The sequence below is a fragment of the Varroa destructor genome, unplaced genomic scaffold, assembly GCF_002443255.2.
Source record: "Varroa destructor unplaced genomic scaffold, Vdes_3.0 BEIS01000914.1, whole genome shotgun sequence".
Taxonomy (NCBI): Eukaryota; Metazoa; Arthropoda; class Arachnida; order Mesostigmata; family Varroidae; genus Varroa; species Varroa destructor.
The window spans coordinates 1-71303 of NW_019212367.1; the positions used below are offsets into that span (position 1 = coordinate 1).

The following is a 71303-nucleotide window of genomic DNA, read 5'->3' on the forward strand; positions in this document are numbered from 1 at the left end:
ATATAAGACAGAATGACAGCAAGTTATGAATTTATGAAATCTTATTAAATGAAAAGCAAGAAAGAACGTTGAGGGCTAAATGAATAAACAAGAAGACAGACAGATCATACAAGCTAAAACATGAACCAGCCAGCAAGACTGATGGATGTGGAGTGAGGGCTTAGTGGAACATATTATGACAATAAATCATAATTACAGATGAAGTAATGATGACAAAACAACAATTGTACCAGCAAGATTAATAACAAATAATGACAAAGTTTTCGGCTAGCAAAATACACAGTGATCTCTCCGACAGAATAGATGTGAAACCCGCGTAATAATGGCGTCTGTCTTGCACCATAGCCAAGATTGTCGTCGCAGTTAGTCCCACAAACGAGTATCACATGCGTCAAGAGAAGCGACACGCGGACGTATGTCTATAAACATACCATGACAGTTGTCAACTTGTCCACAAATGAACTGCTCTGCCTCATGGTTTTTAAGTAACCCTGCTAAAAGTTTACGACGAATACTTTTCCGAAACGCCCAAACCGCTACCCTTCAACTCTATTTAACCTGTGGGTAGCAATGAATTTAAGCGAATCTCAGACAGATTAGACGTATTTATATATTCGGATCCAGCTTTAACATTAAAGAAGCAGGCCAACAAACCGCATTGACGGCCAAAGAAACTCAGACCGTTTAAAAGTGTGTCTCTAACACTGTTTCAAAAACCCAGTTTGTTTGCGATCCTACTGAAGAGACGTTTTGAACCACGCGGCGTCATGTCATGTGTTTTCACGGAAGAAGGTAACATTTAGACGAATGTGTACCAACAGAGGTCAGACGAACACTTATTGCGTCCGTGAAAACACACATTAACAAATACAGTAACAGTAAACAGGTCATATATACCATAGCTATGCTAGCTGGCTCTTTTTCTTGATTGGTAATAGTAAACTGATGAATTCTGATTTTTTCGATCAGACGACTGTGGCGACGACCGCATCGTGGCTTTAATGGAACAAGCAATAGTCATTGAGTATGCGAGGCGTGTTGGTGGACTACCACTTACCAGAGAATATAAACAAGTGAACGGATTGATAGTTTACGAGCGAGAGAAATACAGAGAGAAAGCGAGAAAAAGAAATGTGGATGCTGATATATATATATATATATCTATATATATATATATATAACTGGTAGAGGAGCGAGGGGAATTTGTTTTTTGAGCAACAACAAATGATGACGTTGACGATTGAATTGTATTGCGGTATGGAAAAATGATGGTGAGCTCTAAATAAAGAATGAAATAAAACTTTACATTTGTTCAATGTTATTATTTGTCGGTCGATATTATGATTGCATGTTATACCGAGATCAGTGCAAAATTATGCTTTGTTCGACTAGTGACTCGAGTCAACAGCTACTTGTTTAAATAAGATAATTACTGTTATGTTTAATTGTTTTTTTTATAAATTCATCGAGTTTTTGTGAACTTTACGTAGTTTGCCACTTTACGGGTGTTTATCCAGAAGAAGGTAACCATTATTGCATAGACCAGAAAAGGGTAAGCTTGGCTGTAAAAGGTGTAAACCGACCATTCGACTAAGGTGAATGAGTTTTAATAAAATATTATAAAAATACTATATATATAAAAAATATTGCAAATCTATTAAAAGGTTAACGTTGAATATTTATCATGAGAACGACGTAGTAGCAAAAAAAGATCACCTGCAAACGTCTCGTTTCCTATATCAGAACTTAGTACACTTACAGAATTCAAGCCCAGAACGTAGACGCTATCAAGAAACTCATGCCAGCGATCTTAGACGAGGAATAGCCATGCACCCGTCAGACACCGAGTTACTATGGCAATGAGACGTGCGTATTTACATGACGGGGGTCTGGGCTAACAGGATAGAGAAATACTATTTTAATAATATTTAAACTCTATTTAGTAATACTTAGGCTCTATTTAGGAATATTTAAACTCTACATTTTCAAGCCTATAAGCTTCAAATGTAATTCGCGACTTAATCGATTGACGCAAAAACAAATGCTTGCTTTCATTAAAGATGAAAGCTATAACAATTTGAATTTATGTCATGCTTTGAAGGCCAAGTTTAGACCGGAACCAGATTTTGTTTGTCCGTGTCATAGTAACATGCTCTTTATCTATGCTGTTCTCGTAAACTTCTGTAAGCTAAAAAGGAAAAGTACGCATTTAAAATGGACTAGACCTTACTTCGTTACAATGAAAATTGGTAAATGCTTTCTTACTAGAGGCTCGGTCTTGGAATCTAAAGAAGTATGACTGCGGTAAGCGCAGAGATTGACATCGTGTTCAAGGCGTCCGGGGTAACTGCAAAGAATACTCGAAGCACCACAGGCGTATTTGTTGCGGCCACCGCGATTATTAAGCTTTGATAGTGGTCAAATGAAAACTGCCGCACGAAAAATATCCTGTTGTCGGTATTTTTTACGGTATATGTGTATATTGTACCAGTGTGTGTGAAGAATAAAGCCTTTCGAGGTGTCAAAAAACGTTTGCCTCAATGTTGTTTGTTTGTTTCGGAATATCCTTTATAGACATGTGTACCAACTGAGCTGCTATTTGTTTTAATCAAGGATTGCAAAACGGTTTGACTGGCTGATACGACACGAAATCTTGCCGTTTATGGAAAAGATACAGGAATTAGGTTTTGGGCTGAATGTTTCAGAATCTCCAAGATCCAAAAATTACAAAAGTTACAATAACGAACAAATAGTTGGTGTAATTTAGCTGAGAAAAATGCTAAGAGTGATATTTCGAACTCTTTTGATAAATTTTCAAGCGTTCTTAATTTTATCTTTGTCTTAAAAATGGAAATCTACAAAGTAAGACGTGAAGCAATGAACAGCAGCTGATCTTCGTTAATATTTTGTATGATAATAAAATACGGTATTAACTTTTTGTTTGTTGTATAGAAAGTCTGCAGTTTGGTTCGACAAAGAATAAATTTTCTGCAGTGAATAAAGAAACCAAACAATTCGCCAAATTTTCCCCATTTTATTTTAAACGCCTTATAACGTGTATATATACAGCCTTTCGAGCTAAGTCGATTGACTACGAAGGCGTACGATGAGATTGTTTGAAGTACTGGAATGCATAATGGTAACGCCTACTTGTATAATAGAATAGCAAAATATTTCGACACCTAATTAGGTCCATGCAGTGAAATATGCATAATCAACATGTCACATACAGTTACATCTAATATATATTGTTTTTTTTTAATAGTTAAGCGTAATATGAAATGTTATCCTGCTTCGACACACTAAGATCGCCAGCCCGGTACAAAACCCCTTTCATCGCATGAGCTGTGTTAAGTGACGACGTTCTACGCAACGATTTGATTTATTAAAGCCAGCGTTTCACCGTTCCCTTAACTTATGAAAAAACAACGTTTAGTTGTCCCAACGCCCGGGCTACGGAACAAAATTTACCCAACGATATTAGCTATTTTGAAATTTAGCGCTTATCTATATGTGACCACTCTACTTATGTTATGTGAATATAATAATATATCTCTTTTCATTACAATATAAGATGAATAATAATGCTTAAATTGAATAGACAGGGTTTATATGTAGGTCAGTAAGAACAAGAAAACTCATGTAAAAAAACAAGGAAATGTGGTCGCGTTTTGTTAGTAGATTTGCACGTACATAACGCGTTGCTGGTGCTCGGGGGATAGTAGAGCGTGCGCACGTGTACGGAAGAGTCGTCATGCTGGAAGGGTCGATTCGCGAAACGAACCGTTTATCTCTTTCGCTTCCGCAAAGCCGTTAACGTGGAAGGGGCAGCCCTCAACTGGCTGTGTTGAACTGCGTAGAAAGCTAGAGCAAGCGTGGGGGCAAAGCTGTTGTAGACTGCGAGTATTTTCTCTCGATCGAAGTAGGGTCACAAACGTCAGCAACGGTCCCGTTTTCCAAGCTCCGCCTAGAATTCTTAAGTACAGGCTCTATGACTTAAAAAGGTAATGATCTGCAGCGTTACCGCCAAAGACAAAATAAATGGTTTAAATGGTATTTTGCAATCGCACAAAAAGACATCCAAAACAATATATTTGGTGAGAAACAATTTTTGCTGTTTAGTATATTCATTAGCGCAACAATTATAAACAATGCCAAACTAATTAACATATAACCAAAATAAGCGAAAATTCAGATTCATATAGCCTATTCAGGTTCAATCAGAGTGTCACTGGTGACATCTTTGTTAGGGGTGCAAAGCGTCGAATTTATGCAGAAGATGCCAACTTTACAACTGCTGCTCGTATGTCTCTAACGTTTTTATTAAAAGCATCTCATTACATCGAAATAGTTGTTTTTTTAATACTCAAACCTGTCACGTGGCAGCTTTGAAGAACAGTGGTACATTCTACCTCTCTTCCAGTGATTCGAATCTATCCTTGTATGAGGTAGCGAAGAGTTGACTTTTGACTTGTTTCGTACACACGTATACATAAATACAAATTTTCGAGTTTTATTGCCGCCGCTAAGTAGTGCCCGTAATACTACATAAATAATTGCCCGGGTTGTTTCGGAGTGAAGCACATCAAAGGAATTAAGAACTAGTAATAATAATAATGATTCTGTGACGAGATCAGCTTTCAACCATCATTTAGCTGGTCATAGTAATGAGTGGCCGTTAAAATGTCGAGAATATGGTAATTTGTTTAAATATTCCACGAGCTCCAGAACACACATGATGAATCATATCAACTCAAACAGTAGATTAACGTGTACCATGTGCCTCGACTAGTTCATCAGCGTGAAGTCGTTTAGCGTGCATGTTTATAGGTGTAACAAGAAATCAAAATTCGACATTACTATTACATATGCAACTGAATTTTTCGACTGAGATAGTCTTTCGATGCAAAATTGAAATATTTATGGTGTACATGAAAATTCGGCGTTTTTAAATACAGTTTAGATGGGTAACACGTCGTTCAGCACAGAGCACATTTCCACAGTAATTTAAGGTCTTGGCATACCAAGCAAAGGCGTACAACTGCATCGAGGAACGCTGCTCAAACGGCTTTCCTTCCCGTGCGACACTGATGTATCATCTCAAAACCGGCCATTTTCGAAATAGCTACCCGCGTGTCTTCTTGCTTTCTTGGTTGTAGTATGATTACACTAGCAAACAAAAAGTACGGGTTGCATATTCACACAGTGTGTGTGAGTGAGAAAGTGTAGGTTGTTTTATTAACAGTAGCTAATTTTCATTAAAACCAATTTAAACCGATGATCAGAAGGATTGATCGAAATAGCGTTTCATGTCGGAGACCAACAAAGACCCGTAAATCTGCTAAGGCTTGGTGTTGTTTTCGGTAGCCCAATATAATAATATTTATTATATAATAATGAAATAATGAAACTTTGGAGCACGTAAGGTGGCCTAAATTCGAAATCAGGCCAAGACCCATTTCATTTCGTCTTGAAAAGCGCCAAGCGTCCGAGGCAGTGCTCAAGGCCAGTACAACTTCTCGGAAGACAGTTATTAATACACGTAAGGAAAACGTTAGTTTTAAGTTTCTTTTCTAGTGAGTACACTAAGAATGTGCATAGAAGCTAAGAGCGCCCCATATTCAGATTAATATGATACTCGATAGAAGCTATTTACGAATTCACTAATTTCAAATCTTATTATTGTCTTCTCTAATAACTACATTCTGGATGTTCATATATAATTCATGATTAAAATTAAGATGAACTTGCTCAACAAAGCAGTCTAAGAACGTTCCCAACTTATTAGTTGAAGTTTCGTTTTGCTAAACACTACTGGCAGATTGAAAGCAAAATATTTCTCAGCGCGAACCGCAGGGTGAAGTCCTCCTCCAAAGTATCCTGCTGGAGGTGCGATCCTGTTGTAGCTTCATTCATCCGTATTTTGTTGTGTTTTTTGGGAGATTACATAACTCGTAATGCATTTCTGTATATGACGTATATGCATTTGGTATCCGCATAAAAAAAAACTAATAAAGATAATAATAATAATCATCTATACAGCAAACGTTTCATACCTGCAGTATAGTGCAGTCAAACCGCAATTGCTTGAGAAACATGCAGACAGAAACATGCACGCCGATTTGCTACCATTCCGAATACAGTCGTGACTTTGAGATCTATCTATTGAAGGGGACAAACCAATTCTTAACTATTGAGACTATCAGTGAAAAGATGCGACGTAAAAGAGAATTGCAGTGAAGCCATGAAGGTTCAGTGGTCGGCGTACGAGGTAGGGCTTTGAGCACTACACTTCATAAATTGTATATTTTGATTGAGACTCGTATGTCTGGTAAGTTCGTACTGTCATCGATGAAAAGCACGTAATCTCGCTAATGAAGTAATAGGAATATTTAAAATATAATTTCGACACACTTGTCAAGGTGAAATGAGAAATTGTATAGCTCAAGCACACTAAGAAATTTATATGCTTACTGTTTTTAGCTATATTATTATTTTTTAAATAGTACGATTTTGAGAGAGAACAGTTAGCTTTCTAAATCATCTTGTCAAATCTGGAGGTGCACAAATAACCAAATATAGAAAAACGAATAGATAGTAATAACTAGACTCCTAAAATTTGCTTGAACTATAACTTGAGTACGCTCATATTTAAGAGGGTACGTCGCCAGGTGCGTCTACGCGTGATTTATAAACTAGACCTCACGTGTCTCCTTGTGCAGCAAAAGTTCGGGGGGCTTCTTTCTAGTCATGAAAAAACGTGAATGCCCCTTTATAATTTTAATTTATGCATAATGTGGCCATCTCTATTTTTTTTGTAATTATTGATTACAAAGCAGTTTATGTTGGGCATTTGGTAATATTATATACAAGTAGAAATAAATGAAAGTATAATTTGCGTAGATTTCATTTTATAGCAGGTTTTCAAAGGCATTCTTCTGTGCAATCCGGCTTGGGTTTCGATTTACCTTTTCACATCGTAGACCATGTTTACAATGTGAGTGGTTTCGGTTTCGAGCGCATGACCATGCGACTGTTCTACTGCAGTGTTTTTTTACCAGCTGACAGTTAATTTTGTATGTTCTACTACTAAATACTTAGAATAATATGTTAAAAGTTATCTCTTTGATAAAAACAGCGACAATAAATGTGTGCCTAAAGAGTTAGTGTTTAAGTGAAGAAATTGGCAGCATGTCTGTGCAAACAAACATGTCGTATCGTTTATTCGTGAAAAACTTCCCCAAAGATGCAACCGAAAAAAAAGTCAGAGATTTTTTCGCGACGAAGGGTACAGTTACTGATGTCTCACTTAAGTTCACGCCAGAAGGAAAGTTTCGAAGATTTGGTTTTATTGGATTCTCTGATCCGGCTGAAGCCAGTAAGGCACAAAAATACTTTGATAAAACGTTTATGGGAGCATCTCGTCTGCATGTCGAACTATCGAAGAATCTAGCTGAGAAGCCCCGCCCTTGGTCAAAGTATTCTGAAGGCAGTACCGCCTATCTGAAGGCGCATCCGCAGGAAGCAGAGAAAAAAAAACGCGAAGACGAAAAAAAACGTAATGAAGAAGCACTTAAAAGACAACGTGAACACAAAGAAAAAAAGGATTTTCTCAAAGATATATTGGGTTCTCTGCCAGAAAATGAAGAATTTAAGGAGTTCCTAGCGGTAAATCAAAACGAGCAACTCCTGTGGACCAACGATGAGGCCGAACAGAACAAAAAGGTCGCGTCGACATCTCACGATGATGAAGCACCCGCCAACGATACAGGACCCGAGACCGACCTTTCGACAAAAAAAAAACTGCCGAAGGAAATATTTCCTCACGTTGTTGTTGTCCGTAATCTGTCATTTAAATGGAAGCGTAAAGACATAAAAGACTTTTTCAAGGACCTGTCAGTGTGTTCCATTCGAAAATGCCTTAAACCGGGCGTAAAGGGTGTGGCGTATGTCGCATTTAAAAACGAACCGGATCTTGTTAAAGCGCTGGAAAAGGATAAATGTTTTATAGAAAGGCGGCGAGTCCATGTTTTAAAACATATTGATCGCGCCCATAGGAATAAGGCAGACAGAGATGACAAGCGTAGTAAGAAAGCGTACCTAGATAAAGAAATTGCTTCAGACGTCATTACAGATACGGGCCGGTTATTCATTCGAAACCTCCCTTATTCAGTAACAGAGGCGGAACTGGAGGAGCTGCTTAAGCCATTCGGTCCTTTAGCCGAATTACACCTTAGCATCGACTCTGTTACCAAGAAGCCTAAAGGTTTCGCTTTTGCGACTTTCATGTTTCCTGAACATGCTGCGCGGGCCTACCAGGCACTGGACTATACGACGTTCCACGGCCGTCTTATGCATGTTATTCCCGGATTGGCGAAACCTCAGGACGATCCACTGCTATCCAAGGCTAAAGGAGCTGGCGATTCGTCCTTTAAGACGGATAAGGCCATGAAGATGAAGGCTCAGGCTGGTAGCGCACATTCATGGAACTCACTTTTTCTAGGCGCGAACGCCGTTGCGGATGTTATGGCAGATAAATACAGTGTAGAGAAAACGAAGATTCTAGGAACTGAGAAGGGTGAAAGCGTAGCTGTACGTATGGCTTTGGGTGAAACGCAGATTGTCAATGAAACCCGAGAATTCCTCGAAAAGCATGGGGTAGACCTATCGGTGTTTAAACAGAACACAACGGAGCGAAGTAAAACAGTTCTACTAGTCAAAAATCTTCCAGCCGATACCAAGGATAAGACTCTCTGGGATTTGTTCAAAGGCAAGGGTCATCAGGCAGTTCGGCGTGTGATACTACCGCCATCAGGCGTAACGGGTTTGGTGGAGTTCAATGAGCCACAGGAAGCGCGCAGTGCATTCAGGCGTTTAGCTTATACGATGTTCCAAGATCAGCCACTTTACCTAGAGTGGGCCCCTGTCAACGTCTTTTCGAGGGAGGCAACAGTTGAGGAGAGTACGAGCCCGGCGAATCAAGATGACTATACCGAACAGAAAAAATCCGAAGCAGACCACAAAGATAAAGATCTGAAAGAGACACAAATGCAGAACTCAAACAAATCAATTGACCAGAAGTCGGAGGACACATATGAAGAGGGAGCAGTACTCTTCATCAAAAATCTGAACTTCGAAACAACCAGTGACGACCTCAGGGAGCACTTCGCGCCTTGCGGCGCGGTGGAAGCAACGATTGCAACAAAGATGGATCTCAGTAAACCCGGAAAAACTCTCTCAATGGGTTACGGTTTCGTCCAATTTGCTAGCGCCAAAGACGCGATGTCAGCTCTTAAAAAGCTACAGCATTCCTCATTACACTCACACACTCTCGAGCTCAAGGTCTCTCGACGAGAGGTGCAAGTTGCAAGGGTAGTCGCTCGAAAAGAGCAGAAATATAACAAAGCTTCAACAAAAATCCTCGTTCGAAACGTACCATTCCAAGCTAATCGCAGAGAAATTTTAGAACTGTTTGCTGTCTTTGGCGCACTGAAGACTGTCCGTCTGCCCAAAAAAATGTTCGGCGGAGATTCAGGCAATCACCGAGGATTCGCTTTTGTCGAATTTGTGACAAAGGGTGATGCAAAACGAGCATTTGACGCACTATGCCAGAGTACGCATTTGTACGGTCGGCGGCTGGTGCTTGAGTGGGCGGCGGAAGAAGACGATGACCCGGAAGCACTTCGAAGAAAAATGGCTGAACAGTTCACAGAAGGCTTGAACAGTAAGCGGCTGAAAAAGTCCGACCTAATGGATACTCTCGAAGGTGTATAACAGAATTATAGACTTACATGGAGAAAATTATTAGATCATTTGTTACGAGTTAGTATTGTCTATGAATGGATGCGATAGATTTGAAGAACACCCTAACGGCGATTAATGGGCAGATGAATAACGTTGTCAAATCGTTATCAATATCACCATTTTAAGAATGTTCAATTTTCAAATTTGACGTCTATTATCCTATATAGGAGCATCTATTTATAATGACCCTTGTAGTTGGTTAACCTAAAGGCTGCCTAATGGGTAAGCTATTAATAACAGCTCTTCATCGAAGTAAGCGCGTATTTCATAATCTGGCAAAGACTGTATAGCGATCGTCACACGACATAGGACATCATTGAGATTTTGTAATGGATTACAAGGATTACTTAACGTTTTTCAACGGACGCTAACTTTGAGCCAACCAGGCTATAACGGCAAATCAACGATTCACTATTGAGTTAAATTAGAAAACCGCTCTTCTAAATTGCGTGCAATCAAATCCGCCCGGTATAGTATTGAGTTGTAGGACTAAAAATTCGGCATAAAAAGCTTAGCTGATTGAAAATATTGAAATCTGTTAATGACCTGGTATTATCAAGATAAAAGAAACAAAGGCACATTAACCAAAGTGTTCTTTTGCGTTTAGAGCAAATCTCGAGTAATCTAAACACGTGCTTTTTCAGGGGCAGCATTGCTGGAATATATGCTGCGGAAGTACAATATAAATCAGATTTACTTTCGCGAATCTGTGGTTTAAATTGTGTATCAGTCGGAGCAACCAATAAACTTTAATTCAGGGAAAGGTAATATTATGCTTAAAGATGGTAAGACCTTACGGTCATCAAATATGGTGTGGAAACTGGATATAAACAGCAGTCACCCAAGAAGACTCCACGTTTAGGTCATATATGAAAAGTAAAACAAAACAGCCTTCAAAGATCCTTTCCAAAAATGTGTAAATAAACGGATATTTTTAAATTACTTCATAATTCGTTCGTAATACATTCATATATCTAATAACAATTACACAATAATGATAATAATCTAGTATCTAAATGACCAAAATGACAAAAAATTTAATGGAGCCATATTAATATACTTAATGATAATATCGTTAAGTATATGTGGACCAGCACGAAACGGCTAGTAATAAATAAAGACGCCGTTGTTATTTCACCTTTATGTGACAATTTGCCATGAGCTAACAACCGTAAAAGCCGTTCTACGCTGTTCTGGCTGTGGACTTACCAACTGTCCGTTCAAGCGAACTGCAGATTATTGCCTATGAGAGTAATCTAGCATATTTTTCTATTAACCCATGTTGCAAAAAAACACCATAGACGTTCCGACGCCTCGTCGTATTATTATATTGAGAAGACTTAATGAATGAAAGAGTTAATGAGGATGATCCAGAAAGACAGAAAAAAAGGATTAAACATCGGTTCCATTTGATTAATTTAGTTAACTCTCCTTTCTTTATCAGCCGCTTTTTTCTATACCATTATCCCAAAATAAAAAACTATATGTTGACGTAAGATAGTTTATATAATTCGATGATGCTATGAAAAAAATATAAGTTGTTACATTACTGAAAGTACGTATCATTTAATTTTTATGTTTAGTTTAAAACGGATGTTTAGTCAAAGCTAGCCTTCAAGCTGTTTAATTTATTAAACCATTAGTTTGCTTACAAGACTTGCTGTACTGATGAAAACAAAATTGCTTTTAATTGCGTTTTGTGAATAAATATGTACCCACTATTATTATTAATATTACTGTTAAGCTTGAAAACTTGACAATTTATATGGTTCAAATGGCCACATCACTCACGATAATGCAGGCACCTAATAACCGCTGGATGCTTCTTCCACCTTATGCCGGGAAAGAAATGTTTACATATGACTTCCTTCACTGTCTAGAAAATAACCAAATTGGTGAATAAATCGAGTAGGCATTTTGTGTGCTGCTCGTACTAGACTTCTAGCTAACCTTTAGTCAATCAATATTCTATCATTCTTCTTCTAAACTGCATGCGATTCTGGCAAACTCTTATTATTGTTATTACTATTATAGAACACAACGTTTGTACAGTTCACGCGACCTAAGACGCGTTGACGGGGCGTAACTGAGCACCGATGTATGATCAAACATCAAGAATAGAGTAGACTTCTCCATCCACTCCACATTGTATCTATATGACATTCGCATTACTATTGCCCTGTTTCGCTTTCCATTAGAGGTTCCGGGCTATTCAACAAATTAACTTCTCATGGCTTTCCAACACGCAGCGATCTCTATCGTCTACCGCTTTTGTAATCTCTTCCTCCACGACATTCACGACGATGGCTGTGCTCTTTACGCTTGCGCGCGTTGAGCGGATGTCGAGGGTCTGTTATGTCGTACATATCTTCTTTTTGGGTAGTCGCATCTTTCGCCAATACGGGACCCTGCTCCTCGAAACGGAGTTCGTGCTGCATCCTGTTATGAATGTAGATACAAGCATACAACAAACAACAACAGTAATAGAAATATCTAAGTTTAGTTTCAACGTGTCCACGTACTGGATCACAAGAAGAAACTCACAGTAGAAGAAAACATCACGCCGTAGGGACATATCCTGTTTGCTTCAACTGATTTATGCCTTTTAATAGCCAAAGTACAAGCAAAAGACGCCATTTGAGTCAAAACTTAGATGGTCACTTACCAGTTGCTGTCATCTTCATCGGCATTTTTATCTTCGTCAGCCTCGCTGCTATTATCAGCATGTTTGCGTTTGTTTGCTCCGGTTGCTGAAGTCGATTGCTGATGAAGTTTAGCTTTAAACAGCTCAAGTTTGGCTAAAGTTGCAGCTTCCCGGTCGCCTTTGTTGGTTTTCTTCAATCGCGCAGTGGTCGATTTACTGTACATCGCCTGCTCAGCGAAGAAGGATACTAGGAGATCGTTGTCGCCAGCAGCTTCTGCATTGAAACAAATTCAGACAGAGGTCTTTGATAGTGCAATGCAGTATATAAAACCACAAAGCAAATTAAAACAGAAACACCGATTGATGCCTGCGTCGAGTTTATTACGTTCTGTTATTAGAAGCAATTAAAAATTTAGCTCCACCGCTTAAGAAAAAGTAAACGAGCACTTATTTTTCGTAGATTTGCTAGTGACAAATATTACTAACAAATTAATAAGCTAATGTCTGCATTTTCTCAAATCGAATATATAAGGACGCCAACCTTGAGTCTCTTTGAATTTAGCCTTGGCGGCTTTTTCTTCCTTCTGGTCGGCGGTGGCGTTCCTGTCGGCCGCTTTTTCTTTTCGCTTTCGGTCATTATCTTTCATTTCTTTTTTCAATTTTTTAAACTCGTTGCGAGTTTTCTCACTAGAATGTAAAAAAAATGTTAATAATGAAACATTGTGCCGTCGACTTTTTCTGTTGTTATATATGATGCATGATGTAAACTGCCTATGTTGCTAATCAGAATCAAAAATGGGCTCTGATAAACGCGCCATAACATGGAATGCATGTAAAAGAGAATAATGGTACTCTCACCTGCCCTAATTATTGAACCTTATTCAATATTTTTGTATAAATAATTAGTCATGGCTAGTCATAATCCATGAGTATGATTATCTAAAACATTGTGTGATAAAACGTGAAACAACAATATCATTTCGTCTAACCGATATGCTATGCCAACACGGTAATCAAACAAAGGTGATTGCATGTAGCACATAATGACAAGAACAAAATTTCAACCAGACCGAATTATAACCTGAAGTAAGTTACTTCATTCTATTTCTCCGCCAAATTAGTAATCATTCTGTGCTATTTGTACATGCCCAAAATACAATAACCTACACAAGCCCATCTGGCTGTATCCTATAAAATCTTTAGCAAAATGTAGCTCCGACATAGGCTAGTCGGCAGTTGAAAAATGAGGTAGTTAGGTCTTCCTTTAGAGTTTAACAGTGAAGCACGGAACCAATACCTGGCTTACTTAGATAGAATTACGCTTATATATTCGGCCGAAAAAAATCCAGTAATCCGAATCACACCGATTGTGTTTTCTCATTAGAAAGAAACCAAATGGCCAATGTACACCATAACCCATAGTCTTACTATTTTTCACATTTTGTAGAGGAATAAACACTCCAATTGATATAATAAACTTCAGAGACTTTGCAAATACATATACTTACATTTCTTTACGAGCTCTTTGTTTACGTTCTTCTTCAAAGTAGTTGTCCACGTTTACATCAGGCTCAGGTGTCTCGCGAGTGTTATGACGTCGGTCACTCTTTTCTTTAATTTTTTCCCGAATCCGTTCCACAGATGCGGACTCCTTGGAGCCTTCTGTTATACGTAAGAAAGGCGGTAGGGAAAGAAAATAGCAATAAATTAAACATTTTCCGTTTAATCTCGGGTCATCTTTAAAACCTTTTTTGTAGTGCATTAGAAACGCGGCGCAGGAGCTGAACAAAAGTCGAGTCGATAAGCTTGTATTTAACTTATCGCCCTCTGATGCAATCATTTGTACTTTTGGCTCAACCGACCTTGTCTCTTGTTGACTTTCGACGAATCTCGCTCTGAGCTGTCGTCCGAGTCGAGTTCACGAATAAATGCTGGCTGGGAGGACAATGTCTTGTCGTCCTTGAGCAGATCGTGGCTGCTTTTGCTTTTGCCACGAAACTGTTTCTGGACAATTTCGGTCAACTCTTCTTCCTCTTCCTCGGCCTCGTCACCAAAGGAGAGTAGCTTGAAATCCCTGTGCCCGTACGTTGAGAATTAAGGGATATTTGTTAGAAAAAATATCTTGAAAGTAATGCTACTCGTTGTATGGCTCGAACAGTATAATAGTTTGTCGTTTAATTAAACGCTATGTTTCCTTGTGCCATATGATTCTCTCGATCGGAAAAATGGACACATACTTTTTGCCTTTGTCCTTGCTTCTCTTGCGGTCCTCGTGAAGCCGATCTGTAGCCTCTTTATCTTTACTTTTTCTCGGCTCAATATCCGGAAAAGGGTTATCGATGACTTCGGCTCGACGAATTTTTTGCGGAAATGTAGGCCTATCGTCTGCATCGACGTCGACGTCTTCAAGCTTCAACATATTGTACAGTGTGTCGCCAGCAACCTGTCAATACGACGCAAAATAGAAACAATAACGGAATAAAGGAAAGTCAACATTGATGTTCTATGTAAAATGTCGATGCTATCTGTCAGAGCAACACCAGCAAATGATACAGCTTTCAAAGAAGGACGTGGAATCATTAATCACTTTTCTTTTTGTTTAAGTGCTTTGAATAAATTAAGTAGGATTTTAGTTTAGTTATTTTTGAGTACATTCATAAATAATGTCAAATATTATATAGTTGAGAGTTCTCAGTCCCTTCAAGATTTCCAATAATGTGCCGATCATTTTCATCACTTTTTTACCCGACTCCACCAATTCAGAACAATTCTGTTACCTTTCCAAAAATAGTATGCTTATTATTCAGGTGCGGTGTCGCAGCCAGTGTAAAGAAAAACTGCGACCCATTGTCATCTTTACCGCCGGAGGCCATAGCGATAAGGCCACGACGGACAAAGCGAAGTCTCGAATGAAACTCGTCCTGCAAAACCAGAATATGAGTTTTCTTAATTTTTAAAAAAGACAGTAAAATTCCTCTAGGAAGAAGTGTAATAGCTCAAAAGACAACGTGCAGAGTGAAAAAGACAATTAAGACTTTTGATTTATGAATTTCTCGTAAGACCCAACTAAATTTATAAAAGCATTCCCCTAATTAGCCGCCTCGATATCAAGCAAAAATTAAATATGTTTCCGGTTTTGCCAGTTATAGGCAACTCACCACTGTAAGACGTAAATTTTAGTGCTATTATGGATAATTTATTGTGTTAACACAAGTAGTTAATAGGAACGTTTACGGTACCCGAAAGGGTTTGCCGTAGATGCTCTGTCCCCCCTCGCCGGTACCCGTGGGATCACCTCCTTGAACGCACATGCCCTTGATAAGACGGTGAAAAATTGTTCCATCATAGAAGCCTTCGAGACACAACTGGACAAAATTACGACACGCTTTCGGGGTCTCCTTTGACCAAAGCTCAATATCGATTGGCCCAACTGTTGTGTGTAAAATCACCTGTGGACGAAGGAATATTGGTTACAGTATAAAACTGAAGCACTATCAAAAAGTTATAGGAATAAGAAAGTAATTATATTTTTTTCAGTGCTTATTGTTATGCAAATTTCAATTTTTCTATACCTCAGAGCACAATTTCTATATAATATATTAGTACTGTTACTGTACATTTAACTTTTTATACTTGAATAACGGTTTATGTTTGTGAAGGTACTGGAGATACACTTTACTATTTAACCTAAAAAAAATTATCACAGAATTATGACAAATAAACATTGTCATGTAACTGTTATTTCACTTTTGCAGGTTAAAACAAATGACGAGAATGCCGGGATGTTCGACAATCGTGGTGCACAAGAAGTTTTGTCTCCTCAGTAAGAATTGCCGAATAATCGATTATACTTCAATGAAAGCTCAGGTGACTGAATTCTTTCAATAAGCTGTCTTTTACTTTTACAGCAATCTGTAGTAATATCAGCACCATAATAAGATGGTCATGCGAGGAGATGCATTTAACTTTAGAATATGGATTAAATATTTCACCGGAACCGGGATTTATGGTACCGGCCCGAAATTCAACCAAATAGTTAGGTAAAAAAAGCTGCCGTTTTCAACTTATGCTTGTGATCGCTGAGATACAAACGCAATACGTTATTCTATGTCTCAGTTCAAAAACGTAACGGAAACGTAGTAAATGATTTTCAGGAAAAAAGCTGACTGAACGAGTTGCGGCCACTCAAGCTTTCAATGTGCTCAGTGTGCGACTATTTTAGGAATAGGAGGGGCGCCGTAACGACACTGATGTTGCTGTTCAAAGATTGCACAGCTGAGAGAAAGCTTAAAATATACCAAGAAAAATGTTCTGTTATAGCAGCATTGGCAATCTCAGGTAAGCACACGATTCGCAAGAAATGGCGCCTAGAGATACCTAAAGCAAATAGATGCTTAAAATAATGCTTTCCCTTTTTAGCATCGATGATGAAGCAATAGAAGCACTCTAGACATCTATATTAGGTCTAAAACGCAAGTTGTTACTACTATAAGAAAAACATACAAGGAAAGCATTTGTGTAATAAGAACATTTAGCTTCTATGGGCATATGGTTGGTTGGTATATATGACTACTTTTAATACACATTTGTCGTCTGTCAGCATCTGGACACTCATAGGAAGCCTTGGTATGTAGCGCGGGTAAACGCGCTTTGCATTTTGTGTCAATTTATATGAAGTCCCTGGCGTGATAAAAAATCAGTGTCGTTCTCTCCTTCCTGTAGCCATTTTACCCCGTATTTTTTTTAAAATAAAGACCATCTCTGCTTCTGGAATCCGCGCGAATATGCACGAACGGCTTTCCACTCACCTTCCCATTTGTAGGCGGCTCCTGAATGTAAATATTACTCATTCTTTAGGTTTAAGTTAGCGTCACATAAAAACCTGACACTTTCAAAATTCAAAGCTCATATTTTTGCGTTTATAATAATACACAATATTACATTGTAATAACACTAAATCGAATTTCTGTCTCTCGAAGAGTGAGGGATCTTTGGTTAAGCCGATAGAACGACGACACTTCGTTCGAAATTCACTTGGCCAACAACCAGCGTAACGGAGCCAGATTGTTTTGTTTACAATCGAAGCGCCGGCTACCTACCTCTTTTGGCCACTCCTTTTCCGGCTGATCTCAATATATTTTTCATACCATCGATGACAGATTTCCTCGATTTGAAAGCCGTTCTGTATTTTAGTCCGAGAGAATTATTCACAGAAAAATGATAACATCCGTAAAATATTCCAGTTACGGAAAGACGTCGAGTATGAATGTGATTGTGCGTTTCTTATCATTTTAAGCAAACGGTGATTTAGTATATTATTAATTCTATATACTTCCGAGTAGCTTTTTGCGAAATGGTCGATGTTTTAATTATTTCGGGACGTTTTCATGCGTTCTGACGCATGTATTACTTCCTGTGTGTTTCCTATGGTTCGATAAGGTCTTCGCATGACGTTGATATCTATGTAATATTAATAATAATTTTGAGTTCAGTATTATTATTATTAACTAAGTAAATAGTTTTTGCCTGGTCCCCCTCCCCCTCCGCTTTATAAGGATCTAGTGCACCGAGACCTTAGCCTCCTGAAAACTATTACTATTATTTAAAAAATAATGTCATAACGTAAGCTTCAACAGTTTGTATTTCCCCGCCTTTATCTCCGCTCTACTTTCCTATTCTCGCTGTCGTTGCTGCATAAGTAGCAAAAAGCTCCGTCTAGCAAGCTACCTCACGATGTCGTCTGCAAACCATCGCAGCCACTATTGGGAATCCTCGACCACTAACCGCTCTAAATCTCAATCATCATTGTGATATTCTCCGCCGCTATTTTATCTCACCGACGAATCAGTGTCTACGATTGTGGTGACGCTGTTACAGTGTCTTGGTCAAAGTGTATGTCAGTTTGTCAGGCCCAGATCGGTAGAAAATCCACCGCTGTAATAACACTATATTGCTGCAAAACTTGTGATTTTTGCTTAGTCAGCCGCCGCCGCCGCACTTTGAACTCGCCGAAATCGTCTATTCAGCATCGAGATGTCTTCCGCTGGCAGCGGTGCTACTTCAGCGGTTGACGAGGTAATACAGCAGTTTGCGACGATTACTGGCGTTGAGTCGGATCGGGCACGGTTCTACCTCGATTCAGCCGGCTGGGATCTCAATGTGAGTGGGCAAGTTATTGCTTTGAGATACACGACGCAGCAGACAGTCTTTCTTAAATCACTGATTCGATTATGACGGACGCGATTTTATGCTATCACTAGAAAAATTGAATTACCACCCAATGGGCTGAAATGACAAATAGAAACAGTGGCATACACCAGGCAAACTAACAAAAAGAACCTCCAAAAAAGTCCAGATAGTCATATTACCCCTGTAGACATATGAATTTACTGCGCGTTCTACCACACAGTAGTATTGCTTTAGTACGTGTTTGCGCGTGTCAAAGCCGGCAACAATGGCTGGCGGCTTCCTGTGTGGCACGGGCATGTTAAATTGGTGGTCGTAGCAGTATGGCATATCGAGGCTTCAAGGGCCTTTCGTTACATGATTCATTCTGTTGAGCCGATACCTGAGCATACAACTGGGATAGAACTTGTGTGTTAGGCCAATTGCAGTGTAAGGTATGTCTATATGAAAACATGCAAATAATAGAATGTGTGCCGAATCAATATAGAAGGGATTAGCCATGTGTGTAAGTGGATTATGTATAACTGGGAAATCATAAATCATGCGAAATTATAATGGCTGGTCCGCTCAACCGTTCTGGGCTTAGTAATAATTCAGAATAGAGCAGTAGGACTTTTTTATTCAGTTCCATTCACATATGTTGTTTCGCGTTGAAATCGGCAATGTTGTATGTGCATAGAACTTAAGCATCTATAGTACCAGCTCGCAATTTGTGTACTGTATTTTTATGATATAATAAAGCTCTGTGATAATTGTTATCCTCGTAGTCACGGACAGCGGGTGAACACTTAACAGTACAATGTTCGGTATCAGTGGCGAAAATGACATGAAACCTACGCTAAACCTTTGTCGTGGCAACAGATCGGATGAAAATGTAATGTTGTAAATGTTGTACCAAATGCATAAGATATTCACCTTAACGCATTTTGTACAAGGGCTACATTATAATTTATTTGAGGTAATATAGAATGCTGAATTTATACGAGAAAAAACCTATTTAATTCTATTGTTAGCCGACAGCTTACGACATTGCGATACTAATTATCAAGAAATGTTCTTTTTGCTAATAGAAGTTAAAATGATCTGCAAACAAATGGCGTTCGTGGCCTGTTGACAGATTCATATTGTACATGTTTATTGGACAGTTGAAAACGTATTGAAGATTAAGCCAAAATTTAAGTGTCTTACAAAAATATCACTAAACTAAATGTGCCAAATTCTGATGGGTGACGTTCTCCCATTTTTTGGTAACATAATTTATATGGTTACTAAACAAAAAATCGTAACAACTTCCATTAAAACTAAATTAACACCATTAGGGATACAGATGGTGCGAGATTTTGGCTATACGGCGTTAAAATATCCTTGTTAAGTTTTCTGTTCTTGCCGGTAGCTAAAAATATATTCGGTGCGGCGTAGTCATAATTGAAGACAATGCCTCCTCTGTTCTGTAATTTCGGTCGATCTTTTTTTGGTGGATTGTTGTAGTCTTGTGATTTGTTAGCAGAAGAACTTTTAGTTAATCGACGGCATCAGCTTATTATAGACAATTCTTTCCCAGTTCTACCAAACACAAGCATCAGTTTTGATTGGCGCCAGAAATGATAAAGCGCTTTGTTTTCCTAACCTAGTTGTTTAACGCCGTGATCAACCGTTAAAGATGGTTCGATTTCGCAGATCTATTTACGATCAAATGCTTTTGGGTCGACTGGCATGGCAATTGCAACGTCAAGGTTCTTTCTGTAACCAGCTTTCTTTAAACGATTCAAAATTATTCGGTGGTAGATGTCATCTTCCTTGGAGATGTTATGGTTTTTTAAGTGTAGGTATAGCTTAATTTACGCAATAATTTGATCAATTTGTTCGGCGTGATTCTTATTACCTGCTACCTTAGAGCAATCTACGAAAAAAATTGCCAATAGTTTTTCGATAACCCAGTATACTGTACAGTAAAATGAAGACTTAAATTTATCACGAGGCTTTTATCCGGATTCTGCAGGTGTAATCATCATTTTGTATTCCTGTGGAGCAATTTTATCGATCTAAGTGCGTGCATTGTTTCCCGTATACGTTCTATCCATTAGTGGTAGTACTCTAATAGTAAAAATAATGATACAGTTGATCATCACATTGCGCGACAAAGTTATGTCGACCTCACATGTCATAGGAATGATGGCACCAGTTAAGCAGATCTCCGGTTACTAAGTGCAGTAATACGAATTCCTAAATTGTATGTACTATTTTTAGAATACTCGATCTTCATATATTTTGCCTTTTTTCAGTTTCACGTCAACCTAGGTATTCTGGAGACATGCTTTTTCCTTTAGTAATACGTTTATTCTAATTTTTCCATCGCATGGCTTAGGTCAGCACATTTTAACTAATTGGAACAATCCTAATAATAAAATAAAATTACGTTTGGGAGTAAAATGCGGATATAAAAATGCACCATGCATTTTTATACCCGCAAAGTCGCCAAGTTTTGTTGGTGCACACAGCTGTCATAAAGCATATGTTAAATATCGCATTTTCAATACGACGTTTAGCTTATTGAATCAAAATCAACGGTTCTGAACCTTTATTAAGGTGGATTTACTCCAATTTCCCATTTCCAATTTCCAAGTTAGCCCAATGTCTTACCGATATTTACGATTACGAAAATAATAGTATTATTAATAATATGAAATCAGCTATGAAATTAGGTATTTCGAAGTAGATGCGCCTTTGGTTTTCCAAAGGGGCAGAGTTGTACTCGAAAGTTCATAAATGCAGATTTACCTGACGACCGGTTTCGACCATTGAAATACGCGCTTTCGAAATCACACCTACGAAGTCTCTGATCTCAGTACGCGTAAAGCAGACGGATGCCAGAACATCACGGTAACAGGTGTCTCTTAGTTAGTGTCTCTGCTTAGATAGGCTAGGTATGGCCCATCAACAGGTCCCATTAAAGCGTTCAGTTTTGTTTAGCGGACTAAACTGCTAAATCATTATCTATTTTATTACGCACGGTTGATACGTCAATGGCTACTCGTTTTGGCGTAAATTTGTGCTCCTCAATCGAATATCTCTTTTTCTAAAAATAAAAACGATATCTTCAAATGGTTTTTGTATGTAATTAAGTGCTTAGGATATGAACACGACGACCAAACACGATTACGTTATGTGATATTTTTTTTTTTCTTTTATCGGTACCTTTGCTAGCACTTAAAAGTTGTGAAAAGTTGAACCTGTACATAAAAGTACAGGTTAGACTAGTGCTTGTATTGTATTTATTATTAAAGACCCGGAAAACATTTTTGGCTAGTTCGTTTTTATTAAATCTTTCCCTATTTGTAAAGCGACGTAATACTTGTTATCAACATTTCATATCGTGATATGCCTGCTGATTTTAAGTATTACATGAGAACGGTGCATTACAGTGGCCATTTGAATTATTGGAATGTAAATTTTAAGCGGTGAAAAATTGCCTGTGTTGATAGCACACGCATCCTCTAAGAAATGCTGTCGTTCTCGTTTGTAATTTAATTAATTTACTCTTTCTCAGGCTATTCTAATGCCTAACAAAAACAACCTTTCGATGTTTGCCTCTTTTTCAAACCTTTTAGCTAGCGCTTTCATCTTTTTACGAGGATCTTCCGGAATCGGTCAATCTTGACGGAGAAAATCCTATCGTTCCGTCTGTAGCCTCTCGGCCCAACGTGGAAGCCATCTCTGCGACAAAGCCTCCCACTGATCTTGCGCAAAACAACATGTCACGGTATACACACATACGGCTACTTAATCTTTTTATTTAAATGCGAAACGCTTGTCTACTTTGGTTACTTATCAATCAATTTATAAGAGATAATGTTTTCACATGGTATGGCATAATATTTTGTACTTTTCAGTAGTACAAAAAGAACAAACCTTTGTACTCTTTGAGAAATGCACAGCGCCGACCATTTTTTTACTCTGTACAGTTAATAATTTGGCCGAAGACCAACTTAAGTCAAACTATTTGCTACCTAAAAAAAAAAGGCAAAGGACCCGACAATCTTTTCGGCTAAACAGCTTAAATACCTGACACAAACACGAAAAACATTTCAAATTATTTGTTTGCACCTCAGATAAAAATATCCTTATCAGAAATGCAATAAGTTAAGCGTTTCAACGAAAACTTACAGATCTAGTTTTTATTGACTATCAAGTATAAATTTTCTTTTTTTTCTTTCAAATTTCCTCACAGCGCCAAAAAGACCGGTGAAAGGTGAGGATTGCTACTCCTATTACGTAGATGTTTACTTTATGATAATATCATGCCATTAGATCGAAAGTTATACTTCCTGTGCAGTATTACACAATGCGAGCTCTTTGGTTCACCAATAAGCTTAGGATTTCAACGCTAGCACACATTAGTTTTTTTTTAATAATAATGGCCTAATTTCTTAATAATAACAAACTCCTATTGGCGATTCTCTACATTTGACATATGGAAAAAGAGAGATTACTATGAACCAAATCATCCGGCTTCATTCGTCTAATTCGTACACTTCACATGCTTTATTTTCCCAGTAACACAAAAAAGCCCGCCACAAGGTAAGAGATGCTGTCTTCCGTACCACTTCTCGTAGAGTAGACCGTTTCGCTTGAATGCTTTATTTGAGTATTTCACTCACATAGTTATCTAGGCTTATAGAAACACATATTCTAACTACACTTCCTATGAGAGCTGAGTTGATGGTCGCACTAATTCTTTTTCATTTGTCTGACTTGGACAGTTTAAAGAAGCGTGGTGCGAAGTAAGAATTACTTTGAGTGCCCTATTCTTGAAAAGGCTTAGATCATATGCTGGTTAAACCTTGAAATAAAAAAAGATTGATTTGGAAAGATGTTAACTTCCGTATAGAATTAACGGAGAGCATGTCGGCAATTCGCATTAGGAGAATTTTTTACCATTCCAAAACGCGCAGGCCCTAGAATTCGTTAGCTGTACTGGCAAGAGTGAGAAGCAGATGTAATGCAACAAAGCAAAGCATGCTGATAATCATAATAGTAACAGTAACAGTTGAGTCTGTTTGTTTGGCAAAGTATTACAAAATATAGGGCCACTCTGCATTGCAATTGATCTGCTATGGGGTAAAACCTTTTAATAATTAAGAGGTGGTCTCATTGTCTATATAACGTATTGCATATTTAACTTAGGCTGTAGAAGCGCTCTCTTTTCATAGGTGAATATTATGCTCTTATTATTTTATCTTACTCGTTCGTCGTTATCTTCTGTGTCTATACACTGGGCTAGATTCGTCTACTTTTATAATTAACGATCTTCTGTATAACGGTTCGTTTGTAATTTGCAGTCATTCAAATATAGTTACCTTTTTCATTAAGCGACAGGCAAATCCGCACATTCCGCGACCTCAACAACGGATCCGGGAGTTCCGACAGTGAAGAGGAGGGCCAGAGATTTTTCGCTGGGGGTTCGGAACACAGTGGCCAACAAGTACTCGGTCCGCCGGGAAGGAAGAAGCTTGATGCCAACGAACTCGTACAGAGCATTTTCGAGCAGGCGCGCGCACATGGAGCCACGGTAAGTGTAAGTTACTTTTATTCCCTGTTACACAATTTGACGCTGAAACTTTGGTTAAAAAGACAAAAGGTCACTGCTGCTTTAGTTTCATAAACGTGCCAGATACCGTACTACACAACATCTTTCTTTCTATGATACATTTTCTAACCAGCTGTAATTCGCTCTATATTATGTCGTCATTTCTGTTGTTAATTCCCCGTGATGACAAAGAAACGAACATAACTTAATTTCATGTAAACACAAGGCAGCTGGCGGCACCCAATATTGACACTGCAATGTCGTTCTGCTCTTGTGAACTACGCCTGCTCTCTAAGCAAGTTTTATTTCGTGAATCTATTGTCAACGGCTAGGTGTTGAAAGATCCCCAATCCTGAGCCACACTTAAACCCTGCATTATGGGTTATTTCACGTGAAACTTATCTTTGCTTATCCTTTGATGCAATGCCCAGGCAGCCGAACACGAGCCCCGTGCCACGCGGTTAGCTTTTTCCGGCGTGGGCTTCCGACTGGGCGCTGACGAGCAGCAACCGCTACAAAAGTCGTCAGGCACAAGTGGAGCTCCCGGCAGCGGTGTTGCAAGTCAGGACTCGAATGTGGCAGGCGGATTTCCAGTTTCAGTTGATATCAGCTTGTGGCATGATGGTTTCACCGTTGACAATGGCCCGCTTCGTCGATACGACACTCCTGAAGGGAAGGAGTTTATTGACTCCATCAAGAGCGGGTTAGTTTAGTTCGCGAATTCTTTATATATTTTTCAAATGCTGTGCTTGTGGACTAAATAATGCGTTATATATAACGCATTATTCAGTCCACAAATAATGCGCTACTCACTTCAACATTTAAATTCTATCTGATAAAAAAAACTAAACTCTGCATAAAGCGGATCTCGGGACGAAAATGGTAACGAGTCGCCTGGCAATATTTAGCTTGACGGAGAAATGCGTTGAAAAACATCAGTATTAATGTAAAATAAATCAACGGTTATTTTCTTTTTAAAGTGGCATCAATATTTCTATAATTAACATTTAAATGGTTAGGGCGTAGCTTTTTAATTTACTGGAAGAATAGGCAGTGCTGTCAACCCAACTTGAGGACGTACGGTATCCTGCAGTTACGTATCAATTAATAAGCACTTTGGTAATTCCACTCTTAAACATTTCAAATACTTCTAGATTAGACTAGTTGCTGTATAGTTTTATATATTTATTTATTGTCCCTATTTTTCTCTTTTTGAGCCGCATATTTTTTTCCACTGCTGTCTGTCAATAGGGTGATTCCGCCTGAGCTATATAGCATGGCAAATAGCGGCGAGGTGAGTGTGGATCTGAATGACCGTCGCTATGAAGAATACGTTCCACCTAAACGCATGACAAAAGCTTTCACCGGCGAGGGTCATCGGTTAGGCAACGTCGAACCCGCCGTGGTCCCGCCGAAACCCGAAGGGGCCTGTGCTGATCTGGCGGCTTGCGAAGCGCAGGCATCGCGCGAAATCAATCTTGACGAATCCAAGCCAACGACGAATATTCAGATTCGTCTAGCTGATGGAAGTCGTTTAATTGCTAAGCTGAACCATTCGAACACAATCGATGACCTCAGGTAAAAGTCTAAAGGACACAGGGCGGATATACTACTCACCCGTTGTTTTGCGTGCATATTGTATACGTTGTGCAATTAGTATGTCTGTATAAACAATAGATTGGTTAGGATTATGACAAATAAAATAGTTTGTATGAACTCGAAAAATCTGAAGTTAAAATTTCTTTCTTAAACGTTCATCAATCAACTGGATTTCGACAATTTAATTTCTTAGCTCAACTGTTCGAAAAAATTATTCTAAATTTGCCTTTCTGATGTGATTTTATGCATCTTTCAGACGCTACCTTGTAACTGCCCGACCACAGTATGCAGCGAGTACGTTTGTTCTAATGACAACTTTTCCCAACAAGGAGCTCACTGAAGGCGCTCAGAGTCTAGCGGATGCTAAACTTCTTGGCGCCGTGGTTGTCCAGAGGCTGAAATAGAAGGTCCTTGAGTAGACTTGTTTCATGCCAGTGGCGTAAAAATCTTTGCAAAGAGTTCCCTAAAAATTTTTGGTGCCTCATAACCGTCCAGTGACGGGCGTTGGTCACTTTCGTAACCTACAATGTTTCTTTGCGACCTACCCTTAACACACAAACGAAACAAAGATAACGTATACCTGTTATGTGTGTGAAATTCCCTACATTTTTTTTGTGTACAGATTGCTGTTATCAAGTTCATTACTCTGTAGGAAACTTGCACACAAATACACATTGAAGTCGTTTTCTGTGGTGCGAAACAGGAAAAAAGGCGAGGGTCATTTTATTAGGCACCATTTTGAGAGTAGATGTAAAAATTATGGAAATTAGATTAATCAAGAGAAAACGACGAATGAGGGCAGCCACAGAAGGTCTCACAGTTCGTTTTACATAGACCTAAACAAGCTTTCCCCCTGGAACAAGGGGAGTCTCATCTGGACTTCCGCCATTGAGTAGATGAGATGCACTTAATGTTAATAACAATAACAAGAACATATATATATATATCATATGAGAATAGAAATACTACGTAAAAAGGAATAAACAGGAAAAAAGAATGACAAAAGACGCAAATTGCAAGACAAGGAAGGCATCGCTGACACGACGAGGCTCATTTTAACCATCAGCTGAACAATTGCATATAACGACAAGAGAGTAATTAACAATCATATTGATAATAATCATAATAAATATGATAAATGCTGATGAAGAACATTGATTAGTAAAAGTATTTTTTATGGATAGTACTAGAAGCTTGACGAACAGAGGTGCGAGACGTATTGTTGTGCGTGTCCGTATTAATAACCTTTTTGGGGCAACCAACTACCGGTGCTACTGTATGGGGACGTGGGAGAAGCGTGATGTTCGCATACTTTCACTGAAACGAACACAATTGGTCAGAATGAGAAAAACATTAATATTAATAGTAAATAAATATTAATCAAAACATATAAAAAATAAATAGATGATACTCCTCAAAAAAGCGTCTACGAGTCTTCCGTCTTTATTTATTCTTTTCGAAGAATATTCGAAGAGAAAAATATTTTCAATATTGAATCTGTTTCATTTTCATTATTTACACTTTATTTACACAAAGATGCAATCTAAATCCACTCTTCAGTAGTTCGATAATAAAGTTATTGTAAATGGCAAGAAGACTATCTTTATAAACAAGCAAAGTTACAAGCTAATTCCTCTTCAATAACTGTAGCTGTACAAGAAATAATAAGAGCTGTATAAGAAATGCTGATTTTTTACCTTAGATATGTTGTAATGATTTTGTGTTGTTTATTATCACAATGTTTTTACATCCACCAATATTTATACTCGAAATTGCGTATCTTATATACAGAGTCTATGTAAAATACTGTGGTCAATAAAAAATGCTAATAGTTCGGAATTTCTTTTCGCTCCTCAAGTCTTGCCGTATGGATTTTTATTATTATATAGTGCTGAACACGATAACCTCTGTGATTCCAAAAACTCGATCGTTGTTTCAGTACGTGGAAAATATTCTCTTTCATTAGTCGACAGACTAGAATGCGAAGTGATAGATAGTAGTAATATTCAACGAGCGAAAATGTAATTACACTTTGCAATTGACTTAAATATTTGCATTGTTCAGATATTGTTGTAATCACAGTTAAGGCTCACTAGTTGACAGTTTTTTCAATCTCCATACTATATTCACAATGTATATTATAACATGTTAAACGTTGCTTAAAAATCGTGTCACCCTATTTTTACTAGGGAATTTTACTAATACAAATCCTTGCGTACGTTGGAACCTTATATAGGTTACCTTATCCATGTGTTCCTGAGCATATAATATCTGAATGATTAACTTTTATGCCGAAGGTTTTAAAACATAGCACGGTCACGTCTGATGAGCAGCTGCATACTACTATTGTGCACCCAAATGCCTTTTACGAGTGTGTTAGCTCAAAAAAGTTCTCGTACTTCGTAAAATTTGTTTATTTAGACTTATTTACAAAAGTCGCTTTTATGTACGAATATCAAGTACATTATAGAATAATTATGTCTATTTTTCCACGACCAACGTCTACTTTTTAATCAAAATACCTTATAAAAAGTCTTACAAATCAGGATAATTTTCCTATCGCTTCAATATTAATGCTTAGCAGTTTCGGTTCCCATAAACCAATCAGTCTTTTTGTACTTGTCAAAATATCTCGGAAGAAACTCTACATTTTATGCATTCTTTATGATAAGCCAATGCCTATCCGCAAGTAGAAGGGAAACTACTTGAGGAAATGTAATTAAATGCCTTATACGTAGATAAATGCCTCTATAGATAAAAGAAGTACATAGATAACATTTACAGATTTATTTCTCTGTGTCGATCGTTCTCATGAATACCATTAGTAGATAGGATTTGCAGATTCATGAGGCTGATGGAAAGAAACAGGGCAGGTTTAAAGCAACCGACGCATGAAATCTTTAGTAAACTACTAAATTTAGTTCAATTTTTATTCGCACAGAAGCGCTTCATATCATGTAAAAATTTTCGATTGCCGGTACGTTCTATCTAGTATTACTTGTATGCTTTTCATTAGCAGTTGATCGTTTGCCCTTATTAAAAAAAGGCATGCCGACAAGAACTACAACCCTGCTTCGGTCCTAGTTGACCCACTCGGGCATAGATAGCTCTGGCAGAGTTATTTTTACCCTTTCTTTGTAAATTCACCCTAAGCAATAAGATGGTACGTAGATGATTTCTGGTGTATTGCCTGTTTGTATAGTTTAGAGCCAAAAAGCGCCTCGTGCAATTTTGTAAGCTGTATATCAACAAATGAAGCTTTATTTTCTTGTTGTAGCTGCTGCAGAAGGTTGTTTTTGCGTAGCCAAAAATGCATATGTTTACATGACGTGTAGACATTTAAGTGAGCACTTTCCTCGCTCAAGTAGCTGATATGGCTGGTGCCAGCATAGGACATCCCGCCACGTAAAAGCCTCTTGAGTAATACAAGGCTACCAGCGTGAACAATTACAATCCGATGTTGTTTATCGTTGCGGCTGAAGCGAGTTTTTCGCAATGTGACAAATGGGTAGTTGAGCGCTGATGCGATCACGTCGTCCGGGAACTCGTCACAAAAGAGTCGCTCATGAACTGCAAGAACCTGAGAGGAAAATAAATCACGGGGGAAAATGTGGGTAAGTGTGGGAATGGATCTTCCATATATGAGGAGACTATAAAGGGAATTATTCTCCGAAGGTTGGAAACGTTCGTAAAGCGGAGTGTCTGGATATGTTCTTCATCTTGAAACAGTACACATTGTGATACTTCATATAAAAAAAAATGTAAGGATTACAGTTGTTATGGTGGTTGTTGTAATGTATACGACGAGAAGCCTTTGTTCTGTGAGCGTTGGGAAAATAAAAAGAGTCTACCGGACATACTGTAATGGCGAGAATACGAATGAGCGAAATTTTTTTTTCATCTCGGCACACTATCATTTATTCGGCAAACTGAAGAATTGGACGACACAAAATACCGCGACGTAGTTGCTTACCTGACCGGGTTGTAGGACGGCGGCAAGGAGTGACGTCATATTAAATTGGTCCCTACGTATCACGAAATATTCGTTAAGCTTAAGTACGGCGACGTATTTCGATGTCAATCCTGACCTTAACAAGCAATCAGCCTTCAAAATGGCTTCCATCAGCGATTCGTCCACAGACACCGGCACGTTCCACTGGATTAGCTGCGAATTCAGCGACGTTTGAATAAACCCCGCTCGCTTCACAAACGTCTTCACATTAGTTGGTAAACCCTCATCATAGACGTAGAAATTGGCAACTCCAAGGCGATTATAGTACGTCATGAATTCGGCCAGCTCTATCTCATCAGCTGAGGAGATATTCAATGGTCGAACACAAACAGCGACATTTTCCGATATGGAAAGAGTACTAGCTGGTGCGGCAAGAACTTCTATTGGAAGTGAGACGCCGCTGACTTCGACCATCAGCGGAGTCGTTGTCACATTCGTATTGGAACAATGAACCGCCATAGCCCAGTGGTCATTTGTTGACGCCAGAACGCTGACCGTTGCTACGACATCAATCACGGTCCTTTGATCTAACCAAAGACGGCACGCGCCCGGCTTTGTAGGCGCTACCATAAGCAGAGTGACCTTGGCATCGTGCGGCGAATAGAATGCCGTGTAGATGAAGCCTGATAAGGCGGTTTGCTTCCAGCTAGGCTCCACGCTATGAGTTAGCGCCAGGTAAGTCCTTTCCAGCTGGGTCCGAAGTGACTCGAGCTGTTGGTGGCACTTCAGTTTTGCATCGGATGTCTGGAACATGTCGGCCACTTCTAGAAATACTTTCATGTGTGAATATCGTCGTTCCATGACGAGAAGCCCGCCGATGGAAAGTACGCAGATGATCACAAGGCCAAGTTGAGCGTACTTTCTCATCATGGATAAATTCAGGTGCCTGTGGCAACAGGCAATGAAGATCTAGAAGGTGACCGTTGCCCAAAACATTGACAGTTACGTTGTCCTTTGGAAAAACTTGCGTAGGTGTGCACGACAGATGATTAGTATGTTCGGTAGACAGAGGCACCTTTAAATTTACATGGAAAATGTGTAAACCATTAAAACGACTATGAGTGTGGGAGAAATCCTAACGGAGAATTTACTCATGAATGAGTATCAAGTTGTTGTTAACGGTATGGTAGCACGTATGTTGTAATAATTTTTCCAATTTTTAAACTACTAGTTTTTTTTATTGATAATTGAATTTGAGCTTCAGTATATATTGAGTAGCAACTACCTATATTCATAATCCAATTTAAGCAATTTCTGACAACATATCTGAGGCATATATATATATCATAACTGTTTAGATGTTCGACTGTTGAATATGTTTGCACGACAGAACGTATTTTCTCGTTTGTCTCTCTTTAGCTTCGCTCCATAATTACATGAGCTGTATATCCTGAAGCATTTATAGCAAAATCAATAACTATTATCTATCTATTATCTTATAACATTTCTTTACGTTCTCCTCACCTATGATAGAGTTTCATTCATATCTGGAAGATGTAGTTGCTGGCCCCGAATCAAATATAACTTTAAAATTACTCCAAAAGAGAAAATCTACTTCATCACTATTAAATTTCAAATCTAGTCGTCTACACTGTTCTTATTAACCCATTTCTGTTTGATAACTCCAACAACACTATAATAACTTACATTTCATTTACATTGGCAATGAGACACGCTCGGGTAGGCACGTTCGAATTCTAGTTTTTTCCGTTTTTATCGCCAAATAAAAAGTTTTTAGAGCAAACTTGTTTTCGTCACATTATCTTAATTATCTTCGCATCCAAAGGTTTTAACACAATATAAATTTCCCACCAGTCTTTGCGGTCCCTACCGGACTGCCACTCGAATTAGTGTAACAACATATGCACCACCCGTCTCACCAACATGCAACAATAGGTAAATACAGCAGGATCATTGTTTTATCTCTCCGCCATCCACGCTAGGCTCGTTCTGTGTTGCTCCAAGCAGTCTCGTCAGATACGCTTTGCCATTTTGTGTGTGTGTCTATCTACTTGGAAATTATTGCCGTCGGCTGTTTCAGTCAGCTGAGCTCCGCGAGCGTATTGACAATTGGAACATGATCACGTGGGCTCTACTGGCATCATTCTGAAAACAAGACGATGCCTTGGCTATCCCAAACATTTTAATCGTAAGCACAATACAGAATGATCGTGAATCAGAGTTGTGAAATTTTACTTTTTTGGCGTTTAATTGAAAAACATGCAAGATATACTATGTACATTTCTAATGGTATTAGTTAGTTAATACTAGTTAGAGGAAAGCATCTTTTGTCACAAGGGATAATGAGGTGTCAATGGCTTATGATTTTTTTAGCCAAGTCGACTTAGTCAACCAAGCTAGCTCATCGGCTACATGTTTATCATTCATAAGAAATGAAAGGACCTTCAATCCACTTCTTGTCGTATTTATCATCAGAAGAAGGCATCGCGGATATTTTTTTGCAATTCTATCCCTCAGTTAAATGTATTATAATTATTTTCAGTATCATTATTACTATTGGTGAGTACTATACAGCTAACCAGTGTGATTAACAATAATAACAATAAATCGTTGTCGAATTCGTTTCGTTATATTGGGCGTAAGGCGTCCATTTGATCAAAACCAAAATACTGCAGTTATTTTCCGGATTCCCTTGAACTGTAACAAGGCTGCTATTGGCTCACCTTAGGGAGATTAGAGCCTGTCTCTCAAACACATCAATTATACTTAACTTTCTTTAATGATACGCATTCTAGCTTTCGTATTGGAAACACATTGCGTATTTTGGCGATTTTATTTGATTCAATTAAAATTACAGCTCAAGTTATTTAGTGGTCTAAGTACCCACAAAAGATCTTATACCGTACGCAACACATGCCTAATTATGCAAATATTGTCGCAGTACCTGTAAATTAAAACACACTAATGTCAAATGTCCAAATATCTACGTTAGTTTCCAGTGAAGGAATTTGCCGCTATTGGCACGTTCATGAGTCAATATCGACCAGCCCGTACCTCCCCAGTCCTTCTTCGACGGATGAGTCCGTAGCGCGCGCCCTATTCAACGGATCTCCATCTAAACCAACGTACACTCTACGAAACCAAACGCGCATTAACACAGCATCTCCCTAGTCGGCATCAGTAGGTCTGGAGGGTGCCACAAATACAGTTGTAACTGCGTCGGTAATGCCTCGTGGGATGTGCATAGTTTAATCTGGTCTGCTTACGAGGCTCTGATCGCAGCCGGCTGCGTTTCACCCAGCAATGAAGTTAACCAGATATTTACGTGAAAAAAAAAATAATTTCATGAACGTCGGTCAACGACTAACTGTTACAGGTCTAATTGGCCTAACGGTAGGCACGATTGCAACCTTTATTTATACGTACATTGATCTCAAGCTGACTCAGAGTGCTACTCGAGGATCGCAGGAGTTGCAGGCATTAACGCAGTCTAAACCGCAAAACTAAGGTAAGCAAAAATAGAAAAAACAAACACAATTGATCTTCAACCGATCGTGAATTGTGGTACTCGTTTCCAACGGTGAACAAGCAAATGATAATAAAAGGGATTTATGGTTTTTACTTGTTACAAGGTAGTTATGGGAGAAAGCAGCATGCGTGTTTTTTGATAGGCGTGTGGAGAAATCTATTTTTGGTGATTCTGGTAATGTCAAGAACGAACGGTGAATTCTTGCATTAGTCGGTGAGCTCACACAAAGCGACTACGTGATTGCAGGAAGCGCTCGGACAGAATCTAGATTATAACGTATGTTTTTATTTTACCTGTAATACTAGTTAAAGCCAAGTTGTCGTTGATGCAATGAGAATAGAAAAGTCTGGTTGTCATGTTAGTAGTGCGGACCGTAGATTCGCATAATTCACTCATCGATGCGTCTGTTTCTACTAAGATTATCTAGTGTTTTTATACCAAGTGGCCAATTTTTCAACAACAAAACAAGTTACATTGTACGAAAAGACATAGACGCCTTGTGATTCTGATGCGGTTTTAGTCGAGACGACGAACGGAATTATTATTAATGACCTGTACTAAAAATTAATTTTGACCGTTGACAGCGGTTATTTGCTTATTATATTTTTTATATAGCAAAAAAAACAAAGGTGAAGGGTTGTTACAGCCGTCGACTACTTCATGAAGATAAAGTTGTCCCTTTTTGCAGACAAAAAAACTGACAATTTCGTTTGGCTCGTTCAGCAATGCATATAATCAAGAATTCTGTAGAAATAGATAAAATTAAGAGCATATTAAGCACTGTTTTTTTACTGTAACGCAGAACCTGTTCTTTTTTAGTTCGATAAGAAAAGGTAACAAAACAACCCGTCGGCGGTGTAGTAAATATAAAACATACATACATATGACAATGACATTTGTCGGCAGCTAAGTAAACATGGATAGGGAGGTGTTACTTTGTATTGCCTGAAGCTAGAAGGAAGCAGCTACAAATATTTATTGTGTACCCATTCATTTCGTCCTTCCGTTGAACTCCGTAATATAGCGAATACTTTTTTTAATTGTTTTTATTTGAACCCCTCGCAATTGTTATTTTAATCTGTGCCTTTCATTTTCAGCTGTTCGTATACAGCGATAGTTGATGCTAGCTTTTCTTGTTGACCACTAGACGGGGAAAACGGTGAGTAATCTACTAACGGGCTAGGTAGCCCGACGAAGGACTGGCCTCTGTTAGCTTCGGAGACAAAGCTAGACTCCAAGGGATTCCGCATTACATAGCTCAATGATGTTACGGCGCCTCACTTAAAGAGACAGCAGAAGTTCTGGAGAGACATGATGGGTCTTGAGGTATTGCAAGCTATGTTCTTCATACTGAATAACGAAGCATGATGTTTCTGAATGACGTTCCTTTCGATGTGGTAGCGGTGGTAGCGATATCGAACTGAACTGTAGTCGAAGGGCGTAACTAATCATAAATATAAGGTAGACTTCGATTCAGTTTTTTCAATACTTAACAAGATCTTAGTGAATCACCCTATCGTTGGGCATATACGCATTTGTCGTTGACTACTAAGATTGAAAAAGACTGATTTGCAATGATTCGACTTGCCTATATGGGGGCAATTACTAGATGCTGGTTCTTTTTTGCATTTGTTTTTAACGGCTCATTTGGAAGTGAATAAAAGTACACTTTACACAAAAGTGAATCTTCTACATCTTATTTGAGCTTGCCAAATTGTCTTCGTTAGTTTTGAGAACGGTAGTTGACCCGATTTTGGCATTGTGTGTTATACATCATTCTAGCTCTGAAATTAAACGTATAAAGGGTGTATGGCATGGTTTTAAGTGCAGCTACCAAAACAAAGGAAGCATCCGTGATAAACTTATTTTGTTAGCAGGCGCCTGCTTACCGGCGCGGGTACACGCACACCCATCTAAAATGCCGATTGCTCATACACAGGTTGCCAATAGATTTTTATGGAGCCGCTGTTGAGTTTGCGAACCTATTAGAGAACGTTCTTTTCAGAACACGCGAAAATTACAAATACTTTAAGGGTAAAAAAGTATAAATAGAACCTCTATTTTAGATCCGGTCCAAAAAATGTGTTTAGCATTCATCAAAAAGTACGTTTAATGTGCTTTTAAAAACTATATACCACGGCCTTAAATTAAATTTAAAAAAGAAAAAAAAATTAAAACATTCACAACTGCTTCATGCGAGTAAACAGCAAAGTCCATCAACGGTGCTTGACATACCTTAATGTTTAGTGCTGGTAAAGACAATCCGCTTATGCAGGGTGCCGGTTTCTAATGTTGTGAGCGTAACGCGCTGGGAGTCCGGCCCCACTTAGAGCCTCAATTCAGTACAGGTCTGCCATCATTAACTAGAGGTAAAGTATGACGTGAATTAAAAGAAGGGGCTTGACTGCTTCGACACTGACAAGTAGTACCTATTTGTCTTAAATATTTTTTGTCTTAACTAGGCGCTACCCGTATTAATGGCTAATGACTATGTTAGATATACCTGAGAAAATTCTAGCTGGCGTTTGTATTATGTTCAGCTTTATGGCAATTAATTACGCACTCTGACTAACTACAGTAGCGATTATTGGCGAAATCTCATGAGAACATTGTACAACTTATTGTGCAAGTTGAAACTTTTAGAAGGTGAAGCTGTACATACATACATGTATACATAAAAATTGTATAGGAAAAAATCGCATTCGTAGTAGTTACAAGTATCACTGTTTGCGCTGACTGCACGCTTTAACTGGGCGTATGTCCGTTGCATTTCTAGGCGAGCTGGTCCACTCTACAGTCGGACCATGGAGTACATACTATATCTATCAAGCGAGACAACTCAAAGCTCAAGTTTTTATCGCCTGCGGAGAAGAAGCCGGGTTCTTCAAATAGAACAAAGACGGAGCAATAAATCATCTTTACTTCGAAGTCGACAACGTCAAAGCTCCTATATAACACATTAAGAAGCGCGGAATCAGGTAAATATAGCATAATAATAAAATATAAACAACGTTTCCATATCGCTACTTAGCTACACGAATACTTCAAATCGACTTCGTTTCATTTAATGATGTAACTAGCTCCTTACTGAATAGCAGCCTATTACGGGGTAAAAGTTTTTGGCTATAGGAAGTCAAGAATTACTCATCTGGGTTTCATGGACCTCCGATACTTCCGTGTTGGAAGTAATGACAGCGATGTCAAAATGAAGAAAATCAGTGGATTATCTGCTCGCTTTTCTTGTCTCTTTGTGGTAATATAGAAGCAACAATATTTAATTGGTTTGCATTAAAACGTTCCCACAAACGCCGTCAAGGCATAATGCCTCAAAGTGATTCTACGTTAACTTCAAATTTATTTTGATAAAAGCAAATTCTCTCTACATTTAAACATTTTAAATGTTCATTCTCAATCGAAGCACGCTTGTGTTACATTATGAACTATGTATTCTCTGGTTTTCTGCTGCGCCTTGTCGCTTGCGAGCTACACGTGTCTAAGTGAAGAACCGGAAATAGGAGCGCACGGGAAACCGGTAGTGTTTCTTCATCCGAAGACTTGCGGCAGCGTTCTCGTGGAGCTTGAAGAAATTTAGATTTATAATCCAAGTTTAAATTATAAGAATGTTGCCTGCTCAATAGAACTACATGCCATGAACGCCTATATCTCCGGTTATTGACGTCTTATCGTATATTAAAACTGTAATGTAAAATAATGTAATAAAAAACCCTTTCCTACAAGAATTGTTAACCGTATTTTTGTATTACAAATGTTAAAGTATAATAGAAAAATAGTTTTATTTTCCTCGATTTCCGTGTGCTATATGTGTGCGCCATGTAGCTGAAGATCAGAATATATAAGAATAATTAATAATCGCTGTCTATTTATAGATGTTTAAAACAGGGCTAGAGGTCTAGGAGAGAATATGAATATGATATATATTTATATATTTATTTTTATAGTATATATTTATATATTATTAATATACAGTATATATATATATATATATATGAAAGAACACGAAAATCAACAGTGTACTGGTTATTATGAATACAGTGCCTGTGAGCTATATTTGTTGTATCTTCCATTAATTGTGTTTCAACAAATTCAGTAGAAGTAGTGTTTCCTCTTTCAATAGATTTCTACGAATATTTAGATTTCACGAGACCCTCGAGCAATATTCCCCTAATTCTACTATTTACTAATATATGTCGATGGCGGATCAGAGCCCCTGATGATTTTAATAATAGGTTTATCAGTTGAAACAACGACGCTCGCTTCTCTATTTGCTTTTTTTGCGTTTGAACAGGAAGTTGAATCTATGATAGATATTTTATCCTAATCATTAATAGGTAACGTATTTGGGCTGTTAGTGTGATATACGACGTGTCTGATTAGAAATTCCTTTGGTTGCTACTTTATAGCCGGAGCCTAATTCCACCCTAAGCAGCCCAAATAAAAACAGTAATGCGGGTCATCCCTGGCGGGAGTTGAACCCGCGACCTTTAGATTAGAAGTCTAACGCGCTATCCACTGCGCTACAGGGACCAGTAATGACCTCAAAGAAAACATTCCTTTTCGGGGATACAAAAATAATTTGTTTTGTCAAATACAAAAATAAATGTTCTGTATGCTTTTCATCTCCTTTCAAAGATAGCTTTATCTCCATAGGAGATGTCGTCTGCGAGCGTCAAGTCTAGCCATCATTATGGGCGATTGAATTTCATCGTGAAAAAGTACAATTCGTAGAAAGGAATTTCGGCGTAAGCGAATGTTAATGACCGCCGTTTTTTGTATCTCTGATTTTTTATATGTCTGACACAGACAAATAATATTATGTCCTATGAAAATAAAACCATTGTCTTAATATTTTTTTATTAATCGGAACAGCTTGAACGACGAGGTATTCATGCCAGGCGGCACTTTTTCAACCATATCTTGCTCTGGATTATGCACGCATTTGCTTAATATTATTAATCCTATTAATCCTATTACGAAGTTTGTTACTAATTGACACTGTTCCACTTACTCTGCGGGCAAATTTTCGGTGATCGTACGATATAGCGATAATTATGCTATTCCATAGCGGGGCATCGGCAGTACATCGAATCCTCACCTGTGAATGCTTGAAAAGTTTATATTCACAGCGTCCTTAACGTTTTTTACCGAGGTTACTGTGAGAAGCGGCTTTACATTCTGGCGTGTTCCGTAAACAGGCCCATACCTTTGTGTAACATCCTAAACAACTTCGTTCCTCCAGCTAATGTAATGTAAGACCAATAGAATTCGTACACTATTCCTGCTTCACGCTAGTAGTACTCCAATTGGTAGATCTTCATATACACCGCAACTACATAAGGCAACATCTTGAGATCTACAGTACTCCGTCAGCGAAGCTGATCAGTTTTAGTTTGAACGCGCCATATCGAAGCGAAAATGTTTGTTTTTCATATGTTTTGTAGCAATTTCAATAGGGAAAACCCTGAGCAGCATTATCCCGGATTAGCCAACGGACTCTGCTCTAACCTCGCCACTTCTAGACCAAACTTTATACTACGCGTTTTGCCGACTTATATAGATGTTCTACTACGGGCGGGTACGGAACAGGACAAGGCTGACGTTTCTAGAGAATATGGAGAGACATTGATGGCTCTAAATATTAGAAGAAAGAGGCGTCGGTCACACTTGAGTAGAAGTATACAACCATAGCGATAAGAGGACGGCTGTTATACGATGATACTAAGGTATATCATGATTTGTTGGTCATCAGAAGCTCGGCGTTAAAAGCAAGTATCATCCGAAACTCGCTCTGCCCATAGGGGCGTTATTACGACGGCTGTCACTCGCCGCACATATCCAGACTGGATTTTATTGAACGGTTACAAGGACACTTATTTGCCCCATTGACCCGTTTATGCTTGGTGATTAAACCAGGTGTCGGACAGGAGATTCATCTTTATATGGGGTATCTAGTAAGCTTCAAACTGGCCTTAACTGTTGATTATCGTTACACTCTGGCACTAGGTAATATAATAAGTATATATGAACACTGGAATGGTAACGCGAAGCTTTTTGTATAAGCTTTAGTATGAATTCGAGCTACATAAGTCTAATTAATTTGTTCTTCTATATTCTGTGTCCACTTTTATTGAAAGTAAGTGCAACACTTTTTAGGCGTGTTTCTAAAAAAAAGTATTAATCTGACTGATCGGGTGGCCTAGAAGGGCGTTTTAGGCCTATTCATACAGATTAATGGAAATGGCTAAAAGTTTTGGTTGGAGCGCGCTCCGTATCCTTTCGTGTCGTTGAGCTAACTGATAACAGCCGTGCCTATCTCGAATGGGAAAAAAAGAGGAATATGGGTTTTGCGAATCTTATCCCTTTTTGTTGGACTAATGTTGGGTAAAGAGAGCGCTATAATTGACTGTTCTGTATTATTACGCCAGGTATTGGACGTGAATATTTAATGAGAACGTCTGCATAAAGACATCTATTTATAAACTGTTGGGGCATAGTCACTCAGTATGGTTCGTTTGCGGTCGTGCTTTAATATGACGAAGGGGCGTTATAAAAGATGTTCGTTAACTATTCGATCGCAGCGTAATTGAAGGCTATTTTCGTAACTATCTCTTTCCCTTCACTTCATCATTGTTTGTTTGGTTCTATACACCATCTATTCTATTCTCTCATGAAATTACAGTATAAACGACGTAGAAAGCAATGATTGCATTGTAATTTCATAGTGCAGTAATCATTAGATATTTTGATACTTGAGATAAATCACACCATACTCTATTCTAATCACAACAAATTCACAGTATTGCCTTTCCGTTGTGAGAGCCAAAACTGCGGATTTGATTTGAACGCATCATTTACGACATAGCTGGACCATTTTCATTTGGAGTGTTCTTATTGTATTTTCAGTCACTGTAGTACGCGCAAAACATTGATCTACCTTAGAGGAAGGACACAGACCTGTACAAAATTCTGCTGCTGTTCCTGCAGATTGCAATAATAGGTCCTATGAGGCCCCACCTTTTCAAGAGTCTGGCATCCCTCTCGACATGCAGGTGAATTCGACCAGTTTTGCCTTATGCCATTTCGGATTTTTGTTAAAAAAAAGGTAACTATTCAGCCACAAACTCCATTGTCTAGAGATGTCGCAAAACCGGTACCTACAGGCGGTCAGGGTTGTGAGGCAAATCAAAATGCCTTCTTTATTTAAACTGGGCGTTGGATTACTGCTGAGAAAACAGTGTGTGCCGGTAATTCGTGCTAGTCCAACCCATCTTTTCGCCGGACCGAACATTATTTTTATAAGAGGACTGAATGAAGCGATAGAGAATCGGCCCAATTTACACGAAATATAACAACAGAGTGATTTGGGCTTTAAATATTATATTTTAACCCGATAATATTTATATGATCTAAATATCTAAATAACGACAATAAACGATGCGATCAATTTCATTTATAAGGAGTTAATGGGCAGTTTGGAAGAATTTATAAATATTTTCAATGTGTTAGCTAGCGGATCGATGAGTAAGCTGAAAAGGAAATTCAAAAATCAATTAACCTCTTGAATAATGTAGCATCATAGCTAGTGTGCGTGGTAAGCTAACCTCTGGTTCGCCTTCTTGCCACTCTTTTCTTCAGCAATGTTCAATTCAGCTGTTGAGTGGAATTCAATTGTTCAAGTTCAGTGGAAGCGTATGGAGTTTAGGTTTAACTATAGGCAAATGTACGTCCTTTTGAATTGTACATTCCGCGTCTTCCAACTAAAGCCATAACCAGTAGGCAACAAGCTTCTGTCTGCTTGCGAACACAGATGATATGAGGTGTCCCAACAAGAATGCAAAATTAATGTATGGTGGTGCTTTGACAATCCAAACACTGTGAGTGAACCTATCATTATTTAATTACTAATTAATATTATTAAGAATTAATTGCCATTAAACACAGCTACGTTTTCTTACTCTTGAGTATTATTTCAAAAATGATTAAAGCTTTACTGTGATGATTCGCGAATTGGGTTTACTACTTTATAATGAAAATGGGTTAGCCATTAGCGAAGCTGGTGTCGTAAGCTGGTTTGTCGTAAGTCACGGGCTCGAGTCTGGATATTTTTTTGGATATTTCATCTGGTTTTCTCGAATATGTTCTACAAAAAAAAAATAACTATGTATTCGTTTAGAAAACCTAGTATATTGAAAGCGAATAAAAATACTCCAATATAGTGACAATACCCGAAAAATGTGGTTGTCTGGCAGAGCGTGCACACCTTATGCACCTTCGATAGTAGCGACATCAAAGGAACTTCAAAGCCGGAAGCTATAAGGCCGAGAGTCGACCAAAGACCAAAACCCTATAATAAGATGCTCAACATGCTACAACTGTAAAGAGTAAAGTCCAAAAATTTTTAAAAAATGCTGTCTACAAAGCTTGAATTATTATTATTGCTATCAAATTATTGACACGCGTTTTTTCGGATGATGCAACTGAGGACATTACGGGTGTTCGCTAAACTGTGGTCTGTAGTCCAAGAGCTCAGACTTGCGCTATCGTGATCAAGGGTGCTACATTTCAGGAAGCATTATAATCAACAATCAACATTAAAAAAATATGTTAATTAGATAAGTGAGGGACGACAGCAAATGAACGGTGAATTTTCCAACAAAATCGTCCTCATTAACGAGTCTTGTATTTGGGTTGGTGGCTTCGTAAACAGGGCAAACTGGTGGAGTTACAATAACGAAAATGCGGGAAATGCACAAACAGTCAATGGTTGGCGGTATCGGAGGAAGGTAAATTAATTTTTTGTGTTTCAAATCGATGGTATGGGTCTGATATATGGTTCCAATAGGACAGCTTCGTTAGCAACGCAACATGTGGAACAGTGACATTATTGCATTAAACATTCCCTAATCATATAGTCTCCTATTTGTGTTCTCATCATATAGTTCTCCTAACCTCTTAGACTGTGCGACTTAACTTCCTCCTGGCCAAGCATTTAAATCAATAAAGCCATTACTGTTCAAGCCTTGAAGGAAGAGATTAGATGGTGATCACTAATATCTTCCCACAATCATGCCAAACCATAATTGAAAATTTTGTCAAAAAACGCAGACGTGTCGGTAAAGCCGATCAACGGATGCGTTGCTGCATACATGATTCTATGAAAAAAACAACTAGAAATTTTCTGCTCATGTTTGGATATCCTACAATCGTTCGTACGTCTCTGCAAAACTTCTAAATGCCGATCAACCCTTAACTGTCCTTGGGACTTCACAGGACAAACAACTATTGGTTTTACTATAAGACAACAACAGGACTTCACCATATATTGTTCTTTTGTCAATGTATCCGTGGCGAGATCTCTACGATTACTCGAAATAACTCGACTCGACATGCGAAAGCGCGTGTATAGCAACAGATTGCTGTCGGTATACGGCTTCAAATTACACAGGGTTATCATTGGTAAAAAAACGAGTGGACCTGATTGTATCCATAATATGCATAGTCAAATAAAAAGGTCGTCTTTTATGACTATCGCTACCACACAGCCATTGCCTATAAAATTAAGTGCAGTGGTAACGATCCGAGCAGATGTCCAAAGCAGTAAAGCTGTGCCAACGTAACTAGCATGCTCCTCACGTCCTTCGCGTTGAATTGTCCGGCCATACTTGACGTAGCGACAGTCGTCACTCATATAGTTGACGTACATGTGTTAACCAAGGACCAGTGATGCGGCCACTATTTACCTAAGCAGTGATCGGGTGTATACCAAAAATAAATTCACATATGATGAAGTAACAAAATTGTTTAGTACAAGATGAATTAGATTAATAAATACGAGGTATTATTATATTTATGCGCCACGAACTCAATATTCCGTACCCATAAGTTGTTGAATTTAATCAGTGTAACTATTACACGCAGATTATTGACTATACAAGCATGAGTTTTTGTAGGAGTACCTATACAAGTTTTCTTTAGTTTCTCTATATGCAGCCTATTCATGGTATGGGGTGTTTTAACTAGAAAAAGCCGGTTAACGCCCGCCTTTATTTCAATAAATATATCCATTATTACATTGTGTTGTAGTCATTTATTCAATATTTAGTTCAGGTAAAATCAGTGGTAGCGTTTCTTGACCGCAACTTTTTGCCGAGCCTAATAACAAGAGATTGTTTCGTAAGTGAAAGGAACATGGCTCCTTTTCTAAAGTCGAGTTTTTTTGGGATCGCAGCACATTCGCCGAGTCGCACCTCCTTCAGTACACAGCTGATTACCACAGTGAGTAGAAGAAGGGCAGTACGTTTGCCAATACAATTTTTTGATCCATCACCGAAAGCCATAATCGTGTCTACGTTCGATGAGTTATCGAGAAACCGTTCTGGGTGAAAGCGGTCCGGATCAGGAAAAAATGTGGGGTCTCGATATATGGTCGGAATGGGAACCTGAACTGCTATACCAGCCGGCACGTGCACACCAGCAATCGTGCAAGACGCATGTTATATTCTATCGATGGCAGAATCCGTGGGGCAAAGTCGTTTCAAGGATGCATGCTTCAACAAACTCGAGTTTGCTAAAATCGTCAAGGCTTCTGTTTTCGTCAAATTTCACCACATTATTAATCTCGACCGAGGCCCTCTCGTGCTCGTCGGGATGCGTCGCTAGGAAGTATAATAAATAATAGAGCGTGTACGCTGTCGCATCCAATGCCGCTATGAGGAAGAGTAAAGACCGTGACACGACGATGTTACCTGAGGAAAAAAAAAAGGATTGTTCTTTTGCTCGCGAAGCCACACATCGAGAATATCATATTCGTTCTTCGAGGGAGCGTCTGCGTTGTTTAATTAAAGCGGACGTGAACTCATTGAAAAAAGGTGCAACCTCTTTTCCTTGGGAATTGCAGAAACGGCACGTACTTGAAAAGCGATGGCACCGTCATCAGCAGAAATATGGGCAAACCAGGATCAAAGATGTTTTTAGCATTTTTTTAAAAATTCGTTGCTCGGATCGGCCATGGCATTTAAATCTGAAGCGAGAGCCACAGCAGCAGTTGAATCGAGTACGTATCCTTGTGCACGTCCAAATGGATAGATCTGGCCGACGGTGCCAACTAAGTCGACAAGCCTATCAGCAAACCGATTAGCTAGCTTCGATTTTTTTAGTTAACCTGCGAAGCTTATTACTGGTAAACGCTATTCCACTAACTTGGCAGGCAAGTTTCCAGTGATCGTACGGTGGAACATTGAAAGCGGGACACCGGTTTGTACGTCGAATCCTCTTCGGGGGATGCTTGAAAAATTTCTAGTCACTGAGAATACTCTTAGGAGTGGCTTGAAACTTCGATACGTTCCGTATACCGGCCCATAACGTTTACTATACTGACACATTACATCGTAAACAACTTCGTTCCTACAACGGATATAATGACAGTACAAGTAAGATAGATACGATTCGTACGGGATCCCTGCTTTACGCCAGTAGTTCTCCAACTGACAAATGTTCATCACAAGCAAGCCCGTCGAGACGATCATTGCGATTACAAAAGGAAACATATTCAAGCCTGTAATGCTCCTTCAGCCAGTTTTAACGTAAACAGATCTGCTGAAACATATCGAATCGAAAATCGCTGTAAAGCTTCCTATGTTATGTAATAACTATAGCAAAAACACCGTTCAGTACTTTTTTGGATCAACCAAGGGAGTCTGTCTTACGGGGGCCACTGCCAAAACAAAACTGACGTCAGCCATTTTCCCACTTCGGGTGGAAGAAGTAGCAATCGATTTGTTCCACTCTCATCTTGCCTGCGGACGCCAAGATTGATGGCCCTAGAGAGTAAAAGCAGGCTTTAATGGCTCCAGTTACAAGATAGTGCAAACGTCGGTCGCTCTCAGCTCAAGGCATACTCCAGACAACTAACAATGAATTCACCACCAGAGCCGAACGCTGTCATGACGGTCACCGCAAACGCGTCAAGTGGACTTTCACATGGACGCCTGTTACACTTACCGGACCTATTCATGCTAATATTAGTACGAATTTTGATTTTACAACTCAAGTCAGCTTTATTCTACCTGTTTTACATTCCCTTTCTTACGGGAAATACGACGCCATTTGGACGTGCTTTTGAAGAAAAGTAATAACCTAAATAACGATTGGTAGTGTAGCGTAGCGAAGGGATGCTCTTTCAGCCGTTTGCTCTCCACTAAACATATTAGAGCTAATGGTATTTTTAACCAACGTTTCCAGATAATTAGATGCACGATTTGAAATCTTCGTGCTTGGTCGACGAACACTGCGCTGCCGGCCAATTGAATGAGATCTAACGAGTTAGAAACGGCGTGCTTGTATTTGTGTCTTTGGAACGGTATCAGCGTCCTTGAGCTGTCCGTTAGTTGACTGTACAAGCGAGGAGATACTTGCGAGCAATGATGTAGCCTCCACTAAGCGATTGGAACATGAATGATCGGTTCGCAACGGCAATAGCGTGATACACGTAGTACTGTTTTGACTAGATTGCTTTCGATCGGAGAATAAAGGTGGTAATCAAAACGTTCCTATTTGGCAGCCTATTCAATTGCGTTATTCGTCAGATATTGTTATTATATTATTCGGTCAGATAATGTTTGTAAAGGGAACGTAATGCATAATGTGGTATCAAAACTGATTATTCTATGTACACTGGAACGGACCTACTTTGTCGTTAACTGCAACGAGTGCTTCATAGCGACTCACTACGCGCCTATATGGCCATAGATGTGTGTTTAGTTATTAATTCATACTATTATATTTGCTTCGACACAATCCGGCCACGCTTATTTGGCGGGATGTCCTCGTCGCACCGTCCGTATCCTTTTGTGCCTAATGGGTTTGACTTCACATCACGCTGTGGTACTTTTTGGAATCTCTCCGGGTCTAGCCTGTCTGTGTCTTACACGAGTAAGCGCCAAGGCCGAGACAACCGAGCTTCCTATTGTTCTGAAGCACATCCTGCTGTCGGAGCAATACACACAACCTATGCTACTACTTGTGCTACTACTTAGTTGCTTATCCACTTCCAGCGGCGAATTTGCAGATTTTTGAATTAGAAGGGAACGTACTTTCTCCCACAAGCTGGTGTACATCACCCAGACGTGCGCACTTACTCTAGATTATATATATCTGTCGGGAAAGAGCATGTCATTAGTTGGCGTACTATTGCTTACCTCGGATGACAAGCTAGAAGCACAAGGGCCTCAGCTGATTTTGGCAGGACTGGTTTATCCCCTCGAGCTGATTCGATATAGTGTGGTAAAAATAAACTCATAGGTTTTTCATCCTTTTTGCAACACCCGTATTATTGCCGCCAGCCGAAGATGAGTCCATTGATGCACTATGATCGATGCATTGAGAATGGTATGTTTGATTACAGTAAAATTGGTTCCATCAAGTGTTACGAAAAAAAGCACATTTATAGAACTGAGAGGTATAGTTAACGTGCTTTCGTATTGTATCGCTGATGCTTTTTAATCCAGGTATCCGTTGACTCCAACATGATGGATAAGGACGTAAGTTACGAAATAAACATTACTTTATAATATTGATTTTTATCACTATGATTTTTTATGACAACATATGGCTGTACGCGTGTTTTAATAATTTCCTTATAACTGTATCTATCCATTGATATTATTTGCTGTAATCATTGCATCTCCTTATTACTCCAATTATGGGAAGGCGTTGGCATAAAATAGCTCCCTTCCAAGGGCTGAATTCCTTTCCTGGGTTTCGTCCGTGCAATCAAGTATGAGCTGTTGTATTATGTAACCTAATGTTTCATTTGCTTCAAATAGAGCTAAGCATCGTACCATGCGGTGCTTTGATCATTTTACAAACAACATATTACCCCGATACCAAAAAAATCAAGAAATTTATTTGAACGAAACCTATTTAGCTAAGCAAGTTAGTATGGGTCACGTTGAATAACAGCAACCAGAATCTGATAGCATATCAAGTCTTGTGCAGGCCTCGTCGCTTATACTGCCGACAACAAAGTCTGTGGGATAAAGACGAACAGTCTCTAGGAGATAATAGGAGGCTTCGATAAATCTCGCCTTGACAAAGCCGATAGAACCCACGTCGTCTTAGATTAGGACTTCCTCGAATTAATTTCTCCATATCTCCATATCTTGGGATTCGAAGAAGTGCGGTCTGAAGTATAATTCAGTTGGTACCGTTTCGAATCCGGCGGTTACAAAAAAACATCTGAGCGGCAATGACTTCATATGTCAATGCGAGGGTTGGTTTTCAGTTTACACAACACATCGAGAATATTGAATTTTAGGTCCTTGAACTGTAAAATTTGCGTCGCCGCTGTCGGCGTTATCTAATGAAAGCTGATTCTATGTCACCCCCTAGACGGGGACGATCGTTGATATCTTCGGAATGCACTTGAAAAGTTTCATAAGTTTCTTCGACTTTCAGCATGATTATGACAGATGGCACAGACGCATTTGCATAACGTACCACGGTTTGAGTTCGGTTTTGCGAGTGCGTTTGTTGAACGCCGCTAAGGACGTTCTCTCGGCAAAACTGAAGGAATACCGTATAAGAATATGATGAATACGCCTCGTACGGCATACCGATATCCTTTTAAACGGGTAAATTTTCAATAGAATTAGCGGGACTACCACAAGCATATATGTTAGAAGCGACAATAACCGTAATGATACCGTGTGTGTGATACCAGTGATATCTCTATATGCTAGATCCTCAATACTATATATGGCAACGATGGCAACGCCTATATAGGCTCGTCGTTGATCAGATCATCTTCGCACGTGAACTGGTCAGGGCGATGAGACACAAGAGCTCAAACACCCTACGATGCCTAGAGTAACGATGGGTAAATCGAATGAAGACCTCCAGTACCATATGGAAGTTCATGTTTGTGCGGTCGTCTCCGCTGCCACTGATGATTTGTTGGGTATTTAGCTGTCTTTCCAGTGCAGCTTCGATAAATCGATGAAGAAAGAAATGACGAGGGTATTACATAGACGTACAACGGTGCGGGCTAGCCCTTGGTGATGCCTGGGGCAGAAGCGCCTGAAGTGTTAAACGCTGATAAAATGAATCGATGATGGACAACGCTGTGTATCAACAGTGCATTCTTAGAGGAAAATGACCATTGATAAATCACTCTTGTGTAATCGCACACACAAAAAAACTGAAATATGACGAGGTTCACAAACAGGTCTAAGAGGAAATTAAACCTAGAAGAGGTTATTAGAATAAAAGAAATCAAGATTATGTTGGTTGTTGACTATTAAACCTATATATAGAAACTTTATATATTAAAGTAGTTACTAGAAATAACTAATATAGCAATTTATCTTCTATAAAGTATACAATAGCACGATACTGTAGAGTATTTTATTGTTGATAGCCTAATTGTACTGATGGTTGAAGACAAAACAACTGAAACAACTATACCTCCGAGCATGTATAGACACTAGACAGGCATTGGTATTGTTTCGCCGCTTTCTGGAACCTATTGTACAATTGTTTTTGACAGGTAGCTCTAACTACCACTATATCATTATAGTAGTGTTTAGTATAATTTAAGAGTAATAATTATAAGCATTATTTTCACACGTATATGTAACTCGGTCTGAATAAATAATATATATATATATATATATATATAATCATTCTAAAGACTACTAGTGCTCAAAGTACCATTTCTAGCCTCTAACAGCCGTGATGGCAATGGGATCTGTCAACCCCATGGGACAAACAAATTAATAACCTATATATAATATATTTAGACGATGAAGCGGCTCAACCGACTCCCTGGACGTTCAACAAATTAGGTTTCTTTCATTCTCGTAACTAGTCAAATATATATCATTCTATCTAAGTAAAGAGCGGTCTAGTGATATATGGTCTGCCAAAACGTTGTTTCACGTCCACAGTCAATAAATGAGATCAGAATAATAAGCCCCCGTTACTTCCACAGATTTAGTAAGTTAGCGAGAACTGAACGTGCTGTCTATTTAATAAACTGAATACAATCAGTTTTTTGTGAAGAATCATGGATTTCACAGCCGACAGATGGACAATAATATCACAATCAAACCAAAATAGGCCTTGTTATCTCTGTTTGCGTTGTAAGGTCGATCATATATTATTGTTCTTAACGGTTCCTATCTCCAGTATACACTCTCATTTAAAACATTGCTGCTCACAGCTGAGGCTGTGGTCTTAGTCTTTGGGATGATTCATCGTTATGGAACGCTGCGAATGTTGTAAACAAATCTACGATAAATGTGACGAATGCATATAGCAGCGTAATGCCATCAACAGCTATTGAATAGTTTCTTCCGGTGGTTATTTATATCTAACTGCCCATTCACTTCACTCGCAAGCTGAAACTACGACGGATCTGGAACACAAAACGGAGCAAACAACTAAAACGCTTATTGTTGCAACAAACACGGGCCTAGAGTGAATTATCTACATGGTCCTATAACGAGTCCTACGATAGTTGGCGGATCTGTCGTAGGGTCTGAACACTTTCAGCATAAATTTTAAGGTAAAGCAGGTAATAACTTTTTAAAAACTTTAACACGAACATGTTAAAATTTTTAAAAAATTGGAGTGTAATTATACATACTGATTTAGGTTGAAACTGGGTGGCAAGGTGTTTCTACTCGGAGACCACACTTCCTTTCGTTAGTAAGTGACATTGTAAAGAGTCAAAACGTTTACATGTTGTTTACCTTTTAGAAGCTAATTCATTGCTTTGCGGAGATCACAACGTTTTGTAAACTCTGTATACATAGAGCTTAGCATGAATACTTGGTGCGAAACTGATATATCCCCAAACGTTTTTTTTCGGTAGTCCATAATTTAACGTACTGGTGAAGATGAATAGGCCAGACATAGGCTTATGTACCTTATTTACAGCAGTTAACGATATAGCCTAGCAAGCATCATCCTTTCCATCATTACACTTGAAAGTTATAGATAAGTTGAAGTGATCCTTTTCTAATTTTTTTCTAGAAATTATTGTTTTTTTCTGGCCAGTGCGAATTTTCCGAACATTGTCTCATGCAGTCAATACTGGCTAAAGTGGTCCAATCGTGATTATATTAACAAATCTCCGTTGATCACGCAGGTTACATAGTATGTGTTGTAGCTGCGATAATTTGTGGAGGTTTAGAATTTCTGTGATGACTTGTTAACTATAGATGACGAATTGCGAAATAGTGGCAATTTGAGATGGTTTAGGTTCGGAACCGGCCGTAATTTTATTTTGTGCTGGTGGCAAGCAGCCGTTTTAATTAAAACGCTAAGTCGACTAAAGTGCCAACTAATGCATTAAAAACCGACCCATTTACTTGGCTTTCCCCGCGTCAGGTAATAAAAAAAACCTATAGTTTGTATTGTCCATGCATACATTACTGTATGTTGATCGTGATAGATAAGCAAAAAAGAGTGCTGAGCTCAATAAACTAAATATAACGCATGTTTCCGCCGTTCTATTTTGCTTCTAAGCGCCACCTGTCGATATAATTCGTTAAAAAGAGAGAGGAGAGATAGGAGAAGAACCTTGCTCCATTCAGTCTTGCCTTGTCGGCAGCTATCTCTGTAACTTCACGCTCTTGGATATTCCCACCAAGACGCTACGAAGCATAGATAGACCTGAAAAAAAAACCTGAAAGAACTACTTAATCCAGCTCCAAACACTTCACGTTCGGAACTGGCTTCGCAATGAGTTAGAGAGTAAATATCTTATATTTTACATTCTCTACTGGTTTGGATAAGCATTATTTCAGGCGACTGGCTCCTTTTAGCCTACAAAACAAAGTGCACACATCAACATCTCATTTCAAATCTAGACCATTTTAGCATGCTTAGCTTTTCAAAACGACTATTAAACAAGTTTCTAGTTTGTCCGGTATTGCCTTAGCTAAGCATTGTCTCTGACAATGTATGGCTACGCCCGACCCCGAATTTAGACCGTGTCACGTGATGTTCCTGAGTTGATTAAATTAACCCATTACAAGCGTTCCGACGTAGAGACGGGTAGTGATTTTAAAGCTAACTAAGTGCTGATCAGATATTGAAACCATTAGGCATTGTTTAAGACGGCCGACTCCAGCACAAAACGAATTATGTACTTACACCTGGATTCCAACCTAGGCCCGATCCGCGATTTCCTTCTCGCTCAGTCCCACACCAGTTACTTATTATTTTCCCGCGCCGCCGAAATTGTGGTTCAAGCGCGCCAACTCGCCTACCGGCTCTCCAAAATGGCGGTGTTTGACATGCGCGAATTGCAGCAATAACAGCAGCGACGGCTGTGCTAATGGTTGTGACACCGGCACCAGGAGTATCATCATCTCGCAGCATGCAGCATCATCCGCCGCTGCGGGTCGCAAGCGTTGGCACTGCAGCTACGAGCCGCTCTCAATACAGAGAAGCTTTCACACCACAGAACAATTCCACAGCATTCCGCCAGCAGCAGGCGCAGCAGCGCCACAGCAAGCGATATCGAGAGCACCGTGGACAGATAAACAGACAGACTTGGTTAAGCGTTGCAGTGAGTCATGGGCCGCTGACACACTGCCACCGGCGCCACTGTTGCAGCAGACCGCCGACATTAAAACGCTAGCCAATAGTAGCAACAGCATTAGTAGCAGGCGCTGCCGCAGCAGCCGATGCTGTGTTTGAGAGCCAGCAGCGCCGCTGCCGTCGCCACTGTGCGTCGTGCTCTCTATTCGTCTGCTGGTTGTGTCGCCCACCGTAGTCGCCGTAGTAGCCCACCTCTCCCTCAAAACCTTCTCCCCACCCCCTTACTGGCCACCCCCGACCCAACCTGGCTACGCACGCAGAGAGCTCTTGCTCTCACAGTACACTGCCATAGATTACTGGTCAAGGCTCTGTGCTGGTGCGTGGCGTGTTTTGTAGACTCTGCGTGTGTCTTCGCTGTTATCGACGTCGAAAAGAGTCGAACCGCCGAGCTGTGTTGGCCGCAGCAGCAGTGGAAGCTGCACAACCGGGCAATATCAAGCAGTGTAGTGAGAGGGAAACAGACGCGAACTAGCGGTGTTGGTGATCGCTAACTGACTTTTGTTCTGCCTGCGCCAACAGTTATTAGAGAGCGGCGGGTCGCGGTCACTGAATAGAGAACGGTTCACAGCGTGCGGCCCCGCTGCAACGTTGTATTCGGCTGGGAGAGGATTCGGGACGGCGTCAACGACGATGTTAAGGACGCCAACAAGAAATGGAGTACGAGCGAGCTCAGATTAGCTGGGCTCAGTTGAGCTGTGGGCTTGCTATCGGTCCTCTGACGAGTTGTTGCCGTTGATCTGTTGAGGAGTCATCCGGTATATGCTGGTGGCTGTTGGTTTGCTGAGGCTCGGGCAGACCCGTCGAGGCTGCGCGGTGGGGTTGTGTCTCTTTCCACTCCCTTCCTCCCTTCCTCCCTCCCTTCCTTCCTCTGCTTGACTCGGACTCGTTCAGACTCTAAATCGCTAAGACTGTGCAGCGTTTTGACTTCATCTATAGATTTGTTTGTCCGTCAGACTGTTGAGTAAGTGGTGAACAACGGCAAATGCAGTGAATGGCCACTGGCAGCGGCGGCGGCGGTGGCAGCAGCACCACTAGCAGTGACTCGACGAACGTATCGCAAACGCCGTACAGAACGAAAGAGAGCGCGAGATAGAAACACTGCAGAGATAGGGAGTAACTGTGGAAGTGCCATAGTAACGGAGGGAGGTGAAGCGTGAGTCGATGATGTCGCTACTCACCACAGCATCAGCAACGCTAGCGGTTTCGTGATCGCACTGTAGAGGACGCTGCTACTAGGCTATGATGAACTTGCGATTCACCGTGAGTACTGCCGACCAACCGTGGACAGCCGCTTTCGAACGCGGCCCGGTTCACTGTGCGCACCGATTCCGTCGACACTTGCTAAACGAGCGACGACAACTTGCACGTAGCTATCGAGCAGAGCAAGCAGCGGACCCGCCGATCGCGAACAGGTAATCAACAAGCTTCGGTTCTCGTACAGACAGTAGAGTTGGACCGAGTGCGTGACGCGATAACGTGACGCGACGCCGACAATGATCACCAGACTGCCAACGATTGACCAAAGACTGTCCCAGTATCAGCAGCAGCAGCAGCAGCAGAAACACCACAAACAAGCGTAAGACCACTGAGCTATAAGGTTGTACCAAAACGCAGGACAGTTGAACCAAACTAAGAGTCGCGGAGACCGACAAGCGGCAGGACGCGAAGCGACGCCTGCGACTACAGTAAGGCCAGACTGGGAAAGCAGTAGTTGCAGCGACGTGTCGCAGTGGCGCTGCCCCGACGCCGCTCAGTCTGCGATACCCTGACTAGCATGCAGAGCGTTCAGAGAGTAGAACACAATGAGACAGGAAAGAACAGCACGGTGGATACACTTAACTGAAAACGTCTGTCGTTAATTTCGCGCGACCGTGAAACCAAGCAAGGAAGAAATCAACGCAATATTTGTAGAATTGCCGTTTGCCCTGTAGTTGGAGCTGTTGTTGCGGCTGTTATTGCTGCCCCTATCCAGCAGGCATGTAATTCTAGTTTTCATTCTTCATCGCTCTGTTCCATCGGTGTAGTTCTGGCCGTTCAGAAAAATCGAAAGCGTGCAACAGATTAGCGAAGCAGTGGCGGACGCGACGTATCCTCGAGAAGCATTCGAGACGAGAGTGTCAGCGTCGTGAAAATAAAATGAGCTTACATAAGATACCAGCGACTAAGCAGTATTCATAAAACAAAATCTAATTAAGCCCAAGAAAGTAGATAAGAGAAATATGGAGTAACAAGTGCGGGGTCAATGTTGAAATGACGAGGTCCACCTTCTGCGCGTATCTAGATAACAGCTTGAATAGACCTACAACGAGTACTTTTACAAATATTAGTTTACCAGAGTTTCTGATACTAGCAGTTACTCTATCTGCTGTTGTTGACTGTGGCATTTACGCGATCCGAATTGTTCCGGCGTGAGTGCTGCGATCTGTAGGGCTGAACGTGTTTCGGGTAATACACAATACGCCTGCGGGGAGGGGCATTGTCGCGGCAGGAAAAGGCAAAAGACGATTACTATCGCTATCGCAAAATCTCAAGTCTTTTTTGGTGGTAGTAGGGTACACTTTCTGAGAATAGGAATCACCACTGTAGCTTTAACGTTGTCGAACTGACTTGTTGTCGACACTAGGAATTATCGCTGTAACTTTGTGTGCCCAGAGAACGTATTTAACGCTCGACATCTCGTTGTAGATGTTGATTTTGCTTGGTAAATAGGCCGCGGCCGACTTATCATAAAGGAGTCAATCTTAGATTCAAAAAACAGTGATGGCTGGACGAACAGCAAGCTCGGAACACCAAAACGCTTAGGATGATGCTCACTCTATTTAGAAGCAGTTGTTTGCCAACAACAGAAAATAAGAACGAAACGATACAAAAACAATCACTGCTGCTTCAGCAAAGGCCAGATACCAAAAAAAATTAAGGTACTTTATGTTAAAGTTGGCAGTACGCATCATCATTGGCTAGTCACGAAGAAGACAAATATGTCTCTTGGGCCAGCTTCTCCTACGAACCATCCATTATTGGATACATGTTTACCTGTCTCAACCTGGGTAGAGTAGGATATAAATAGTATATGCACATCTAATGCAGTGTAAAATAGAATCAGGATGATTTTAATATATCCATAAAAAACATGACTAGCGAATACGATAAGTAGAAGACGATTTTGATGTTGTCAGCTATTCAGACTTAAATGCAAACACAGTACGAAAAAATATATCAATCTCTAGAGCTTGTGTTCGTGGGTGCAACGTTTGTTAATCTCAACGACTATTCCAGGAAGCACACAAGTGAAGAGTGCGCGTCGCCCACGTTAGCTCGGTAGTACACACTATCGACAGCCAGGAACAATGGCTGATTGTCAGCGGCAAGTAAAGGGAACAACACAGAAAGTTTATCACATATTCAACGTATAGACACCAGCGTGCTTACGGCCTGTTAAGCCACCGGCGACGTCAACAACGAAAAGCAAGCGCAACGTTCGAGTTCATTACCGGCTTTTGTTCATCATCGCGCATCGTCATATCCAGTTCATGCAATCCTTGAAAATCGTTTTCCCTGTGTTCAGCTGTGGATTATTGCGCACCCGTCTGATACTGCCTGTATACTTTTAGATTCAGTGTTGTTATTGACATTCTCTGTGTTAATGTGCGCATTTGTGTGTGTCTGTATTTCGTCGTTGTCTGATTGTTACCAGTGTCAGCAAATCGTTAGATGGCCGGATAGTCGTCTCTTAATTGGATTTCTGCATAAGTGTACTTTGAGTAACGTATGACGCTTGGCATCGGTACGTGAAAAGCCTTCAAGATAGTCGTTATTTGTACCACTCGACGCCGGTTAATATCGAAAGTTCGAATAGACAAGAACTTCTAGCAGTAGTAGCTCAAGTGAGGAAGTAGGTGGCTACAGCGAACTGCCTTCGCTATCGGATCATCATGGCCCCGCTTGTGATTGTGGCAACACAGTCAATCGTGACAATAATTGTTCAAGCAATGGCGGCAGGCTGACCAGCGCACCAGTGGCTACTGCAGCACCATTCACTGCGTAGAGTAGGGGGCAAACATTGGCCGAGGTAAATGCGTATGGTGCCTCGCAGGGCCAAGGAACGATCCACCATGACGACTCAACATGACCGTTTTTATTGACGCCGTTGCTGTTTGCAGGCTGCTGGAGGATTGGTTGATGACGTGCCATGTCAGTTTGTAGAGAACATAAAAGAAAGAACAAGGAGGCAAGGATACAAATAGTCGGAAAGTCCTTACATCCTTAAAAAACTTCCCGATTCCGAAGTCGTCCGGGAAAATGCCCGGATTAATGTTGTTACGCACCAAGACTAAGACCAGCTCGAGTTACCCGCACCGCGATGTAGCTTGACATCGACGCGTTATCAGTAGACCAGGAGAAAGCGACAGGAAGTGGAAAAACAAGAAAAAAATAGCGTCGCTGGTAACAACTTCTACGTCGAAAAAAAGAAAAGATTTAGTTATTTAGTAAGAGGCGGTCACTGGCCCTACATATACACGCTACTGACACCCTTCTGATGCTAGCATCGTTTACGTGATGATTAACAGGAAAGGTCACCTGCGTATCTTTTTATTTAATATCTAGTAGAACATAGCATACGATTAATATAAATTGGCTGGTAAAAAAGTAAACCAATGATATCATTTATTCAGTGTGTCTCTCTGTGTATACAAAAAGTTGGGATTCGCTAGTGATAGACGATTCCGTAGTCGTTGCATAGAGGTTGATCGTCTAATGACAGCAGAAATTAGCGGTTTGATATAAACGAGGCGGATTGTACACGTAGAGATTGTAATTTGGTGGATAAAGAAAAACAAAGTGAAATGGACAGGCGTTGTCAGTTGCGTAAATTATAATTGAGGTCAAGCGCGGGTCGTTTTGGTACCAGCGGGATCAGACTCTGACTCAGTGTTTGCCGCGCTCCAACACACAAATACGAACCTGTTGGCGAAAGAAAACTTTACCAATACTGGCAATCGCTATTCACGTGTATCTATTAGTGACTTCAATCGTTCTAGTAATACTAACAGGTCATCCATTAAAACCAATGATTGGAAAAGAGAAAAAGAAACATAAGCACATACAGAAAAGGTATCAAATACTGAGTACTGCTGTGCTTTACACCCCCATACAGCTCTCGGTTTCCGAATGCTGTTTTTCTGTAAAAGCGTATATATCCCGTTAGGTATGCACTTTGTTACATTTTAAGGACGGGAATTTACTACGAACTAGTCGTGCTGGGGAACATTCACGGCATACGTACCATACACAAGGCGAAAGTAACATCGTTAGGCAACAATAGCCGAACACATGAGACATCACTAAATGAGACACTAAGCAACGCAAACGTCTGACAACTTTGATTCATCTATATTAGTCAGCCCAGTGCTAATATCCTGAGCTTTGCTTTCGTTTACCGTTGTTCTATAAAATAGACGGTGTGCATCGACGTCAAGATGGCGGACTCATCAGCGCAGATAGCGTTATAGTTGGGCGTCTCGATTTATTCTTTCTCATTGTGCCCTAATGCCGCAGGTCCCTAAGTACCCATCTCTGTCATGGGTCATCTCTACTACACGCTATTGTCGCACAATAAAAATCGTAGTCGCAAAGCACGGAGACACTCACACACACAGGCCCATTTCCACTCAAATACTTTTAGCGAATCTTTGAGTGACGAGTAAATAGTGCAAGAAGAAGAAGCCTGCTTTTTTAAATACCGTTCGTCCCTGCAACCGGCTCCGACAGTTAATCGAGGGTCGTCTCGATTTTTTTTTATAGGGACTACCGCCGTCTTAAACCTATCTGACACGCTATTAGCGTACACTGTCTTACGAGTCCATTCTCATTGAACTCGCCCATTCTGCACTAGTAGTTAGAAGCCCATTCTGAAGCTTCTTCTCGACGCTGCGTTTGGGGATCAGAGATTTACCTTTGTCGTGCGTGTGCGCTGGGCACAAAGCGACCAGCCGACCTACGCCCTCGAGGTCTTCCCTACGAGTCCTACTATTAGGTGCACTCTAGCTAGAATCATCGACGACCCGCTTCGTTTGTAAAGAAGATTACCCTTAGCTGGTCACTAATTACTTCTTTGTGTATCTGTCTATCTGCATCGATGAGCGGTGATCTGTATGATTTTTCTGCGTGTCTTGGCTAGAATGTACGTGTTGAACCTACGAGAACTTTGCTCTACTATAGCCTTGTGAGTAACGACAGTGTCAGCTGGTAACCAATACAGTTGCTTAGCTGTATTGGTAGTAACTTCGTAACCCGCTGGTAGAAATCATCGTCACAAGCAGCTGGTGGTGTTAGTAATATTATTAGTATTATTGTGGATTATTTCTGTCAATCTATCTGTGTGTATTGGTGTGTATTTTACCTCGTCCTTATATAAGAAACTGGAAGAACAAAGAGGATAGATAGACAGAAAACAAAATCTCGAGGACTCTTAAGGCGACTGAGAAAATTCAATGAGGATCCGATATAGGGAGAACGTGACTGACTGGACTGATTCTTTTTTTTGATGCTGTAACAACAACAACTACAGCTAGCCCCTAGTCCTTGCCGTGCCTCAGCCTTTAGCAGAATCAGCCTCCAATGGTTAACTTTCTGTTAGTACCCAGTGTACCGATAACCCGTCACAAAGAAAGGGTACTTGCAACAATGGATAGTGTCAAAATAGAAAAACAACAGACAGCAGCAAGAAGCTAAAGAGTGAAGGAGGGAGTAGGCGCTACGGAAAACGGCCTCTTTGCCCATTGAAAAAAAACGGCCTTGTAGCAGACAGTAGCGATACGCACGCAGGATACCTCAAGACACCTCGTGAGTGAGTGCTGCCCGTGTTCTTGTAGATCTGCCCTCAAACAAGTCAATCATTAGATTAGAATAATTTAGAGCACACAACCCGATCAGTCGGCAGGCAAGCGGATCACCCTGATGCGTTCGGGAGGAGAATACTGAGAACTAGAATCTGTAGGCTGAGACCCTTTTGCCGTTCAGCGTTCAGATCGGATAACACTCGTACAAAGCTGACTCTAATCGCACTTCCTGCTGTGTGTTCTTGTGTTTATCGTAAAGAAAGCGGCCAGGGCGCCAAAAATTGCAGCAGCAAAAGTAGTAACGGTCACAGTAAAAGCAGTAGCAGAATACGACCGAACACGAGCTACCTCATATTAAATGTGTCACAGCATGTTGAAAATTCCGCAAAAGCTCATTGACTGACTAGCGAATGTACAGCAGTTGTACGGGCTGTATAGTGCACAGCGAAGGCGATGCCGTCGTTGCTGTTGCTTTCACTGTGTGCAAGCCGACGATTTATGAGCGTGACCAAGCGTGCCGCCCAAAGTTCATAGTGTGGCACTGTATGAATCTATGAATCGTTATATACGCGCGGGGCAACTTCGCACCACATCACCGCCAACGGCAGCGTCGCCACCAGCGACCTATAACAGCAGCGGTGATTCACTATTTGTTATTGCAGATCGGCGAGCTGCGTTCTCACTGTCGGTGTATCCATCGCCGCCGACGTGGTGACCGCCGTGGTGATCTCCGTGATCAGCAGGGTTGGTTGTACCGGGTCGGTCCGCGGGTTGCGTGCTGGCGTCTTCCAACGGGCGCCCGGAGCCACCCGCGGAGTCGTCGACGCCAGGGGTCTCCTTGGACGCGACGCCCGCTAACGCCCCGACCGCGGTCGGAGCGACAGCGCCTAGCGGCAACGTCGGCGCGTCGAGGATGGCCGCCCCGTCGGCAGGCGCCGCTCTGGCGTCACAGATCAATTTATCGGCTCTGTTCAGCCGACTGCTATCAGCGGCTCCGCCCAAGTTGGTCATCGAGCGTCGGACTATTGAGAAGACCTGGAAGCTGATGGACAAGGTGGTCAAGCTATGCCAGCAACAACGGATGAGCTTGAAAAACTCGCCACCGTTTATACTTGACATTCTGCCCGACACGTATCAACATCTTCGGCTGATCTACTCGAAACACGAAAGCGACATGGTAACGCTCAATGATAACGAGTACTTTCGCGAGTTTATCGCTAACCTCAACCGTAAATGTAAGCAGACGATTAAATTGTTTAAAGAGGGCAAAGAAAAAATGTTTGATGAGCAGTCGCAATATCGGCGCAACTTAACGAAACTAAGTTTGGTCTTCAGCCATATGCTAGCAGAACTGAAGGCGATCTACCCGGCAGGAATTTTCGCTGGCGACACGTTTCGAATCACGAAAAGTGATGCAGCCGACTTTTGGAAAAGTCACTTCGGTGATAAGACGATCGTTCCGTGGAGGTTCTTTCGCCAGATTCTTCATCAAGTACATCCGATTAGCTCGGGTTTGGAAGCAATGGCACTCAAATCAACGATCGACCTCACCTGCAACGATTACATATCCAACTTCGAATTTGACGTGTTCACACGACTCTTTCAGCCGTGGTCAAGCCTGTTACGCAACTGGCAGATCCTCGCCGTAACCCATCCAGGCTATGTGGCGTTTCTCACGTATGACGAGGTCAAGGCACGTCTCCAAAAGTACATAACGAAACCCGGCAGTTACGTATTCCGGCTGAGCTGTACGCGGCTCGGCCAATGGGCAATCGGCTACGTCACCGCCGAGGGCACCATCCTGCAGACTATCCCGCAGAACAAGTCACTCTGCCAGGCTCTACTCGACGGCTACCGCGAAGGCTTCTATCTATATCCTGATGGACGCAGTGCCAACCCCGACCTGTCGTGGGCAGTGCAGGCTACGCCAGAGGACCACATAAAGGTCACGCAGGAGCAGTACGAGCTTTATTGCGAGATGGGATCGACGTTCCAGCTATGCAAGATCTGCGCGGAAAACGACAAGGACATCCGCATCGAGCCATGCGGACACCTGCTATGCACGCCGTGTCTGACTTCGTGGCAGGACTCGGAAGGAGCCGGTTGCCCCTTTTGTCGGGCCGAAATTAAGGGAACGGAACAAGTGGTCGTGGACCCCTTCGAAGGGAAGACGTTACGGCGGTCCGAGGTACGCGCCGAGCAGCAGAACAATTCCTTGGTCGATCTTGAAGATGATGAACCATTTGAGGATCCGACGACGTGGATGTCGTCGCTTCACGCACTTGCTGTGTCTAACAACCAGTCGAACAATAATTCAAACAATGGAAATAAACAGGATGCAAGGGCAGCAAGTCGTTCCCCTTTCACGTCACCCCAGCAGAGTCCGACGCAAGCAAGAAAAGCGTTAGTCGTCGGCGGCGTTCCCGCTGTAGCGCCACCGGTACCTCCTCGCCGGACATCACCATCGACGACACCACTTCAGTCACCCGGTGCGTCACCGCGACGTCAGAGCCTTTCGAAAACTGAGACTCAGTCGGACCTTCTAGTATTTGATTCACCACCAGTACCGGCCACGCCTGTTGTTAACGCACCAAGCCCCATCACGAGCAGTAAGCTGGCGGGAGGCTGCCTCATGAATGTCTCTGTAAGCGGAGGTCCAGTTGCAGCAGACGAACAGAACCAGCCCATACAATACTCCGAGGTGCTGCAGACACAGCCGTTATTGCAGTCCCAGCAACCACAACAACAACAGCACCACCAATATCAACAACAGCAGCCGCAACGAAACCATACGTTGAGCAGCTCGAGCACGTCGAGTAACGGATCAAACGGCTCTCCCAGCTGTGCTTCTCCGTTGCAGACGACAAACCAGCAACAACCACAACAACAACAGATACTACATCAGCAACTGGCAAATCAGTCGCAGCAGGTAATGTACGCCGAGCTAGAGCCATTCGAAGAGTTCTCTCCGCCAATGCCGCAGGTCCCGGTACCACCGCCCATGCTGCCAGCTCCCATAGCTGCTCGGAAAGAGCCGAATTACGCCAATACGGATATTCCCCGGCCGGCACAGCGAACGAATCCACCTCGGCCAATGCAGAGCAAGCCGACAAGTCAACAACAACATCAGCAACAGCAGCCTCTTCAGCCCGAGGTACCCGCACCAGTACCACCGTCGTCTGCTGTATTGAGTGCACCAATAGGGCGACGAAGCGCCATGGTCGGCACTGGGAGCGGAGGCACAAGTTTGTCTCCTAACGTCGGGGGAAGTTGTGGAGGAATTTCATTAAATTCGGCTGCTTCAAAAGTTAACAGTAACAGCAGCAATAGTAGCAGTACTAGTAACAGTAGCAGCAGTAGTAGTAGTAGTAGCGGAAATAACGTAAGCAACGCCCGTGCTGATTCTTCAGCCAACAGAACGTCGACTGGCAATAGCGGCGCCGGAACCCCATGTAGTGCCGTTATTGTATCCGGCTCGGGCATAGTTGGCGGTTCCGGAGGCGCTCGCGCCACCGGGGTGAAACCTTTAGGTACAAGTTCAATACAGAATAACAAGGAAAATGACGGAAACAGCAGTAGTAGACTAGTCGACTATGAAAATCTTCGCATGGACTACATCGCTCAGTTGACAGGAGAGGGGTACAGTCAAGACGCCGTTATTCGAGCGCTAGGGGTAGCTCGCAATGACCTTGGAATGGCCCGCGACATCCTGTATGAGTTCGCGGCTAAGCGATCGCAAGCCACTCTACAACAACAGCAGGTGCACCAGCAGCAGCAGATGCTGCAGCAGCAACAACAACAACAACAGCAGCAGCAACAACTACAGCCACAACCGCATCATCAACAACAACAACCGCTGCACCAGAAAGCCCAGGCGCGAGATTACCCGTCCGCGCATCAAGCCCGCAAATAGTCGCCACATTCCCACAGTACTACAAATTATAATAAGAGATGAATACTATCACAATTTAGCGAGATAAGTAGATATTAAAAGAGAAAATGGTGAGGGCAAAATGGCGAGAGTTGATGTAGCGGAAACGAAACAGGGGAAAGAAATATGAAAATGTAGAATAGACTAATCCCGTGGAACAGAAACTCCACAAAATGCGGAAGAAAGGTTGAAATAAGAAAAGCAAACACAAAAATCATTGCGCGGCTATCGAAACCCTTTTCCAATGGACTTGTATTGTTGCTCTTGAACTTCTGATGTAACACAGTTGCTTGATTTGAAGGCAATCATGGGGTTCACGACTGGTCACAGGTAAAACGGGCTATTTGAAACCCCACGGCGTTTTCAGTACAACAATAATATAATAATGATAACGGTAACGACCACGATTGCCATAATAACAACAATAAAAACATAACTGTAAGACAACTCTGTAATAATAGTAATAACAATAATATTAATGATAATGACGTCCAACAGTATAAAAAATAACTTTTCATATACAAAATATATAGACAATAATTATAATAATATAGATTAGGTAAAATAATCGTATGTGTATCGATTATACTTAAATTCGATGATGTCAATTCATGTTAATGATATCGATGTCGACGATGCTATAATTATTGCACACAGCTCATTGCACCAAATAATTGGCTGAATTTACTTGATTGGTGTGATTGATTGGAACCGGAGTCAATTTTTAATTACTCGACAACGGTATAACGAAGAGCAATTGATGGCTTCCTGGACTTCGTGAATTTGCTGGGTGTCATAGCAACACCGCACTTATGCCCACCTTCGTCATAGCAGCTCAGTTATTGAGCAATTGATTGACATATGTGTTAATATACTGAGCGGCTGGCATCCCATAGAGAGGTACTGCGCGTAAAGTCTAGCGAAAACCAGACCTCAAGATGGGGCTTTGCACATGTATGAGAAGATCGTGGCGATTTACGCTACGGTACAGTATAACTGTGAGCGGGCACGTGCGGACGTGTCTGCGTATGCATTTTCATGTACCCATCTAGATATTTAGAGATTATGGTAGACAATACAGCTCTATAAGTGAATACCTATTGTGCGTCGACCTGTATTGTTCGTTTAATGATCATCAGTTAGTCTGCAGAGATTTCAGTCAACGGAGATGGTGGAGAAGATAACTGCTCGAACTGCATTGTCGCCTTTATCAAAGGTCGCTCTCCATGAACAATGAACCTTTCCTTGATATAATGACGATGATGATTACTATTATAGTTCTCTATGGTGTAGGATATCATACACGACAGCATACTTTATATATATATATATATGTTCATTGTAATGGATACTAATGACACTCCGCGAACAGGATAATAGTGACGGTGTCAGAAGCACACTAAATATATCTTATCATTATTATTATTTCATGATGGAGCAAGATGAAAAAGTAAACCGAGAACGGAATGGCGGAGTAGAGTTTCAAGAGACACACGACCTACCGGCTATTGGGCACGTCCATTGTACCCCAACGAAGTCTAGACACAAAAAACTATTTATTATGTAATAAGATCGACCACTTAAAAGATCATAAAAATAATAATATTGTATATATATATATACACGGCAAGCCGATTCAATTCTGATTCAGAGAGAGAGAGAGAGAGAGAGAGAGAGAGAGAGAGAGAGTGAGTGAGTGAGTGAGAGTGAGAGAGAGATGAGGCAAAGAGAAATTTATCAGAGTTTATAGATCAACGCCACTCTGTGAATATATTTTGAACGTGACGGCGAAGAAGATATAGTAATCGATGAGTCTAAATCTAAGGCAGTTTGTGGCTTCTCCTAGGATTATATCATGTCTACGGATGATTTTGCGTTTGAATTATATTATAATATGATGTATATTTTATAAAGTTTTGCTGACTTGTTTCTCTATGAATAACATACGAACGACTACGGCATTTCTAGAGTCTGTTAGAAGTGCCCATTGTAAGGAAGATTTTTTTTCTATGACCTTCGAATAATGTTCCCGCTTACGTTATGAACTTATGAATACAAATAGGACTCCAATGACTTGCTACATGTTAAGAAGTCCTATGATCAACCGTAACTAATATGATAAAAGATGACTGCCAAAAAGAGATATCTGACAAAAATTTTGGCCAATTCTCGGCCATTCTTCGCTGTTCGTTTTTATCTGTGATCGCGGGCTATATTATTAGTAGAAGTGATCATTTCTGCCGTGATTGTATGTGTTGTATCTGCCAACCATCATCTGTAGTCGGGTCAGATTGCATTGGGGTGACTATGGTGACGATGAAACAACAACTAACCTGTAATTTATTAGTTTCAACAAAATATTTCAGCTACAGAAATCGATTAAACGACTATGGTACTAAGCGGAAACCCTTGTCAATATCATATTGACGGAATCCAACACTGGAACGTTTTATTACTCGGCAATGGCACGAATGATTCACCGCCCTAAGTTGACCACTTTAACCAAAACTAAAGTACATAATCTAATAAACTTGGCTGGGTAGAAAGGAACATAGTCATGATGGAAGGTTGCGTCTTTTATTCTTACATTTATTATTGGACACAATGGTTGGACAAGTCGCTCACAATCGAGTTTTGTAACGCATTCTGTGATAAGTTCATTGCGGCGCGATTATTGCTCTTGCCACTGATCTGGGCTCCATTGGGACTTCAACGGAAGTCTGATCTCCGCTCAGGTACTTCATTGCCATTTTACAATAGCAAAGTCTTGCAAGTAGAATCAATTGGGAGACATATAAGCCGTGTTCTTATCAGAGTTTCCCTTCCATCAGCTTTGATATGGCCCACTTTTAAAGAAAAATCGGAATCGAAACTGATTTTGTGATGAAGTCATATATATATATATATATACGCGTACACGCGCTCGGGTACATTTCGCAAAGGCATGTAGTAAGCAATTTTTGTTTCGTGTTATAAATGAAAACTGGCGACTTAACAAAAAATGTACGTTACCCTAACTTAACCGACATCACACGTCCTATTGTGGCTTCATCCACATGGTGAACTATATATAAAATCATTGTGTAGCTTTCCTAACAAAAAAAGAAACAGCCGCTTATTTTTTGAGTCTTCATTTTCTTGCCATGCTTTTGTCAGCCATGCTATCCGTTGCTTTTTCCTGCGCGCTTCCCGCTGAGTAAAAATCAGACTCTTCCTCTCATCAAGGGTGAGAGTAAGATCTGCCGTAGCGCACCGTTCAACCCGACTCGGTTACGCAACATCATATACCGATGACAGGAACGCGACACGCCTTGTAGCATAGGGAAATCACACACAGTGCCCATCTGATGGCACTCCTTTGGCTGCTAACAATTACAATTAAAGTACTAATGATTACAAAGAACATATAGCAAAGATGTCGTATGTGTATGAATATCAATCACCACTCTATACTAAAAATGCATTCATCCATACGATAATGTAATATCTTCATTTGCTTTAAACTTCATGGCGATGACGTCATAGTTGAGCAGACAACGGCAGCATAAACATTCATTATAGCAACAACAGAGAGAACTGCAACAAGTGCAACAGAAAAGTGTAGAGTGACATGAACACGTTTCTCTCCGCAAAGACGACTCATAGGGTCCGGTAAAAAAATCAGGTTCTTAAGTGTCTGAGAGAGCTTAATACACCAACAAGGATACAACATTATAGCAAAAAAATGGCACCTGCGCGTTATCAATGTTGTTTCGTACCTCGTTATAACTATCATAGCTTGAACCAGCAGTCAATTATCAGCACAAGTTATTGATCTACCCAGAGGAACGATTACCTTCATTTGCTTCGTTGAAGTTGTATCCAGCGATTACCCTTGTAGACTCTTTATACAGTATCGTATTATTGTGACTATTGTTTTGCTAATGATTAAATCTCTTCAATGTTTAAATTATGCGTACTGATCCTTCGACTAGTAATGGTGGCTATCGTGAAAAGAATTGTTCTTCTATTGTGTGCGCTGTTCTGTCCCACAATTTTCCTTAGATTCATTGTTAGTTAGAGAAGTGAACTTTTACGCCGGATCAAAGCCAATATATAGATATGAGTTGGACGAACGCGCTGATACACAGAATCGACAATTACGCCAGTAGCAGCAACAGCTCACAGTACTACTCTCTCGGTCCACTGAATCCTGTTTGACCCGGGGTTACGCGTCTGTCTATTCACTATAAGTTACTAGAGAAATGAGAAGTTTTATGTTGAAAAATTTTGAAATATGTTGCCTCATTTATTTGTTGCTCTTTTTTCTTTATTTCTTTCAACTTTCCTTTAATTTTATTTTTGGAATATTGAAACAAATTGCCTTACCAACGAATCGTTAGAATGCAACCAACCACTAGCTGACAACGATAGCAACACAACAATATAGTATCGTGATAGGAAGGCTTCTTTGGTTGTTCCTCTTGGTCCAAGGAGCGTACTTATTGCTTCTGGGGCCGTTGCTGTTGTTCTGGCTTCCGTGGGGCTTGTGCGGTCCTGATTTTGTGCACAGGCAACCGTGTGTCTTTCTCAGCTAGTTAGCACAGTTCGCCGCGCTCCTTTTCTCATGTACGCTCAAGGACATTAATGTGGTTTCAAGGTCGGGGCCTACGTGGCTGTGGGTATTGGCAAGGAAGAACGTATGTCTTTTAGGACAAGGGGACTACATGCGTAAGCGAAACGGCGCGCTACGGTGTTGAAGCCTCGTTGGCTGCCTGGTTAGTTGACAGAGATCGAAAGTGGACGGGCGGGGGAGAAAGGGCTTTTAGGGGGACGTACTACGATCTTTTGTCGAGAAGCGACATACTGATGGACATGGCTCTGAGCGTATAGGCATGACAACGTCGGTCGTGGGAGCGGAACGGTTATGGCGGTGAAGAAGGGAATGAGAGAACTAGCCCGGAGGCCATTGGGTAGGCGGCGGCGACAGGGGCAACCGCGGTGCCGCCGCTTCTGTTGGCTAGGGTAGAAGCACGAGGACCCTGCAAGCAGTCAACTGTACTAGGGGCTGGGAATGGAGGAGCAGGCGGTCGTACTCAACTGAGGCAGGGTCTCAGTCGAGAGATGACTTGCGGAAAGAGTTTTAGCTACAACACCGCGTAGACTATATAAGTCCCGATTTTCTTCAAAACCCCTTATGTCTCCCGTTTATCTTTTCGTATTTTACGTTGATAATTCCTCTTTTGCACAAATTTCGCCCAAGAGAATACGCAGGTCAAGATAAACGGATCAAACACTATTTCACACCTGCACAGATAATAGCAATTTCTGAGATAACCTGACCGTTTTACTTGGCAAATAAAATACATTTTAAGACTATATAGTTGAAGAAGGTCGAACAATAAGCGCATGAAAGGTGCATACGATAGCTGCGCGGACTTGATGTATTCTTCCATTGTGGATTGGTTAGGTTTTTAAGGCGTTTTGAATCCGCGATTGCCGCGGGAAACACATATGTTTAAGGTGCGTAAAGATCAACTCACATTGGCTACATATATATATAGCATATATATGTGTTTGGCCTACATATATATAGGCTAAACACGTTCGACCCATGATGTTCTAGCATGGCTGCTCGACCGTTACATCACCTCAATGCACGCTACTCATGAGGGCTTGTTCACTCTTGGCAGCCATAACACTTGTGTAGAAAGCAATTGCTCGTGAAGTAACACGTAAAACATATATTCAGACAAAAAAAGAAGATATCCTATGAATAAATAATGATAACTATGTTAAGTCTAGTAATATCGAGGCACATATTTCATTATTTAACACAATGTCAACAAAAACACTATTACCTGTGACTCTGTATAAAGAAACATCTACAAACTGCATCAACAACTTCAACAAGTGATCAACAACAAATAATAATAAAAATAATATTAATATTAGTAAAAAGATGATAATTATTATCCAGTAGTCAGGATAATAACAATGAAATAAAAATTAGATAAATAATAACAACAGTGATGATAATGGTAATAAATAAACATTACACTCCTTTATCAGAATCATGCGGCATTGTCTTTTTATATAGTTATATAGACTTCTTATATAGACAGAGATGTACGAGTATAAAGCTGCATGCGTGCGGAGTTTTTTTTTTCTAAAAAATAATTTTTTCCACGAATTTTCCAGTTTCTATTAATTAAAACTCGGTTTTATTTTGCAGTACGTACATAAGTACGCAACATATAGTAAAACTATAGAAAAAAGCTACACAGTTTAAGCTATGAGATATATTTCTGGTTTTGTTCAATGTCGGAATCAGTATTAGGTGTTAGGATCTATGAATTGGTTACCTGATTTACCTGTATTGGCCAGAGTCATATATAGTAGTACCCGGAATTTGTCAAATTATGTCGATTTTTTCTTTTTCAATGAAGCTAGATAGCAACCAAAATCTTGACGTTTCGAGGTTATTGTTTACGTATGTCTCGCTAAAGACTTCGAATTCTTCGGCGACGTGTTTTATGAAGAAGCGTCACCAGCATAAGGGATTCTGCTCGCTCAAATTAACAATTAGCTCAATCTTTTTTCGTATTAAAAAAATTGTCATTATGAACTGGTTAGTAAACACGATTGTTATTATCATTTTATCATACCCGTTGTGAGTTCTGTCGGCATTCGTACTAGATATTCTATGTCATAGTAGTGAATGCAGAGGATATACATTATCAGCTTATCAACGAGATCTTACAGTTTATTCAGGTCCTTATAGCGTTGTTAGCTTTAGTGATTAATCAACTAACACACTATAGCCGACAAACTTGATGTACAATTTTTGTACAGACTTTGAGAGATATTTTGTTAATCTCATCAATAACACCGTTTAAAACTGCTTTATTAGTTTTTTCTAGATTTGTGTCTAGTGAAATGTACGGTGAATGGTGGATATCGGGTGACGACCGCGAGAATTTCTAGTGCAAAATTTTCAACCAATAAAGATAAAGAATTCTATTATAGGAAGTTGCTGATCCCACAACACAAGTAAACACACTTCGTGTCGGCAGAAAAAATGCAATATTTTTATGTGTATATATGCAAGGTAATTAAGAAATTGATGTACGAACGGGGAGAAGATCCCACTACAGCTCAAGTCTTCTAAGCAAGCTCACACCACAATAGCCATGATATTATATTAGACAACACCCAACAATAAACCCTTTACTTAGTCTAACAGATAACTTAAATTCAACTTAAATGCTCCTGTCGCTTAAGTATTATTTGTATGGGACAGGTTGTCTTTTTATAAGTTCAGTGTCGCTTTCTTTTCTAACTCTTTTGTGCGTCCAACGATCATAACTGCCCAAATGGCTTTTTCTGCGATCTAGAATGAGTCAATCTGAAAGGAATGAAGGGGGTATATATATACCGTCTTCATTCCTCGACTTCACTTTGTCATTCATTATTTTACACACATATATATATATGTGTGTGAAGTCGTGATACGTGGGCATACGGTGTGACCGTGCAGCCGCCTGATTGCGAAAGCTCGATAAACCCGAATGGCCCCTGGCAGGCTAATTTACTGACATAACTATCAAAGCACGTGCACCTGAAATCATGCGAAACAAAAATTTCTTTCGAGCTGTCGCTGACGCTTCGTATCTTTTCTGACCTTTTAACACTTCGTGTTTTTTTATAGGGTCATATATCGAATATTTTAGCGGTCCCGCAAACGAGCTGAGTTTCGTTTGACTGAGTTCCATCTCCGGAGTCGAGGTGGTTGATGATCCAGGGTCTAGAGAAAAAGGCTAAAATATGCCTCAAAAACAAGCTTAACGCTAATATAATGACAGGCTCCGGCGGGCTGCGACTATACCCAACGCGTATTCCTACGGTAGTCTCCGCTGAAGGTTTCGCACGCTGTGATAAGGTCTGGTGTCTTGGTCGTTTAACCGAAGGACTGCGTGAATGACGCATCCCATTTTCTTCGCGTCGTTCTATTGACGCCTTCGCTGACCCTCAGCGCAAACATGACCGTACCAAACAGTCAATGGAATTGCTAACCCACTCAACGGGCTGAAAGGTCATAGACGAGACCCCTGATAGCGATTCAGTCTCCATCCATTGTGCATAGTCACTAAGCGCTCACTGTTACCAACATTTGATAATGAATATACGTAGTAGGAAGATGCAGGGTCGCGGTTTAAGATGTCACCGTCTTAGGTTAGGTTATCGTTGTCGGCGGTAGGTGACGAGATCTGAATCGTCGTTACGATTTCATGCTACTGCTGGTGTTTAACAACGAATAGCACTTTGGGTGTACGATAATTTGCCTGAACGAGAAGCTTAGCCAAAGAGATCAAGCCAAAAATCGCTCTTAGTATATCCGTAATGAATTAGGCGGCGCGCTGTCCCATTTGCTCCGTTCACCACAAAGTAACGTGGAGGCCGGCCCGGACCTGCGCCAACTTTTATACGCTATTCGATGCTATGGCGTGTTTCGCATATCTGGAAAAATGACTTATTGTTTGACAGTCAGTCGACGAGTTCGGGGATTCTTTGCTTTTTAGCTGAATTATTGCTTCCGATGTAG

General features: G+C 40.6%; 5 protein-coding genes, 1 long non-coding RNA gene and 1 other non-coding gene across 28 annotated transcripts; 4 read left to right on the top strand and 3 right to left on the bottom strand.

The window, feature by feature from the left end:
- The first annotated feature begins 6995 nt into the window (after nucleotides 1-6995).
- Nucleotides 6996-10754, top strand: LOC111255180 (putative RNA-binding protein 19). Its single transcript, XM_022816853.2, has one exon. The coding sequence runs from the start codon at nucleotides 7192-7194 to the stop codon at nucleotides 9772-9774; it is 2583 nt and encodes an 860-aa protein (XP_022672588.1). The 5' UTR covers nucleotides 6996-7191; the 3' UTR covers nucleotides 9775-10754.
- A 537-nt stretch (nucleotides 10755-11291) lies between these two features.
- On the bottom strand, nucleotides 11292-24130 carry LOC111255181 (spliceosome-associated protein CWC27 homolog). 4 transcript variants are annotated; one of them, XM_022816856.2, is made up of 9 exons: nucleotides 23992-24130; nucleotides 15688-15897; nucleotides 15226-15369; nucleotides 14686-14891; nucleotides 14311-14522; nucleotides 13957-14110; nucleotides 12990-13135; nucleotides 12470-12722; nucleotides 11292-12243 (listed from the first exon to the last, which is right to left on the bottom strand). In XM_022816856.2, exons 1-9 carry the CDS (start codon nucleotides 24022-24024, stop codon nucleotides 12060-12062), a joined length of 1542 nt encoding a protein of 513 aa, XP_022672591.1. In that variant the 5' UTR covers nucleotides 24025-24130; the 3' UTR covers nucleotides 11292-12059. The 4 variants fall into 4 exon arrangements, with proteins under 4 accessions (XP_022672591.1, XP_022672590.1, XP_086832576.1 ...); XM_022816855.2 differs by lacking the exon at nucleotides 23992-24130 and adding an exon at nucleotides 17257-17511; XM_086976450.1 differs by lacking the exon at nucleotides 23992-24130 and adding an exon at nucleotides 16952-17072.
- Nucleotides 18159-27243, top strand: LOC111255183 (NSFL1 cofactor p47-like). Of its 7 annotated transcripts, none has more exons than XM_022816862.2 (8): nucleotides 18159-18607; nucleotides 22243-22394; nucleotides 22863-22883; nucleotides 23189-23212; nucleotides 24005-24209; nucleotides 24653-24924; nucleotides 25473-25799; nucleotides 26077-27243. In XM_022816862.2, the coding sequence occupies exons 1-8, from the start codon at nucleotides 18482-18484 to the stop codon at nucleotides 26222-26224; spliced, it is 1275 nt and encodes a 424-aa protein (XP_022672597.1). In that variant the 5' UTR covers nucleotides 18159-18481; the 3' UTR covers nucleotides 26225-27243. The 7 variants fall into 7 exon arrangements, with proteins under 7 accessions (XP_022672597.1, XP_022672598.1, XP_022672599.1 ...); XM_022816863.2 differs by having other exon boundaries at nucleotides 24011-24209; XM_086976453.1 differs by having other exon boundaries at nucleotides 18161-18607; nucleotides 24005-24203.
- A 1711-nt stretch (nucleotides 27244-28954) lies between these two features.
- LOC111255182 (uncharacterized) lies at nucleotides 28955-35824 on the bottom strand. Of its 3 annotated transcripts, XM_086976452.1 has the most exons (4): nucleotides 31480-31730; nucleotides 31297-31335; nucleotides 29794-30847; nucleotides 28955-29400 (listed from the first exon to the last, which is right to left on the bottom strand). In XM_086976452.1, exons 3-4 carry the CDS (start codon nucleotides 30700-30702, stop codon nucleotides 28969-28971), a joined length of 1341 nt encoding a protein of 446 aa, XP_086832578.1. In that variant the 5' UTR covers nucleotides 30703-30847; nucleotides 31297-31335; nucleotides 31480-31730; the 3' UTR covers nucleotides 28955-28968. The 3 variants fall into 3 exon arrangements, with proteins under 3 accessions (XP_086832578.1, XP_022672593.1, XP_022672592.1); XM_022816858.2 differs by lacking the exons at nucleotides 31297-31335; nucleotides 31480-31730 and adding an exon at nucleotides 35558-35824; XM_022816857.2 differs by lacking the exon at nucleotides 31297-31335.
- LOC111255185 (uncharacterized) lies at nucleotides 29420-56794 on the top strand. 11 transcript variants are annotated; one of them, XR_015318221.1, is made up of 5 exons: nucleotides 31843-31981; nucleotides 32786-33301; nucleotides 36099-36300; nucleotides 40244-53928; nucleotides 55230-56794. It is a non-coding gene; the product is annotated as an uncharacterized LOC111255185 (long non-coding RNA). The 11 variants fall into 11 exon arrangements; XR_015318222.1 differs by having other exon boundaries at nucleotides 40244-53361; nucleotides 55226-56794; XR_015318218.1 differs by having other exon boundaries at nucleotides 40244-45363; nucleotides 45581-56794.
- Nucleotides 37795-37867, bottom strand: TRNAR-UCU (transfer RNA arginine (anticodon UCU)). The gene has a single exon. It is a non-coding gene; the product is annotated as a tRNA-Arg (tRNA).
- Nucleotides 56795-59561: 2767 nt separating the features above from the next.
- Nucleotides 59562-65837, top strand: LOC111255179 (uncharacterized). Its single transcript, XM_086976448.1, has one exon. The coding sequence runs from the start codon at nucleotides 59702-59704 to the stop codon at nucleotides 62699-62701; it is 3000 nt and encodes a 999-aa protein (XP_086832574.1). The 5' UTR covers nucleotides 59562-59701; the 3' UTR covers nucleotides 62702-65837.
- The last annotated feature ends 5466 nt before the right edge of the window (nucleotides 65838-71303 follow it).

Excerpts from the sequence above, each read along its gene's own strand:
- LOC111255181 (XM_086976449.1), bottom strand. The coding sequence starts at position 16,179 with ATGACAATGTTTATTTGTCATAATTCTGTGATAATTTTTTTTAGGTTA. Across the intron at positions 13,136-13,956 it reads CAAAGAGCTCGTAAAGAAAT|TGAGAAAACTCGCAACGAGT; the intron begins GTAAGTATATGT and ends TTTACATTCTAG. Across the intron at positions 12,244-12,469 it reads GATGAAGATGACAGCAACTG|GATGCAGCACGAACTCCGTT; the intron begins GTAAGTGACCAT and ends CATTCATAACAG.
- LOC111255179 (XM_086976448.1), top strand. The coding sequence starts at position 59,702 with ATGGCCGCCCCGTCGGCAGGCGCCGCTCTGGCGTCACAGATCAATTTA.
- LOC111255182 (XM_022816858.2), bottom strand. The coding sequence starts at position 30,702 with ATGATGAGAAAGTACGCTCAACTTGGCCTTGTGATCATCTGCGTACTT. Across the intron at positions 29,401-29,793 it reads CCGTCCTACAACCCGGTCAG|GTTCTTGCAGTTCATGAGCG; the intron begins GTAAGCAACTAC and ends TTTTCCTCTCAG.
- LOC111255180 (XM_022816853.2), top strand. The coding sequence starts at position 7,192 with ATGTCTGTGCAAACAAACATGTCGTATCGTTTATTCGTGAAAAACTTC.
- LOC111255183 (XM_022816862.2), top strand. The coding sequence starts at position 18,482 with ATGTCTTCCGCTGGCAGCGGTGCTACTTCAGCGGTTGACGAGGTAATA. Across the intron at positions 18,608-22,242 it reads CAGCCGGCTGGGATCTCAAT|CTAGCGCTTTCATCTTTTTA; the intron begins GTGAGTGGGCAA and ends CAAACCTTTTAG. Across the intron at positions 23,213-24,004 it reads ACAAAAAAGCCCGCCACAAG|CGACAGGCAAATCCGCACAT; the intron begins GTAAGAGATGCT and ends TTTTTCATTAAG.